General features: G+C 40.7%; 5 protein-coding genes and 1 non-coding gene across 8 annotated transcripts in view; 2 read left to right on the top strand and 4 right to left on the bottom strand.

The window, feature by feature from the left end:
- Nucleotides 1-36,966: 36,966 nt before the first annotated feature.
- Nucleotides 36,967-39,083, bottom strand: pomp (proteasome maturation protein). The gene is given in 7 exon segments (XM_026361348.1): nt 36,967-37,264; nt 37,355-37,448; nt 37,530-37,631; nt 37,770-37,830; nt 38,624-38,721; nt 39,007-39,041; nt 39,044-39,083. Coding segments are annotated over 7 exon segments (498 nt in total). The 3' UTR covers nt 36,967-37,196.
- A 206-nt stretch (nt 39,084-39,289) lies between these two features.
- Nucleotides 39,290-39,361, top strand: trnac-gca. Its single transcript has one exon. It is a non-coding gene; the product is annotated as a tRNA-Cys (tRNA).
- A 1,410-nt stretch (nt 39,362-40,771) lies between these two features.
- pck2 (phosphoenolpyruvate carboxykinase 2 (mitochondrial)) lies at nt 40,772-50,987 on the bottom strand. 2 transcript variants are annotated; one of them, XM_026364304.1, is made up of 12 exons: nt 50,523-50,987; nt 45,793-46,005; nt 45,480-45,664; nt 45,210-45,280; nt 44,921-45,056; nt 44,652-44,839; nt 44,397-44,559; nt 44,093-44,308; nt 43,690-43,827; nt 43,090-43,185; nt 42,432-42,938; nt 40,772-41,425 (listed from the first exon to the last, which is right to left on the bottom strand). In XM_026364304.1, the coding sequence occupies exons 1-11, from the start codon at nt 50,552-50,554 to the stop codon at nt 42,469-42,471; spliced, it is 1,908 nt and encodes a 635-aa protein (XP_026220089.1). In that variant the 5' UTR covers nt 50,555-50,987; the 3' UTR covers nt 40,772-41,425; nt 42,432-42,468. The 2 variants fall into 2 exon arrangements, with proteins under 2 accessions (XP_026220089.1, XP_026220088.1); XM_026364303.1 differs by lacking the exon at nt 40,772-41,425 and having other exon boundaries at nt 41,514-42,938.
- A 3,856-nt stretch (nt 50,988-54,843) lies between these two features.
- psme1 (proteasome activator subunit 1) lies at nt 54,844-59,339 on the top strand. Of its 2 annotated transcripts, XM_026364308.1 has the most exons (12): nt 54,844-54,936; nt 55,062-55,107; nt 55,973-56,005; nt 56,102-56,164; nt 56,280-56,381; nt 57,116-57,173; nt 57,822-57,919; nt 58,024-58,092; nt 58,175-58,242; nt 58,500-58,554; nt 58,688-58,774; nt 59,099-59,339. In XM_026364308.1, the coding sequence occupies exons 2-12, from the start codon at nt 55,069-55,071 to the stop codon at nt 59,177-59,179; spliced, it is 753 nt and encodes a 250-aa protein (XP_026220093.1). In that variant the 5' UTR covers nt 54,844-54,936; nt 55,062-55,068; the 3' UTR covers nt 59,180-59,339. The 2 variants fall into 2 exon arrangements, with proteins under 2 accessions (XP_026220093.1, XP_026220092.1); XM_026364307.1 differs by lacking the exon at nt 54,844-54,936 and having other exon boundaries at nt 54,943-55,107.
- A 109-nt stretch (nt 59,340-59,448) lies between these two features.
- Nucleotides 59,449-61,972, bottom strand: LOC113164810 (fat storage-inducing transmembrane protein 1). Its single transcript, XM_026364306.1, has 2 exons — nt 61,568-61,972; nt 59,449-60,193 (listed from the first exon to the last, which is right to left on the bottom strand). Exons 1-2 carry the CDS (start codon nt 61,852-61,854, stop codon nt 59,524-59,526), a joined length of 957 nt encoding a protein of 318 aa, XP_026220091.1. The 5' UTR covers nt 61,855-61,972; the 3' UTR covers nt 59,449-59,523.
- Nucleotides 61,973-62,933: 961 nt separating this feature from the next.
- dcaf11 (ddb1 and cul4 associated factor 11) overlaps nt 62,934-71,336 on the bottom strand; it is a 13,540-nt gene continuing 5,137 nt past the window's right edge. Inside the window, exons 7-15 of the mRNA XM_026363270.2 lie at nt 70,887-71,033; nt 68,380-68,434; nt 67,954-68,022; nt 67,644-67,701; nt 66,034-66,219; nt 65,748-65,901; nt 65,493-65,645; nt 65,259-65,365; nt 62,934-64,127 (exon numbers count right to left, since the gene is read on the bottom strand). Coding sequence (XP_026219055.1) covers nt 64,050-64,127; nt 65,259-65,365; nt 65,493-65,645; nt 65,748-65,901; nt 66,034-66,219; nt 67,644-67,701; nt 67,954-68,022; nt 68,380-68,434; nt 70,887-71,033 — 1,007 coding nt within the window. The 3' untranslated portion in view covers nt 62,934-64,049. The remainder of the gene's footprint in view (nt 64,128-65,258; nt 65,366-65,492; nt 65,646-65,747; nt 65,902-66,033; nt 66,220-67,643; nt 67,702-67,953; nt 68,023-68,379; nt 68,435-70,886; nt 71,034-71,336) is intronic.

Raw genomic sequence — 71,336 nt, 5'->3', positions numbered from 1 at the left:
ATGTCTGTTGGTAACACTTGAGATGTCACTTTATTGGCTTCCCTTTGCATCTAGTGATTTAATTATCACTGTTTTAATATATGAACTAAATAGTCTATTAGCCAACCTCATATCCAGAAGAGGACAGTAGCAGCACAGTGTGCTAGTGTGCATGACACATGACAGCTAGACTGTCTGTATCAGGCCTGGGGCTGCAGCGAACTGGAGCAGGAAGAGACTGAACCTGAATATTTTATAACTACATTTTCATTGATTTCTAATGAAATACTGTCAGCCCAGTTACAGCGGGAGCTCAGGTGCAGGAACATGTGTCCCTTATGTTCATGTCTACTATAATAGTTTGACTCTTTGGGAAATGCTTCTTTCTTTTAAATATGCGTGACCACTGACACACACAGGCCGCACACACAAGGACACACATGCATACTGACACATTTTCACATACACATACGCTGATGTAAAGTAAATATGTACACCCACAGATGCCTGCAGTTGCAAAAGCATGCCTCCACGTTCATCAGTTTGAGAGAAGCCATGTAACAGACTGTCCTCAAAAACCTTCACAGTGCAGTTTGGGGGTTACAGGAGACACAGGAGGGGCCACGAGGATCTCCATATTTATTTAAGGTGAAACCGTCACCCAGTCCACATTCCTGCCTACACTGGAACTGAATGAACAAGTAGGACTGATTTATTTTCACAACCAGAGCTGAGTTGGGCTGTAAAAGCTTTACGGGGGTAGAGAGTAGATCATCATATAGTATGTTCTATTTGGTCTCGGTTTGAAAAAATAACTCACAGTAGGACAGTTCTTAGCGGGGGTGGTTGTGTGGTAGTTACTGACAAGCGTTATTTACGCCCTAGGGTAGCTGCAACCTAGAAAGATCAACAATGGCTGGATTTAGATCTGGTCGATGAATAATTTTGAGCCAGTTGCAAGGACAGGGAAAACGTACATTTCTTGAAGAAGTTTGTGTTTAAAAGATTAAAATCGGTGTAGAGCTAAGCTGTATCTAGTGTTTTCCACAGAGCACACACACTGTGCTGCTGGTTCAATGGTTGCATTTATAAAGAACTGAGACTGTGTGTCTATCACACTGGTCTGTGGGAATGTGAGCAGAAAATGGATTGTATTAAAAGCTAGAAATGGGAGTTGGGACCCTCTAAGACCCCCTTTCTGGCCATGCTCTCTGTCCACAATAGGACTTTTGATATTTCTAACCACATTTTCACTCTGTGTTGAGAGAGAAGGTGTGGGTGATACAGACTTTGGTCCAACACTTACCACTGTCATGGTCAGATCACTAATGTAGGTGAGTTACACCAGCAGTTTTCTTACTCATGACATATACTTTGTTTGCTCATGTAAATACACAGATGTATATAAAACTGTATAGCTAATTAGTTTTATATGGTATTAGTATTATAATGGCTGTCTTGTTGTTGCTTAGTTAGCCTGTGTTTTGGCACAAGGGGAATTTCCTTTTACTATTTTTTTATCCAGTGTTCCATAGATGGAAAACCAAAAACAAAACTAAATTACATACTCCATGATCTGTAATGTGGCAAGTGAAAAATACAGATTTAGAAAAATTTAATTGAATTTTCCAATGTTCTATTGTTAAAAATAGAACAGAATAAGAATAAGTCTTACACATGGCGTCCTTGCCCTGGGTTCAGTGGCATGCTATGAGACAGAACTGGACTGCTTGCCATGCTTCGCTTTGTATCAAGACCCTGAAGCGTCTGCCATCTGCAGCCTGGCATCGAGAGGCCTCTATTTGACATTATATCATGGTATGAGGGACACGGTTGCTGTTCCACTGAAGACATTTCCTTCTCTCACATGTAAAGTCTTAAAGTCCTTTTTACTTCTCTTCACTACAGCTCTAAATACTGCAAGAGTCACTTCAAATACACCAGCAGCAAAGTGAACTGTCTGTCTGGGATGAATAGGGAAACTAGAAAGCAGCTCAACTGATCAGAAAAAAAATATTTGAAATTATGATTTGTTTAAAATAAAAACAAAATTCAGAGTCTGTTGTAACACCTGAGCACAACATGTTGCAACTGAGAGCCGATGAAAAGTAATAATCATGCAAACAGAGAAGTCTGAAGAACAGTTTTCTCCAGGAAACAGTGACAGATGAAAAACAGCTAAAAGGAATGTCTACTTGTAAAATCAATACCTTTAAATAACAGTTCAGTTTAAAATCAATTCAACGTCAGGCTGTGTTGAAGCTGTACTGGGGCTGTGAAGGAACAGCAGAACCACTGCTCTGCAGGATGCTGTGCATCTTCATCTGACCTCCTGCTCTTCTGCATACAGTAGACTCCACTGGGATTTTAAACACATTTGCTTGTTTTCCATAATTCAATTCTAAGTGTTTCTGGGCAGTTGATTTCCTTAACCACTTCCTTGTCTAATTTTGAGTTTCTCTTTTAAGTTCAGCTCTTGTGTATTGGCAGGAGATTTCCCTTGCTCAGGATGTTGATCACTGGTGTATAATGTGCATTATCCTCTGTAAGATGTATTAAGGGCTTATTTCAGTAAGACACTTCAGCTCTCTAAATCAGAAGCCAGCATACTTGCAAGCTTTCTCCACCATCTTTATTCCATAAAGTGCACACCAAAGCCAAGAATGTTTTTGGCAGAGCATGCAGGGTTTTTGCTGCATTATTCTAATTGACTTTAACCTGTAATCAATATTTACAGCCCAGGGAAACCAAAGGGATGAAGGACTAAGCATTTCTCTCTTTTCTCTTGCCTGTGATTTGATTAAGGAGGATTGCAGCCAGTCAAAGAGTGCTTCCAGGATCTAACTTCGGTCCTGTATTTATCAAACTATCTTATGTTAATTAATCAAACTATTTTTTAAATGTCAGACAGTGCCAGAGGTCTGTGAAGTTAATTCAGAGTAGACAATTCACACTGTTGCTATGCAACACACTGATTAAATCCTCAACTGATACAGTGTGTCAGAAGTAAAGCTCTGCCTGTTTACACTGCAGTCATCTCTAATATGGCTTCACCTTAAACTGCACTGGCCCAAAGACCACAGGACAATCGAGAAGCAGAGGCGTATCAAGCCAACCAGCCGGCCATTGCATTGCCTCGTATTTCCTTCACCTGTGTGAAATAGTGGCTCTAGAACACACCATTAAGACTACAACCATGGCTAATTCAGCCCATTCTCATTTCCAATAATGCTGCGTCAAGTCCTTTGGCAGGTCACACTGATGCTACTCTTGTATTGATATGAAATACAGGTGTCAATAAACATGATACTAACCAAGGCACACCAATACACATACAGAAATGACATAGTTGGAAGCAAGACAGGGTAGCTGGATGGGTCAACAACATGCATGACCCTCACAAGACAGAAATTCATGTCCAGTGTACCTGAGTGCGCCATGTTGCATAAATAACTGCACATTTAATAGCAAGTATATCCCCAACCGTACAAAGACTGTTCCACCTTAATGTTTTTTGTGCATAAAACAGTTGTGTTTGTGCACGAGTTTAACTAAAGCGTGATGTTTCCACAACTGTAACCAAACATTTAAATTATATTTTAAGAGATGTCTGCCATTCTCATCACTATAAAACCAAATGGAATATAGCAGATAAAGGGCAGCCAAAGGACTTACATGCACTTAGGCGTCCAGGTTACTGTCAACTTTCTTGGTTTCTGTAATGAGAAACCAAAGCCTGATTAAAGAAAACTGATTTCCCCAGGTGTTGCTGACTCATATGTTAATTCAAGTCATTCCATAGCATCTGTAGTGGGTTGAGGTCTTTGGCCACTCCAAAAGGTGGATTTAGTTTTTATGAATCCATTCTTTTGTGCACTTGCTTTGATGTTTTGGGTCATTGTTTGGGACATTCTCACATTATCCTGAAGAACTTTTTGATACACCTGGTTCTGAAACCAACAACACAAAGTGTTCCATAGAGTCCTAAAATAGCCCCTTTTCACTGTGTATTTCTTTCATTTGGACAGTTTGTCCTGTGCAAAAAAGAAGGTTTATAATGTGTGAACTATGCTTCCAAAATCAGCCCAAGGTAGAAGTGAAATCAGATTACTCATCTGCCCCATGTATACATGTATTCCCATGATCAGGTTTCTATAAATGCTTGAGAACCCTGGTTTTTCTCAGTAGCCTACTTACTTGAGTGCATGTGCATCTTTCCTTTATTCAATTGTATCAGTGCAGACAGGAAACATGGGAGATGAGGAGCGGGTATGACATCCAGCGAAAGTCTTCAGCCAAACTCAAACCTGGGATCCTGCACTTACATGCCATGTTTTGTAAAAATTTGGCTACAAATTTGTGCAAAGTCGTGCAAAGTCAGCATCTGACCCTGTGGGTTTAGAACGTGTCGGCCAACTAGCAGATCTGTGCCTGTGTGAGATGAAATAACTCTATACCAGCAAGTGACAGTCTGTATTCATCATCCAAAAACAGGTTAGCAACACACAAACCACATTCAAAGCACTGTCAGCTACTTCTAATGTTGTCAGTCCTTTGTATTTGGTTGTGTTCAACTTGAGTCAACAATACCACACTTTACAAACTAGGGCAACAGATGCTCACTGATGACCTGATATTGTCTGAAGGCGGATCATTGGCTTGGTGTGTCCCAGACTGGAAGGAGGTGCAGTTGAGAAAACTGGCGAGTGGTACTGTACCAAAATTAGCTGAATTGTTGTCACCCACAACCACTTTGAATAATCTCGAATCTAATATTTTAAGCTTCTTTAGCTTCTCTTCAATCAGCCTACATAAAAGACACATTCATTTCTACCTTAATGGCTTGTTTAATTCGTCTTAAGACCGTATTAGAGGCCACAGATTCTCATGTTCCTCAGTGAAAAGGCACTTCATAATGTTTTTGCTCCGGTACAGTGCACCCTATGGGACACTTCACCACTTGAAAGGCCACTCAGCACTGCATTATGTGTTCTCGTATGTGGGAGCACCATAGAAGGGCTCTATGAGTTTCTGTGTGTGTGTGTGTGTTTATTGAAAGGGCACCCAATTTTGCACTCCAGTAAGTTAGGCTTAGAGACACCCTAAATGGCACTTTTCCCACTTTTCGCCCAAAATGGCACCCATACACAACCTCCATCGCAGCCCAGTGCAACTCACAGGGCACAGCATTCCAGCTTTTTTGCTTAAAGAACACAGTGTCATGTTTTCTCACTTGTGGCATTTGACACATTTTTTTTTACAGAAAGGGCATCCATGAGGACCCTTTATTCCAGATCAGTGCATATAGAGGCATTCTATAGGGCACCTCATCCTGATTTACCTTTTTTATCCACCAATTTATTATTCCTGGAGATTTAAATATTTAATTTAAAAACCAAAGTCCATATGTTTCATTGACCATTGCATGTTGTTCTGTGTCTTCTCTCCCATAGTTATGCTTCCTACTCTCTGTTACTTTCCCTAGGTACCCTTGCCCTTGGAGCTGTATAATAGTAATTGATCATTTATTAATCCCACTGGGGAAATTCTTTCGGCGCCCAGGCGCCAAGGGCTCAGGGTTCAGTGTCTTGTCCAGGGACACTTTAACTTGTGGCTAGGAATTCCTTTTTGTTTGACTGCTGTTCTTTCATTTCTTTCGATTAAGGGAGTTTCTCTTCTCCACGGTCGCCTCAAGTGGGATTGTTGGGTTTTCTATATAATTCTATGTGCAGTTATATTTTGACCTCACATTGTAAAGTGTCTTGATTTGAAATTGGTTGTGATTTGGGCCTATGCAAATTAAATTAATTGAAAATTAAATTGAATAGATGTTTTTTTACTAATATTTGTAGTCTTGTTACTACAAGGTTGATCAATATAGGCCAAGGAAAGATTTGTTCCTTTTTTTATAGCATTACTATGTGATGTCCTGACCTGACCTTCCACAATACCTCTGGAGTCAAAGAGAGCCTTCAGAAGAAGCTTGGCTCGTTGTGAATTGCACAGTCTCCTCAATACAATTGACCGTTGTAATGAATTATCTGCAAAAACAAAGAGCCTGCAATCAGAGAGCAAATAAAAAGGTCACAGAGGAAGAAGAAGAAAAAAGTGAAACTGAAGATTGTTAAAGATGAGAGAGGAAAAAGGGTGGGTGAAGGAGAAGAAACAGTGAGAAATCAAGTCTCCAGAGTGTGAAAGGCCAACAGCCCACGCTGTGATTCCATCTGGCCTCCTCGCTCAGCATGTGTGTGTGTGTCTCAACGAGTGGAAGAGCGCCAGAGCGACAAATGACCCTGTATATGTGTTTGTGTATGTAAGTATGAGGCTGCATATGTGTGCGTTTGAGTACACGCCTGCTCATCTGTGGTTGCTTGCGTCTGTGTATGTGTGTGAATTTATTCTGTGGCAGAGCAGTTTACATGGACTGAAATAAATCACATAATATTTAAGTTTGCTTCTTCGCAACTTTCACTGTAGAAGCTAGAAGGAGAAACAAAATAAACCTCTTTCTCCTAAAGAATTGCTGGAAATCAATTAAAGTTTAAGGCTGTTTCCATGTTCTTTAACTAAAAGAATCAATGTTGGGATCTGTTTGAGCATTGCAATAGTAATGTTCATCTGCAGATATGTCTACCAAAGGTAGTGTTTGATTAAAAATGCAAATTCACAACTGAACAATGATGTGAGGGGTTTCCAGCCGCTACTTCTAGTTGTACATACAGAATTTAGATGTGTTTTATATAAAAAGTGAAGGTCGAGTTATGCTTCTTGCATATGTGCCAGGAGACCCAGCAGACACAATAATTCTTCAGTCATTGTAGCCAGAGTTGATGTTGATGGGGCCCTTGATAGTTGATCACTGGTCAGAGGTAACGCCTACCCAACTAGTTCTCTCTCCACCTACTTCCAACACAGATCAATAATTATAAAAAGTATTAATGAAAAGAAAAAGTAAAATAAAATGTAGTAGAACTCAGCACACATGCCCAGTTACAAACCAAAACCACAATGTTTTGACAGAGAACCATAAAGTTTGGCTTCATCCGCTTCCTTCTTCTATAGTATCCTCCTATGTGCTGCTATAAAGTGTAACAATGCAAAAAAGAACAAGGCTCATGTACTGATTATTAAATTGAACATTTACCAAGATATTCGAGTATGATCTTTTTCCCCTAGACAGGACAGATGGTCAGTGGAGAAATCAAAAAAACATAATCTTTACTGTGACCCCAGGCTTGTCCAGTTGGGTGTAGGTACAGTGACACAGGTGGATTATGGTGCCCTTTGCTCCATGTTGAGGTTGATAGTGGAACTGGAAGAAGTCCAAAATTGACTTGACTGTTGTTTACATGGACTCCGAGATCAGTCTCTTGAAAGCCTTCAGTAAACAGTGTCAAGAAAAAGTATATAAACCTTTTGGAATTTCATAGTTTTCTGCATTAATTACAAATACGATGTGCCTAAAATAATAACACAAAAAGAAATTCAGATATTTCATATCTTTATTGAGAACAACCATAAAAACCTCATAGTGCTTGTGGAAAAAGTATGTGGACCCTTAAAATTAATTATGATTGACCCCCCCTTGGCAGCAATAACCTCAACCAGATGTCACCAGGCGCATCCTGTAGCTGAGAATCAGATCTGCACGTTGTTCAGGAGGAATGTTAACACATTCTTCTAACTGCTTTAGCTCTGTCATATTCTTTGGACGTCTCGTGTGTGGCTCTCTTCAAGTCATTCCATAGCATCTCTACTGGTTTCTCTCAGTAATCTGGTTACTTCAGTGCATGTAAAGTGGGTGGCAGTCAAATGTTTCTACAATCGGGTAATTTGCAAGTTTTTAAACTCGAACACTTTGTTGTCTTGTAGGACAAAGCTTGACTTCCTCGTGGATGTGGATTTATAGATTTGTGAGAATTTAGAAGGTTTAATGGTGAACATTGAAGATGTGAACCTTTGAAGGTTAAGTAGGCTTTTGAGCAGCATTATGCTCTTGTGACCACTTTGTCACAGTTCAGGAGTTCTATAGTGGAGAACTGTCTTTCTACCAGGGGTTTGGGTTGGGGAGAAGGTGTATGTCACTGTGGTCTGACCTGCTAAGCTGATGGAGGGGGGTTGAGCTGCAGGTCTCTTACATTAGCATACAACAATTTGATATAAGGTGGATTAAAGCAGTTGGATATAGTCACAAAAATTAACATTTTTAATTATGCTTAAAAGTTTCCAGAAGTGTTTGTTCATAACCAAAAGCCTTGCAGCTTTATAAAGGTGTGTTAATCAGATCAGCCTGACTTAGATTCCACCTTATGTTTTACAACTGAATTTGATACTATGAAAACACATTTGTACCGTATATTTATGCTGTCACATCACATTTTCAGTCTTGGGCACAGCCTATACAGTGCAATCCCACATACCAGAAAAAAGCCTGGGAACACTAACTACCAGGGAGCTCATTATGCAAATAGCCTACTCTAAGTTGACAACCTTAAAACAATCTTGTGCATTTTATAGTGCTTTGCCCTTTTGGCTTAATTCAGCTTAATGCTGGAAATGGTGATAAAAAAATGCAAGCCTTGTACCATAATCCCTCTGCTTCAATAACAAATAGTTATGAAACTACAAGCTTTTCAAATCCATCCCAATACTCCCATCTTCACTCCCCAAACTTTGTCTTGTCCCCAAATGTCCCCTGACCCACTTCAGGCTCTCCCTGGAGACAGTTTACACTGTTACATAAAATACAGTGTGGGGTAGTCACTGTAACACTGTCAGCAGTGTGAGAGGCCGATCTACTAGAACTGTATTTATAAGCAGGTAAAAAGAACAGTTTAAAATTTAGATAAAGTAGAGAGTGTGCAGGTAATCTATCACCATTTAGCACCAGTGGAAACCTTTGCTAAAGTTGTCTAGATACAGTTTGTGATGTTAAGAAGTTAAACTTGCCTTGACAAAATACTGTGTAGGGTTTATCTTTTAGAATATGAGCCACACGTCAACACCAAACTAACCTGTCTTTGTCATCATGGTATTAGCTTTTCTGGGGTCTAGTCGCAGGAATGCCCTAGACACCTCCTTTCAGCTCTTCCGGGGGAACACAGAGGCATTTTCAGGCCAGCCCATAGCCCCTCCAACGTGTATTGGGTGGGACATGTCCAGAACACCTGGTGCGAAACAGATGCCCAAGCCACTTCAGCTGGGTCCTGTTGATGTGACAGTCATGACCCAAACCTTATTACTATAGGTGAGGGTAGAAATGTAGATTGACTGTTCACCACGTCATCAACTGCATTACTGCTGCTGATACACCATCTCTCAATCTCACTCTCCCACCTTCCCTCACTTGTGAACAAGACCCCAACATACTTAAACTCCTCCACTTGAGTCATGCTCTCTGGCTGGAGAGGGCAAACCACCTTTTTCCAATTGAGAACCATGTCCTCAGACTTGGAGGTACTGATTCTCATCCCAACCGCTTACACTCGGCTGCAAACCCAGTGCAAGCTGGGTCCTGGTCCTGGTTTGGTGAAGCCAACAGAACAACATATTCCGCAAAAAGAAGTGATGAAATCCTGTGGTCCCCAAACCAGACTCCCTCTGGCCAGCACTGGCAACAGGTCTGACTTATTGCCCGCCCCAAAACCTATACTCCCAAACACCCCTCACAGAACACTGCCAAACTTCTTCATCAAGTCCACAAGGCACGTAGGACTGGTTAGGCGAACTGCCACAAACCCTCGAGCATTCCTAGTGAGGGTATGGAGCTGGTCCAGTCTTCCACGACCAGGAGGAAGGCCACATTGTTCCTCCTGAATCCGGTGCCTTGCCACCAAAGGGCTTACCAACTACCTCAGTGACTTCAGTCTGAGTGACGGACCAACCAACTTCCAAGTCCTGCGGCTCTGCTTCCTTTACAGAATACGTGTCAGCAGGGTTAAGGAGCTCTTCGAAATATTTCTTCCACCGTCCGACTATGGCCTCAGTTGAGGTCGGCAACTTTCTCCACTGCTCCGCTCCATTACCATGTCTTCTTGAGGTCACCTAACTATAAATGTTGCAGTTGATTGTAATAACATGCTGGCACAGATATGGCCTTTTAATGCACGTCAGTCTTGTGCATTTTGATTATGTTAATCATGAAAGACTGTGAATAAAGAAAGTTAGTCTGCTTTCAAGTGGCCTTTCTAAGTTCTGGTTTAAAATTATGACATGAGTACATCTTTAAAACCATCTGAATTCATTGAAACCCAAAGTGATTCAGACCTATATGCACAGTCTAGCCTGATGCTGACGGGAACGATTTCTCTTTTTGTTGCCTGGTGGATCCAGACAGGGTGGCCTTTTAGTGGGCTGCAGTAAAGAATGCCAGCCTCCTCCAGCTATTCATTATCTTAAGTGTGTCTGCAGCAGACTGTGAGCAGGCACGGTTCAGATGCATGATGGGAAGGACTGCTGAAACAAGATGAAGAAAATCTCACAGGACAGTGGTAATTAAAGAGAGGATGTGATGTGACTGATTAAGATGGCTGACATGCACATACTGTAACAATGTTAGGTTAGTCTTTAAAAAAAGAACTTACTTCAGAGTTCCCTTTTCTTTATGTTCATAAGATTCTTAAAACTAAGGATAATTCAGGAATTATTAGAAATCCCGTTGTACAAAGGGGTTGTTTTGTTTAAATTTCCCATGAACTTCAGGATGGAGCAGCGATCAATGGATAGATCAAGCTTTTGATAATATCAGTGGGCTAATTTGCTTAATTTTTCCCTGGGGCCCGGATGTGAAAATGCACTTTGCTAATCCATTGAGGACCTATAACCGAGTGAACATTTCTGAAGTTCCTGGGAAAGAAAAGTGTCAGATGATCAAAGATAGTTTTGTTTTCAGTGCTGAACTGATGAATTGAAATTCACAATAGAAAATAAATATAAAACATAAATAAAAGCATAAATAATGTGTAATTTTCACATGCTGCATTTAGTTCATCTTTACCTATTCATTATTATAAATATATTTTTTACCCTCTTGCTTTTTCTAGACTACTTGAGGCTACTTAAGTCCAGTGCTGGGCTGTACAGACAAAAAAGCAGTAAGGAACTGAGCCACTGCACCTGTGAGTTTCAGAAATGTTAGGACTTTTTTTTTTTTTACTAAAAAACCTTATGTCTGTTTGTTGCAACCGCATGTTATATTTTAAATGCTACCTGAAAACAGATACGAAGGTAGGAAAATGTAAAGTGGAGCCAGTTCTAACTACTGTAATAACTGCAAAACAATAAAACTAGACGAGTGGAGAGAGAACCTTGTGAGGGGGATCAGACTTACCTGTTAATGTGCACACTGACACTTATAAAAGCATCAGTGTCATAGCTGTAATGAGCCAGAAAGAGGAGCAGGATGAGGCTGATTAAACTAATCTCGTATATTACTGACTTCCTTCATCTTCTGCTTATTAAACACTGTAAATGCTAAATGGTTGCTACTGCGTAACTGAGACAGGAAGAAAGAACGCTGCTATTTATGTAACCAGTAAACATTATGATCCCATTGGAGTCATGTTTTTGGTTACTTGATAAGTTTAAGTTCATTATCACCACCTTTACGATTCCAGAATTGGGGGGGTTGCAGTAACTTTTTTTAAAAATTAAAAAATAAGAAAACTGCTTCCCAGTGTTGGCCAGTCTGGCAGATTATTAAAGTCTCACAGGACTGGTTGTATAGCTGTAGCTGTTTTGTAATGTGGCCTGTGCAACATTCTGTAACTGTAGTAAAGGCCATACTACAGTATATTGCCTTAGAGTTGCTCAAATACTGCATGTTAATTAGCTTCAACTTTTATTTATCTGACAAAATAATAAGGCAATAAAATATACTATAATAAATACACCCCTTCTTATTATGCGCAATATATTTTCAATGATAGACAAATATGGACTGCAGGCAGGACAGTCAAGCACACGCTCTCTTTAGTTTACAAAGCCAAAGGCCTTCAATAGTGGTTTCTGCCTTTGGACAGTGAGATGTCTACTGTAAATGGTAAATTTCTATTTTCTTGCAGTCATGTGTGAAGAAAAATTCTTTTTGTGGTGAGCCATGTCCTGTCTTTGCATGCAAAGACCGAGCCTTTGGTGGCTCCTATTTTCATACCCAATTACAATACCATCACCTGTTGGCATTTGACCTCCAAATTTTGGAAATGTGCATAAACACACACTGCTGCCTACACTCTTTCTTTTTTATTTGGAGCCTTTTGGTAAATAAATAATGAGACCAACTATTTAAACTGGTTATTAAATTCATTATTACAGGAAATTGGCCGATGTTGAATTAATTTAGTTTCCTGTTAATTATCATAGTGACAACAAATGACTTGAACAGACATTGCTTTGCAATAAAAGAAACCATTGTTGAGTTCATATCAATCAGTACACAATTACCTTCCAATCAAACCAAACAAAGAGCCTATTTGGAAACATAATAGAAAAGCATAGATAAACGGTTGCTTTTTGGGTTGAAATGAAATTAGTATTTTCTGTGGAATGCCTGATTTTCAATTTCCATAGTGGTTCAAAAGGTTAGAGAAATGAAATTCCAATCAAAAATGAGAAAAAGCTATGTCTGCTTCATGTTTCCATTCTCCACTTTTAAGAGTCACTCACGCTTTAAGCAGCATAAAGCCAAGAAAATCCTCGCAGACAAAAAGAGCTCCTTATCTTTCTCTCTCAGTAATAAAAGAAATTCAATACATTTTATGTCTCATACAAGTTCTAATTAATGTCGTCTTTATTAAATGAGGCCAATCAGTCAGTATTATGTCTGTACAGTAGGAGAAGGACACAGTCTTATTTGTGGAGCAAAGTGAGGACTCTGAGATGACAGAACGTAAAATCTAATTTCTGAGTCAGGAAAGTCTGGCCGGAGCTACAGACATACCCGACTTTTGTTCAGAGAACAGCCTGACTCTGCCTCTTTCTGCTTCACTTCACTCACTTTGCAGATGAGGCTGGCAGCGGCGGACTGCTCTGTATTTCAGACTAATTTATGATCTCTGCAGAGGAGGGTGCATTAGGAGATCAGCCACGTCAACCTCTGCCACGCTGCAACAACTGGCCATGAGAAAGCAGGAGGACACACCACCGTGCACGTGCGTGTGTATGCATGTGTTCGTGTGTGAAGTGCATTCAATTAAAGCTGGACTTGATTAAATGTGCACAGTTTTAGCAGCACTCCGATGTGAGCAGTGACTCTCCACGTCTCATAACAATCGGAACCGTTCATTACTTCTTTTATTCACCAGACTTTCCATGCTTTTCCTCAATAAACAATATACGATGCTGACCTCATGCTTGAATAAGAAAGAACTTTTGAGACCATTAGAGCGGTTTCGTGAATCGTCTCCGTTAGGTTCAGCCTGTGGCTTAAAGTAGGCGGTTGACTTAATATTCAGCTGATATAATTAATAGCTACAGTGTATTTTAGTCATTTCTGTTGACTTGAGTTGACCATTCATCCAGACCTCATCTGCTACAGTAGATATTACTGTGGCTGTCTGACAGTGTTATGGCACGTCAACTTTTGCAGCTAAATATAGAACGGGAACCAATGCTGCCAATTTTCTAAAGGACATAGTTGTTATTGGCGAGACTGCAGGAGGATGCTGTCAGGAAAACAAAAACACAGGTTTCAAGCCTTTGAACAGACGAACTGTTATTTCTTTTTCTTTTTGGTTTTGGAGTTTCCCATAATTTAACCACCATAGTCTCATAGTCCCAGTTTCCACTTGATAAATCTAACTTTACAACTCTTTCAGTTCTGCGTGTCAGCTGGTCCGAACAGAAGTGTGAAGACAGTAAGTCCTAGTTTTCTAGATCAGAAACCTCAAGCTCTTAGCTAACATAACAACATCAATAAATCTTATTCTGATGAGGATTGGAGCCCTGATCTCACAGTTTAGCCACTAGCAGCAAATGGAAGCTAAAGATGCTAAAGGCTTTTATCACTTAGCTTTGGAGGAACATTTTGGTTACAGCTGCGATGACAAATTATTTTTAATTCGCTACTCTCTGACTGGCTCCCTCTCCATGGCAACAGCAGTTCATGGATACTGTGTCCTTTAGACACATCCGCCAAATAACAGACTAAACTAAAATAGTGGCCATGACATAAAGATATTCCAATACAATACTTTTTTGATTCTAGGTAGTAATTAAACTTAAACCTACATAGTTTTTTAAGGTAATAATAAACCAAAATCATCTGAATGTTACTGAGTTTCCTCTTTTGACTCCTCTTTTGACTCCTCTTTGCTCCCGTCCTTCAAGGAGGGGCAGCTGTATGGTGAACAGGACATAGCTTTGCCTCTGGCTCTGACCTCCTCCGATGACAACCATATGCTGCTATATTAAATATGTATGGCTGTAGAAATAAGGCAACATGTGCGATTCAGTATAATCCAGCATCCTAAAGAAGTCAGATGGTGAACCCTCGCGCTCCCATATGGTTTAATGTGAAGCTGATGTCGGCATCATCACGTTTAGACAGGCTGAGTCAAAATAGACTCAGCCTGCCACTTACCTCATACCCAGATTTTCTTTTTTAAGTTAATTCTTCTTCTTCTGCAATACTTCTCCACTATGTCTTTGAGTTGAATTTCTTCTCATTCTTCTTCTTTGTTTTAAATTGTATTTATTTATTTATTTAATCAATTTTTGAGAGTAGGGAACACATGGGGGAGGGAAGGACAAAGACATGGTCGAGATATTTAAATGCAGGGGTAAACATCTGTCATCTGCAAAGCAACAAATGATTTCCTCATGTTTAAACTATGACTGTTTATGTTGCAGATGTGGAGAGGCTGAACCCTCCCAACATACATACACACACACACACACACAGAATGAGAGAGAGAGACACTTCCCCCACATAACAAAACCAAGATGCAGTGCTACAAAATTACTCTGCAGTTTACATCATCCACACATGACTGCAAGGACACACTACAATCAAAACAGCACAGCACATAAGGGCAAAGGCAATAATCTGTTGGTGTCTACTCTGACTGAGGTCAACTGCAGGGTTTTAGCCTTTGTGTCAGTTTTGACTGAATGCACTGGAGGGAGCAGCTTAAATACACCAACCAAAAACATGCACAGAAGGGTTAATTATGTCTGTCAAGACAGAAACAAATGATTTGATATGTACCATTCACCACACAGCTCCCAAAGACTGGAACCATTTACTAACCTGCATTACATAGTCTGCACTTATATAGCACACACACACACACACACACACACACTAGTGACAGCAGAGATGCTATGCAAAGCTACTTGGGGTTCACTTTCTTGCCCAAGGACATGTGAACATATGGGCCGCTGATTATACACCATTTGCATTGATCCCTGCAATTGGTGGTGAACCTCTACCAACATGTCTAATCCAAACGTTTTGCATATACAGTGGCAAGAAAAGTATGTGAACCTTTTGCAATTTCGAGGTTTTCTGCATTAATGTGTAATAAAATGTGATCTGATCTTCATCTAAGTCAAGAGTATTAATAAATACAATGTGCCTAAACACAAAAAATTCAGATCTTTTATGTCTTTATTGAGAACGAAAACCTCATAGTTATAGTGAAAAAATTATATGAACACTTAGAATTAATAACTGGTTGACCAGTGGTTTATTTCATATTCCATATTGGCAAGACAGGATATAATGGATCCTCTTCACAATCAACTTTTCTTTGAATGTTTTTTTGTTCTTTGTTTGGGTAATAAAGATGTGAAATGCTTGGAACATTCTGACAGTGAGTACATGGTCTTCATGGCACCTTTAATGCTCATTTTCAGGTCCAGTGTCAGGTTATTTGTTCCAGAGCCAAAAGGGCTCATCAGCGGGGTAATCATCCAACAGACACTCACTCCCTGATAGCAGGATAGCATGAATCTATACAGGGGGTACTCATAGTAACATGAGATCACAGCTAGAAGAGCACTTACAGTCAGTGCTGCTGCGAGTGATGAGAAACTTTAAACGTCGGGTGAATCACGCCTTCTATAAGCACTTTTATCTGCCTTGATGCTACAGTGCAGCACAGCGGGTGCTGGCTGAAAATATTATTTACTTAATTATGTACTTACACTTGTTGTTACGAAATCATTGGACCAGATAATGGGTCAACGTATCAGACCTGATTTACTGGTAAAACCGATAAAGTCCTGTCTCACAAACTAAATAAATGAATAGAATACAGCACACACCTCTCCAGTCATGCTTTAACCCTTGGGTATTTACATTTACCCCCTAGTTATTTAGATTTACATAAAGCTTCACGTAACACGTAATGAATAACTGAATGCTATTCAATTAAACACTGAGGAGATTTCTTTTTCAATTCACAAAGTGGAAACTGGGGCAGAGACACAAACTAAACAAAGCAGTACCTGATGCGCTTGCTTACTATTTTCCCTTCAGTCTCACTCAGCAAAACTACAGTACCTCTAATCAAGAAGAGGTTTGATAAGTTGTAAATGTCACTGGGGTCCATGTCTCTTTTCGGGCAGGGATTCACTGAACTAAACCAATCAGATTGGTCTCTATCACCGTCAGGGTCTGGCACAGATTCAACATGCTGAATTAGCTCAAAAAGGTCTGAGTGGTGCCAACAGTGCAGACACACAGCAGACACCAGTCTAACAGATGTTCACCAACGTCCCGACACTAGTCAACAGCCGACTGTTGCCTTGGTGTGTCATAGCCCTTAAACAAGTCTCTTTGTACAGACACCTGAATGTGAGGATAGATGCCACCCTGTCATGAAGCCCTCGTGTAGAATACATTTATAAAAAGATGCAATGGTGGGAGCCAGTTTCCAAATAGTTCACCTCTAAACAATCCGTTATTTAGGGTTTTTCAGGGGCAGCAGCCTGTCTGTGAAACATCAAACTAAACTATATAAATAAGTCCATATTCGTTCAAAGATTAAAGAACCTTCGCTCGTATCTCTACTCATGCATCTTCCACCCTCCAACAGACAAACTCTTGTCTACTTTACTGTTGTTTAACTGAGATCAGGGGATGATAAATGAGGTCTGGATCTAGATAGCCGTGTCTTTGTATGATTGTGATGATCTGTTATATATGACTGTGGAAAATGTCTTGTGTAACTGTACATTTAGTCTGTTAATGGCTGAATGAATGTCAGTGATCAGCATTGAATCAGATGAACAATGTAGTCAATTTGAATTATCAGCAGATGTCCTGAAAGCTTCAGTGATTCAGCTTCAGTGTTTTTACTTTATGTTTGATTTGTAAAACATTTCAGTTGCTGTCTTTTAACAAAAAGCCAATGGGATTTTTCAATTTCAAATCCACTGACTTCAGGATGAGGGAAGCAGATGCACATATTTGTGCATAGATTTATTTAGAGCTACTGTTCAATAAAGTCTTGGCTCCAGGTGAATTCTTTAAAGATATTTCAGACTTGACACAAATTTCAAACATAGGTTTAGGCCAGAGTTCATGTTTAGCTTGATTCAGATATTAGCAAGTAGAAAATACTGAGCAAGAGTAGTGACAATGTCAAAAAACTAACAGCGGTATCGCCAGGTGAAACGGCACCAAAGCAGAGAGCCAGGGGCACGCAGTGGGGGACATGCAGGGCCTTATTCGAACAGAGCTAAGAAAGTACACGAAATACAAATAAAAGACATAAAACAACAAGATTCATGAAAGAAAATATCTAATAGTTATTGTCTCGTGTTTTCCATTTCATGTCCCTGAAGGACTTAAACTAAATTTATTTGCAGAAAAAAAAACTGTGAAGTAAGTAAAAATCTTCATGGAGACCAGTGTGAAGTCATTCAGGTACAGTATCAGTAACAAGTAAAGAATAGCAGCACACCTGAAAACAGAAACTGTGGGAGGAGAACGTCTGTGTTCCAGGAAGTCTGTGCCAAACACCGGCTGAGAAGTGTAAGGACCCACAAAAGTGTGCTAAGACACAGAGAAACACACTTTAGAGAATCTGGCAGATATACTGAGGTGTGCAAGTGTGTATCTCCCCGGATTCTGTAGTTCTTGTCTATTAGAAAGAGACAGTCAGGCATTAGACAGTAATAGTCTCTTCTTTGAATCACAGGTGTGTATGTGAGTCAGTGAGAGGTGAAGGGTCGCCTCTCTCTCACATGTAAAAGCAGTACTACACTGACTTTGACCTTACTATACGTTAAGCATTCACTTACTTAATGAAATGCATGATTTACTGCAGGACAGTACTTTTGATATTATAAGGTAATTCTGTTGTTGTTGTTGTTGTTGTTGAAGGACAGATAGACATGTTCAACTCAACCTTCCCAAGACAGAAGTTCCTCTTTCCAGTCAGACCTTCAATACAACACAACATCAGGTCTTCAGTGATTGTCCCCACTGATTCTGCTAGAAACCTGGGGGTCAACATTGATGTTCAACTGATCACATCTCCACTAATGTGTCATGTGCATGCAGATTTGTGTTACAGTTCCACCCTGAGACTGCCTTCTTTCAACTCTTTCTCCTGGTCTCCTACTCCCCAACCACCAACCTGCCTCACGGTTTGTCGTCTTAGAGTTCTTGTTAGTTTCATAGTCTTGTAGTATTAGCAATGCTTGTTGTTTGCTTTTCGTTCTTATGTAATTAGGGTTATTTCCCTGGACTGCAGTGGTTACCAGCATGCACTATCAAACCTCTACAGATGGTCCAAAATACAGCAGCAATTCTCATTTTTGATGAGCGAACACACATCATGCAAATCCCTGCACTGGTTTCCTGTAGTGGCCTGCATCAGGTCCCAACAAACTGGTAAACTCAACAGCACCTGCCTACCTGAACTCCCTCATCCAGGTCTACAATCCCTCCTGTCCACTGTGCCGTGCCAACAAACAGCATCTTGTGGTCCTCTCACCTCGCGTCAAAAGATTCAGTTCTTCAGCTCAGTGGTTCCAGTGGTTTCCAAAAATCAGCTGAAAACAGAAAAACTGTTATGCAACTGTCCCTTAAATCTTAAAAGAAATTCTCTGTCCCACCTTGCACTGGCATCTCTCTATATCACTTCATTTTCATGTTTTTTCCTTGACATAGACGTGTTGCTTGCCTTGTATCTCACTTGTAAGTCACTTTGGATGAAAGTGTCTGCCAATTGACTTGACGTAAATGTAAGTGTTGCCCTTAATGAGAAGTGCATTTCATTTCATTTCTCACTTTAAGTGCTATAACCCCTAGTGTCTCTAATCTCTCACTCAGATTTTTTCCAGGTTTACATGAAAATCTGTCTGTGTATGTATTACTGCAGTTATGAATGAGCAACGTTAACATCAATAGCTGCTCACAAGGGAATATGTGCAGTATGACAATATAAAGATTATCACACCACGCCACAATCTGCAGTATGTGTGCTCACAGCTGAGAAAAGCAACCTGCCTCTCTTGATAAAAGCTGATTTTGATGTCTTCCACCCCCTGATTCCCAAGTGAGGCTTCTGTTGTCTCAGGTGACAGGATGTGATATTTGGAGCAATCAGTAGTGATTGTCTGCTGACTCACCACAGCAGGAGCTCACAAAGTGGAGCATGAGTCATCGGCAGAGAAAGGTCATCTCAACTGGACATTTACTGTAGCTGTAACATGGTGTTCGACAGAGGAGAGGAGAGGAGATTTTGCACCGCAGGAAGTTCAATTTTAAAACTCATCTGTCCTACAAAAACGTCTCACAGCTCCATCGTGATGATTCACTTCTACAATGAAATGGACGTACGGCTTGAAGAGACAGAAAGCCACATGCTGGGAATGATAGATGATAAGCATTACTGATGAATCCTTAATTCATCAGTAATTAATATTGATTAGATTAACTGGCAATAATCCATGCTAATCTGCGGAGGATAACGTGGGTTGGTGTGTGCATAAACAACTCCGGGGCCAAATTAAAATAACAATTTTTTTAAGGATGACTTAGAGGAGACTAAGAGACAGAGTCAGTCCGCTTCTCTATGGAGCAGAATTGAAACTTGCACACAAAAAACAGTTGCTTGCTTTTATGATTTGCCCCGCAGCAACTAGGTTACTTATCTGCATTGCTCATTTGTTTTATGGTGTTGTTTGTGTATATGTTGATTTTATGATGCTGTTTACTTCAGTTAAGTGGATGTCCAACAGCTCACAGCAAACATCACTTCATTCCATATGGGGAAATCCTTTTCTTCCTTTAAAAAAAACCCCTCCAGGGCTCTCAAAGCTGCTTTGCTTCCCTATGGCCTGTCTGTATGTTTATCTGCAGCAGCACATCTCTTTGGTTTTTATAGTCTTTGTTTCTCCTCAGGATCTGTTTATGCCCGACTGGGCCCAGCACTTCTAAAATGAAAGGGAGCGCAAAGTGCTTGGAAAGGCGATCTTTTATTTGTATGATGTTGTGTTTATGGTTATTGTTTCCATTTGTTATCGGCTCTCAGCAGCTGGACAGAGATATGAGAGGAAAATTAGAAGAAGAGTGACAAATTAACACTCATTTACTTGCTCCGTGCAGCAGCACGCTTAAGTCACTGACATCAGTTATCTGAGTGTCAGTGTGTTCATAATCAGAGACGATGAGGTGAAGCTGGATCCCCTGTTACAGGAGGAACATATCCCTGGACATGTGTAAAATGTAAATAAAATACAAACAGAATACAATTTCAAAACCATCAAGAATTTCTATCGTGACAGAACATTTCACAATATTGTTTCTGATAATTCATGCGCAACACCTGCATGTTTTCCCTCATCTCATAAAACCTTTTGAAAATGGCTCTGTCTACAGTATTCAAGCTTTCAGGTTCACCTCAGTATGCTCCCACAGTAACAACCTGCAAGGCAGCGCTTTAGCAGATGGCTCAGACCAGAAATAAACTTTCCAAACAAGAGAAATGAAGAATGCGACAATTCTGCCGCCAGTAGATTATGGTCTAATGTCCAAAGTCAGACGTAAGTTTCCATGGACTTTAATCCCTGGCTGATTTGAAATCTATTCATGTGGACTCTTTCGTTTTTTTCCATCTTCTCCCAATTCCCCCAGAGCTGCTGTTGATGGTAATTTGAAGAGTGAGGACTTAAATCTCATCAAGCCTTCTGGGGGAGATTAAGAGTAACACTCTGGGGGTTAACAGCTGATCCCTGAACAGCCTGCAGTGTGGATGCCTGCAGTGTGGATGCCGGCGTGTCTGCAATCTGTGTCATTAGGACAAACACAATCAGGAGCCTGGCCTGATTTCACCCTGGCATCTGATCCGAAAAACAGAAACTTTATACATTTACCCACCTAACAGCCTTATTTAATAGAAAAGGACAAACTACACATACTAAGATCTTTTGAATAAATTGAGCTTGATTTCTCGTGTTCTAGTCAACATAATAATGTTTTTAGCTGTTTTATTTTTTTTGACATATGGTAAACCAGCTCTCTATGACCGAACATCCAGGATGAACAAGCCACAACATGAGCAAATTTTGCTGTTCTTTTCTGATTAGTTGGCTGTCTCTGGGATCTTGGACTTACCCTTCAATCATCTGATATGGTTATAAATAAGGCCACACAGAGATTTGAGCTGATTTGGTGGGGGTGTTTTGAGGGATTATTATAGATACATTTTTTTATTCAAGATGTTACTGGTCTGCTAACCTCTGCGGACGTTCTGTTTCCTGACAGCTGTCACAGATGTCTAGTTGACAAAATTATTTAATCTTAAAAGTAGTGACATGACATATGATAAAGAGGATCTTTGTGTTGAGTATTTAGGGCAGTTTCTACTGAAGCTTTGTATCAATTCTTGTATAGTTTTTAGAGAATCACATGGTTGAATAAGTAAGGTCTCGGTTTCTACAAAATCACATGATAGCTTCAGGGTAAGGTTCGAGTTGTTATACAGAATTGCTGGTCCTGAACTATTTAAGTGTGTCATTGGTTGGTTTGCAGAAAGCGCTGATAGTTTGACAGTTAGTAAGCATTGAGGAGTGGTGTTGTGGAGGTTGTGGTGTTCTTGAATCATGTCTAATTGAACTCTTGAGTGTAGAAATGAAGTCTGCAAGATAAAAATCTTCTCCTAATGAAAGTTTTTGAAATGATGTCTCCCATTATGAGTATTAAGAATATTTATGGCTTTCAACAGTATGACAGAGCTGTAACACTCAGTGATGCATCATTTACAGCTCTGGAAATAAAAAGGACCCAAAGATATTACTGTATCCTTTATAGGTGCCTGTACTGGTGAAATGAACATTTCTCCTAAATTCTGAATAAAAATTTAATTTAGAACAAAGGAAATGACAACACATCAAAATAACGACAATGACACATCGTTTGCAGATTCTGATAATTCAACAAAAACTCTATACTAAGAAATAAAAAAAATCTATTCACTTGTAAACAAAGTGGTAATAATGTTCAATAAAGAATAATCAGAATTAAGAACATTCAGAAATCTGTATTTGATTACTGCTTTCATGTGTGCTGGCACACTCTTCACCAGTTTTTTTTTTTACTTTATACCACTCCCTCTGCAAAAAAAATCAAACAGGATTCAGGTGATCATATAATCACTACCCTATGGACAAGAATTCATTGGTATGGAATAAATGCCATTCTCAAATAGATGCTATTTTATGAACAAAATGCAGTGGTCTCTTCTCTTCAGAGCTGCATGTCTTGGCTGCCCTAAATTCTTTTTACCTGAAGGTGTCACTAATAAACATTGGATATCGCATCGTATGAGGCTTTGAATAATTAAACTGGTAAAGCATTTGAGTCTAAATCCTGATGAGATTGTGATAGGCAGGTTTGGTCTCCAGGACAGAAACGCAGATGAACAGATGGTGGTAGACTTGCAAAAAGAATGGAAATGGCTGTAGTGAATACTTTCTTCCAGAAGAGGCAGGAACATAGAGTGACCTTTAAGAGAGGAGGTAGGAGCACTTAGGTGGACGAGATCTTGTGTCGACATTGTAATCTGAAAGAGATCAGTGACTGCAAAGAATTGGTAGCAGAGAGTGTAGCCAGACAACACAGGGTGGTGGTGTGTAAAATGACTATGGTGGTGAGGAGGATGAAGAGGACGAAGTAGTGGAAGATAAAAAAAAAAGAAAGAATGGTGTGAAGTTATAAGGGAAGAGGTGAGACAGGTTCTGTGTAGTCAGGAGGTGTTTTCAGATGAATGGACAACTACAGCTAATGTGATCAAGGAGCGGGGGGCTATTCTAGGATTTCAGCTTATCCCTCATCACTGCATAACACCACTACTCATGTTAATCTCTGTTAGCATGTTAATGGGGAATTTCATTGTGTATAGGCATTGAGTTTATAATTGAGATGTGAAGGATGTGCAGCAGTTTAGGGTGATTAAAGATAGGAATGAAAATGTATTGACAGGTGCCAGGAGTGTGATGGGAAGATGGAAGGAGTACTTTGAAGCGTTGATGAAAGAGGAAAATGAAAGTGAATGAAGAGTAGAAGAGGTGACTGTTGTGGAACAGGAAGTAGAGGATGAAGAGTGGGAAGGCAGTAGGTCCTGATGACATACCTGTGGAAGTGTCTAGAAGACATGGCAGTAAGGTTTCTGACTTATTTGTTTAGCAAGTTCTTGAAGAGTGGAGAAATAGTCTTGTGCCATTTTTTAAGAAGGGACATGTGCAGAAGATGTAGGAAAGGGAATAAAGCTGATGAGCCATTCATTTAAGTTGTGGGAAAGAGTAGTGGAAGCTAGGCTAAGGGCAGAAGTGAGCATATGTTAGCAGCAATATGGTTTCGTGCCTAAAAAGAGTACAGAGGATGCTGTTGGAGAAGTGCAGAGCTGGGCAAAGGGAGTTGCACTGTATCTTCATAGATCTTGAGGATGGCAGGGTGACAAGAGAGGAACTGTGGTAGAGTATGAGATTTCTGGAGTGGCAGTGAAGATTGTTAGAGTAGTAGAGCTGTAGTTCAAGGTAGACCTCCACCAGAGGGGGAGGTGTGCTTTGCAGAGGAAGCAGAGGAATGAGGTTAGTGGCAGCAAGACAGAATACATGTGTGTGAATGAGAGGGAAACAAGGGGTTACAGGGAGCAGAGGTAGAGAGGGTGCAGGGCTTTGAGTACTTAGGGTCAACGGGTCAGAGCAACAGAGAGTGTAACAAAGAGGTGAAGACGCATGTGCAAGTAGGATGGAACGGGTGAAGAAAAGACAGGAGGCAGAGCTGGAGATAGCAGAGCTACATGGCTAAAGATGTTGACCTCTTTTGGGAGTGACAAGGATGGCTAGAATCAGGAGCGAGTCCATCAGAGAGACAGCACATGTCAGATGTTTTGGAGATAAAGTCAGAGAGGACAGATTGAGGTGGTTTGGACATGTTCAGAGGAGAGATTGAGAACATATCGGTGAACAGATGCTGAGGTTGGAGCTGCAAGGTAGGAGGTCTAGAGAAGGAGATTTAGTGAGAGGACATGGAGTTAGTTGGTGTGAGAGAAGAGGATACATCTCTTTCTCAAAAGTGTCCATTAGAGGAAGCACACATTGTACATGGAGTCCGACAGAGCTGTACTTGCACGCACATTCCTAACACGAAGATGTTCTACACATCAGCAGAACAAAACATGATGGTAAAAACTAAACGTTTGAGTGTTGTATGTGACTGAACAACATAAAAAAGTGACATAAAACACGTGAAGCATGTGCTACTTGCTAACAGTGTATTGAGGATACACCTTTTCACCGACCTATAGAGCCCCCCGTAACACCAGGTCTTCCACACACACATCTCCATTCAATGGGATCTACGCATATAGAGTGAAATTCTCATTCATTTAGCAGATGGAAACAAACAACTTTAAGCCCACACACAGTGCGAGGGGTCTTATTTCTCTCTTGCCCTTTCTTCCACTCAGTATAGACACGCAACCACTCACGTGTTTCTACAGCCTAGGGTGGTGTAAATCAAAGCAGGACTCTAAATGCTAAGTGAGGAGGAGAATCATTTTAATCTTCTCAAATAGACTAACCTCCAGCTTTTTCCTCAGACGCCCTCCGATAAAAAAAAAAAAAACTTTAGCAGACGGAAGACACAAAAATGGTAAAAGGAAAGCTAAGAGGCTGAAATAAGGTTTTCGCAGCTGCCGCTCGAAAGAACGACTGACAAGTGATGTGTCTTGTAATTGAATTCCTGTCAGATTTGCTTAATGTGCTGGCTGTCAGCTTGTCAAGACGTTGTCATCCGCACATCTTCCAAAACTTTCATTATGCCTGTTAGCGTGCCCACACAATTGTGCCCACATGCGGAAAGGCACAGTTGCGCGCACATTCATACGCACACCCACAAACCATTTCAAATCCTGCCTTTTTGTCTCAGCTGCAGTTTCGGCCGTAACCATCCATCTTCTGCTGCGGCGGTCTATATTCGAAGCAGTGTTTGATGTTTGCTAGTTATAGTGTCAGCCAACATCCCAGTGATTCACTCAAGGACCACAGATGGAAGCAGGCCTGGCTGGCTTTGCCTTTCTTGATGCTTTTACAATTTGCTAACTCCATACCATTAAGACATTTAAATAAGCTCTCGCCTTATGAGGCAGAAGAAAGGCTCTTCAGAGACAGTGGGGGGGGGGGGCGAGTAACAGGTTTTGTTGTGTTTGCTGCCGCTTCGTTAGTAGCACTGCCAAGGATGCAGTTTGCATCTGCAGTGAGATGTGTGTCAAGCAGAAAACACAAGTAGATTATAGGGTGGAGAGAGGGCATTTTATCACCTCTGTCTTTGATATGAGCGGTGTTTTTTTTTTTTTTTATCATAGCTTATTGTGGTGTTTTGATCCCTTTCAGTCCTTCCGGCACATGAATTAATAGAATGTAAAACACCCCAATGCTATATAACACTGAATGTTATGAGAGCTGCTTTGTCGCACACTTACGCTGTTGGCAGGCATGCAGGATTCTCTGGCCACAGAAAGATGGTGCAAAGATTGCATTAAGGAGAGAGGAATGGAAGAGTGAAGCACTACACAGTGAACCCACACACAGCAGCAGAAATGCATCCCGCAATCACAAAGCATTACCTGCCAGCATCTTTTCCAGCTCCTCTATGTCACAGTTATGTCAAAGGTTAAACGGAAACAAATGGGGCTGAAGTTCGGCAGAGGATTTCAGCAGGGGGGGATCCCAGGACGGAGGCGAGCACGGTCGAAAGGGCACAACTCTGTGTGTGCATGAATGCTCCATCATGTTACAAGACAAGGTGTAGTTAAGCTTTGGTTTGGGTGTTCTCTAGATCCCACCCTCTCCACTCTCCTTCAAACAACTGCACACTGGCCATTACACAAATCGTTAATACATCTCTCACAACAGACACCTGTCCCACCTCGTTTAAACAGGGACCCAGATCATCCGCTCCTTAAGAAACCTACTCTTGACCTCTCCTTTAAGGAGAATTACAGACCTGTCTCTTGTCTTCTAGTCCTTGAGCAACCTCCTTGATGTCAACCAGTCTGGCTTCAGTGGTGACAGAAACTGTACTCCTGAAGGTCGAGGAATCCCTGCAGGCTGCAAACGCTGCAGCTCAGTCTTCTGTCTAAATCTTACACTGTTCTGCAGCCTTTGACTAAGTCTGCTCTCTCTGATGTGGGCACCACTGGTACAGCTCTGGCCCTGCTTAAGACTCTCTTGTCTGGACAAACCTTCAAGGTTTTTTTGACAGGGGCAACTTTCTAATTGTCACTTCCTCTCCACAGGTGTGTTGCAGGGCTGTGATTTGCTAGTTTGTCTTTTTTCGACCCTTCTTCTGTTCATCCACTCTTCAATCACCAACCTTGTTTCTCACGGTTTGTCTTGTTAGAGTTCTTGTTTCTTGTTTCATAGTCTTGTAGTAAAAGCAATGCTTCTTGTTTGCTTTTTGTTCTTAGGTCATTAGGTAATTCCCTGCTCTGCAGTGGTTTTTGTTTATAGCTTTTCCAAATTTATAGCTTCCTGCATTTGCAGCAATTTAGTTTTTTCTCTCCTGTTTCTAGTTAGATTCCTCATTATTAATTTTCTCCTGCCCGTGCAGTGATTTTTGTTCTGTTTCTTTTTCTTCACTCTTTTGTTTGTTAGTTATTCATCGTCCTAGTGAGCGTCAGTAGTTTTCCTATTTAGATTTATTTAGATTTTTTGCTGTTTTGTTTTCACCAGCTTATGCTATGATTTTGTGTTTAATGTTCATTGTTAATTAACCTACTTTGCTTTTGACTTTACATTTGTTTCCTCATGTTTTCACAGTTGGGTTCCCCTGTTTGATGGTTTGTCACAATTTGCCCTTTTTAAGATCAGAAAGGCTGGACCCTGCCTTTCGGACTACGGAACCCAACTCATTGTGCAGGCACCGCTCACTTCTTTTATTAACCACTGGAAAAGCATGCTGATGGGGCTACCAGCATGCACTATCAAACACCTCCAGGTTATCCAAAATGCAGCAGTACGTCTCATTTAGTATCAGCTGAAAAAGGCACATGTTCCACCACTTTTCTGATCTCTGCACTGACTTTCTGTAGCTTCCCACATCAGGTGCAAAGCCCTGACCCTTGCCTACAGAGAGGTCAACTCAACAGCACCTGCCTACTTGAACTCCCTCCGATCCACTGCGCTCTGCCAGTGAACGACGTCTTGCACGCCTCCGCACACTTAGAATCCTTTTAATTTTCAAACACCTGCTGAAAACAGAACTTTTCTGCACTTAAATCTTTTTTAAAAATCTTGCAGAAAGTCTTTTTTTTCTTTGGCTTAGATATTTTGTTTGTCTTTTAGGTTACTTGTAAGTCGCTTCGGATATAAAGCGTCTGTCAAAAGACTATATGTAAATGTGTAAATGTGGTATAGTGGTGTGTTGGTAGGTGGTTTTAGTGTGACCTCAACCTAATAAATGGCTCCAGACTTGCCATGCCTGACTCAACTATATGACTATTGTGTTTTTCAGGATGTCCCATTCACATCTGATCCAATGCTTAACACATATTTATTTAAATTAAATATTAAACATTATTTTTCAGGAACAACTAAATGCTAATAGCCCAAAGATGTTCCTGGCTGAACGAGATGAAGTGCTCTGACTATTGTAATTTGACTTGTATAATCTTGAGCAGGGATCACCAACTGAACTATTCTTTATGCAATGAATCATGCAACTCCCTTTCCAGTCACATGTTGGGATGAGCAGGTGGTGCTAAGACATGTGACAAAACAGAATATGACTGTTCATTTCAAGAACAGTGTTAATGCACAAAGCAGGAAATTACACAGCAGTCAGTACTGGTTAATCAAAAATAGTGTCAGAGTGACATTTTCTCAACCTCAGTCTCAGAGTCATTCATAGGTGTGTCCAAACTAACCCTCACCCTCTTCTACAGCTGAATCTTGTTCTGCAGACTCCAACTTTAAAGGACAGCTGTACTTCAACAATAGCAGGTTGAGGTGTGCAAAACCTGTTGATGTTTAATAAAGAAAGGATCAAATTTTGATTGGCAACCATCAGGCTTTTGAGTTACAATCTAATCTAAGTGTTTTTATCAAGTTTGTAGTTCTTGTAGTTCAGCAGTGAGTCACTACCTACGAGCTAAGGGTTCAGGACTCCCTGCTGGGGGAGGCTTACATGCCCTCCTGCAGAGCTCTCTTACCAGGACCTGCTCCAGCTGCTTGAAATGTTATTGATGAATCCTGTTGATGTCATATTGCTGTCTTTCCTTGTTGTACTACTGTTACTACTGGTAAGAATGATCAGTATTGTGACATCACTGCAGCTCTTTCTGTCATTGTGCCATCTCTGTCATCGATGGATCTGTAAATGATGTCATCAATTATTAAAGCAGGATTATCAGCTACAGTTGTAACCACAGCTTTAAATCTATTATAACAGTATCCTGTCGTCTTAAGGCCGGACTGGGCTGAAGAAAATTGATTTCTGACTAAGACTTCATATAATCAAATCAAGCCTGTGGTTAAGATAGAGGATCAAGAAGGCATTTCCACCACGCTGGCTCATCCCGGGCCCTTTTCTGTTTAGACACTTTATTTCCAGCTCAGCCAGATTACACGTTCTGATACACCGACTCAAAATGTTGTCATTGACGTTTTTGATGAGTTAATTACACATTTTCATGAAGGTCAGGGCAACAGCGGACGTGAATCACACGCTTACAGTAGGGGGTCTGTGTCCCCTCCCTTTCCACACACACACACACACACACACACACACACACACACACACACACACACACACCTCCCCCTCAGCCTGCAAGCAAAAGCTTATTCTCACAGGTCACGTCATCAGTAACTGCAGATTGTTTCCTCAATGGATGTTGAAAGGTTGTTAGAGCATGAGTGACGTTAGCAGCAGCTACAGCTTATATATAGTTAGCCTAATCACAGTTAGGGACAGTTAGTGAAGTCTTAATATGAAATAATAATATTAATGGCAACTCTTACTCTTACTGAGTTTGTGACATATTTGCACATATAAACGAACCTTTCGGTTACGAGCTTTGTTTCTCCAGTAGCACAACGCTGAGCTGAGCCATAACATGAGTCGATGAGTGTGTATGATTTGGATCAGATCCTCTCTTCCTTTCCATCACATTGGTAGATATTCATTTTGGTGTTGACAGCCCATAAAACTTTGTTCCAGAACTTTTGTCTCTGTACTTTTCCACAAATTCCAACCTCCTTAAAGATTCTTCCTGCTGATGAAGTTTCCTTCTGGTCTTATATGTATGAGTTTTACCTCATGACATCAGCTAATTGTGGACTGTGACATAACCATCTGTGGAGCTTATTAGTGATCACTGACTGTTTGTTTTTACTTTTTTCTTTGCAGCTCTTATGAATATGCTACACCAGTGATTTCTTTCTCTTTTCACACTGTGAGTGTGCAGTGTGTGCACTGCTCGTTTGTTAAGACAAACGAAGGCTTATCTTTGTTCTCTGGATATCTATCTGATCTTTATGTTGATTAAAACCATGACTTAAACCAAGAGTAATTATTTAGAGTTACTTATTGTTTGATTAATCAATCTCACAGGACAAACCTGGGTAACAAGAGACAATCATACATTACACTACATTTGCTAACTTTAAATTTTGTCATCTGCTACGAAACTTGTATGTTGTTTAAAATATGTAGAGCTTTTTCAGTGATATGTAGCATTGAATACATCTGTCAGGGCTGATAATGGCAGTTTGGCTGTGCTCAGGTTACGGAGTATTCTGCTAAATCACACTAGCATCTTCTCTTTTGGTGTGCACTGAAATTTGGATAACCAATGTGAAAATGGTGTTAAAAGAAATATTGTACCACGTGTGTTGTATTATGGTCAGAAGAAGCAGGTGAAAGGCTGAGAATGTCTGAGCAGAAACTATGAGGCTGATGTAGGATAACGGACACAGATGAACAGTATGCTTTATGAGGTTATGTTCATATAAATAAATACAGGATCATGTATAATACAGACTAGTGTGTGTGTGTGTGTGTGTGTGTGTGTGTGTGTGTGTGTGTGTGTGTGTGTGTGTGGACATAAAACATGACACAGAAGTTGTATTAAGTACGATTTTAAATAACAAAACAGTCAATGTAAAACATAGACACTGACTGTTCTTCTCTCAGCACTCAGCTGAGATTAAAGCAGTGGAGCTTCAGCGCTCTCCAGTGGACAAACTACAGATTAACAACGTGAGTAATAAAACAGCTCAGTCACCTTCACTCGGTGTTCCATTACTTTCATTTCTCATCAGGCTGCAATTAGTTTAAACCTGTCAATAAAAAAGGCTCTAGTGCAAAGTGCAGGATGGATTAAGCATTGGCTCATTAGATTTATGACAACAGTTCTGTTCTGCTTATTATTTGATTTGGAAAAGTTCCCTCTGTATCCAATAAATCAGTGATTCCTGTTTGAAAGCGTGAACAGTAACACTAAACTGTAACTACTGTTCAGGACCATTCAAGAGTTACTCTGTATTAAAACTGTTTCAGATTAATGCAATAGGATGTGGTGAGTTTTTATCTCAGTCAAGGCCTCTGAGTAAGTAAGAGAAGTAAGACGTAAGAGTAACTCTGCTGAGCCTTTGGCTGATGGTGTAGGGAGGTGTAAAATTGGGTTAGCACAGCCTGCGAGGCCTGGGAAGTTCTGGGGGGATATTAGATCATATGATAAGCATAACCGCTCACCACCCACAGCTATCCAAAGAGGCACATACACACAGAACCCATACCTCTGTGGAGGAAAGGGGGGGGGGGGGGGACAAGGACAAGTAATCACTACATGCTGGAAACACACAAATCTAAAGTATGAAGCAGTTGATTTTATCAAAAATGACAGATCATTACACCCCAGCTGTGTGTTTGCAGTGTGAGAGAGGCCGTCCACAACCCGACGAAATTCATTCACTTCCTATGGAGCAGAGGGACTCGGGAGATCTAAACAGAACTTTTCACACTGACTGTCTGTCCACAGGCAACCGGAGTTTGAGCTTTTTGTTGACAAGATGGAACCATTAAAGACTGTATTATTGTTTATTTTATTGATCTAATTCATGAGCTAGAAAGGTGTGTCAACACCAGAGTGAACGCACAAACCACAGTGCAGTGTGTGAGTCTATTACAGTTTGTGTTAAAGATGCCCTGTAGAGCTTTTCACCACCAGCCGCACTACAGAGTGATGCTTTAATAGTTTGGTTTGTGTTGGGCAACCCTATGAGTCCTCAAAAAACTAAACATGTCTTTGCTTTGCCTCAGTCTACCTCAGTAATTAAATCCATCTGACTGTTAATTCCACTAATCAGCCACAACAGTCAATCCACCTGATGCTAAAGGTAAAAACTAAAAATAAAAAAGTGAGAAGGAGCCACAGGCAGCAAGGTTCTGAAGTGCTTCATTATTATTATTATTATTATTATTATTGTTGTTATTGTTATTTTAGCTCTGTCTATTGACGATCATGGTAGGCTGAGTTTGAAGTTTGATCAAACTATGTAAATAATATGAGAATATTAAATTATATGACATTAAACACAACATCTAAATCACAGACTGGATTGTTGTAAGCTACATTTAAGTCAGGTGGACAGTGAAGAGATTAATGTTCAAGGAAGACTTTCTTCCCACTAGTCTCACTAAAGTGTGACTGGAAGACGTCTTCTTCTTCCTCCTTCTCCACTCCCTCATTACACCCCTATCTATTCTGCTCTCTCTCTCTCTCTCTCTCTCCTTGTCGTCTTGTTGCTTCGGTGCTCAGACGCAGGAGGTGGTCTCTCCTCATGATGCTGGTGTGACTTCTCACGTCGTGCTTGATAAAGACGTTTCAGCACAGCACATTAGGCAAAGAGCGTTCTCTTTCTCTTTTCCATCTCATTTAAAAGGCAGCATTGGATGATAATAGCAACTTCCCCCAGTGTCACACAGTTTAACAGCTCAATTTATGAAATTACCCTTGAAAGATATTTAACTAAATATAGAAGAAAATGCCTAAAGGGTGTTAATGTATTTATACTACAAATGGATTCAACTGGTTAATTGTTAATTGTTCTATTTATTTCTAAACAGTTTTTCATTTAATTCATCATTTTTGGAGGCTGGTTAGAGCCTGGTACTAATAACTGAATGCTCTATATAGGTCATCAGTACGACTACATTTTCACAAGTCACGATTCTCATTTTGAGATACTCACTCACTACCACTACATATTACTAAAGTTAAATGCTATTCTGCTGGACACAGGTTTTGCAGTGGAGCAAAGCGTCAACACGGTTAATAACTGTCTGTCTAATCATGCAGATTAATAAGGAACATGTATTGTCTCATGAGAAATGAAGCGTCCACTCTAGTTGTTACTGTAGAGGACTTTAGAGGGTGATAGGTGACTGGCACCATATCTTCCATGTGATTTATTGACCAGATCATTTACTGCTACGTTATGAAAAATACAGAACTGTAAGTTTCACAATAAATTTCCTTAATCCCTTTATTCTAAATTTAGGCAGAATCAGGAGCGACAACCCTGCTGCTTGATCACCTGCTGCTTGATCACCTGCTGCTTGATCACCTGCTGCTTGATCACCTGTCAGGTGTGTTCAGTAAGTTAGAAGCTGGAAGATACCATCTCAGATGAGGGTGGAGTCAGAGATCACACAGTGAATTGGTATGTTCCAGCTCCAGAGAGTGACGGAACACCAGGTTCCGTGTTGCCTTCGTCTTTCTGCTGCATAAACATGTCAATAAAAGAGTAAAAACAGAGTACGGTGATAACTTTAGGTTAATCTGAATGTTGATCTAAGAAGTTGTTAATTTACGTAGCGGTGTGGCCTATCTAATTGTAGTTTACGAAACAAGTTCTATGACTGTAAGGAGCGATTCCTATGAGCATGCTGCTGCATGTAGATGTAGATTTCTCTCTCGACACACACAACATCTTTGATGCTCTCCATTTGCCACACTGACGTCTGAAAACCTCTTAGTTATATACTAACTAGTTGTGAAGTCGAGCTGTGTTTAAACTACAGTTTTTGCCAGAATTTCTTCGCTTAAAGTCGCTCTAAAAAACTAAATCTGTCGACCGTGAGTGGATCCATGGAGGGAGAAAGGATTTAAGAGGACTGCTTTCCCAGCATGCCCCGCGGCACAGATCGTGCTCTTGATTTTTATAGTATTTAGCTTTTAAATACATAATAATGACGTTTTTTGTAGCTTAGATTGTTCAGTGATGTATCAACAATTCATCGGCTCTTGTATGGAATCGTCGTGTACGAGTCACCACCATATGAGAAACACCGACACACAGGCAGCTGTATAAATAGCCAGAGCACTGAGTTGCACTATTGGTTGGTCCGAAGGTGGTGAGATTTCAATTGATTGCTACAGTGAGTTACAGAACCTCTACGTTTCTTCTCTCCCCTCCCTCACCACCGGCCTCGACTAGCCTTTTGTTTTAAAGACAGAAACCTTGTCATTTGATTTGAATTCAATTCATATCCGGACCGAAAACAGCTGCATGCTGTTATAGAGCTTTTGGTTTGGTTTTACTCAGTTTTACCTGTGTGACTTTTTAGAAACGATCAAACTGTTTCCTTGTTTGTAGCCTCAGAGTGATGAGAGTGATACGAATGATGAGAGTGATGTGAGTGATGAGAGTGATGTGAGTGATGTGAGTGATGAGAGTGATGAGAGTGATGAGAGTGATGGGAGTGATGTGAGTGATGAGAGTGATGAGAGTGATGAGAGTGATGTGAGTGATGAGAGTGATGAGAGTGATGGGAGTGATGAGAGTGATGGGAGTGATGTGAGTGATGAGAGTGATGAGAGTGATGAGAGTGATGTGAGTGATGAGAGTGATGAGAGTGATGTGAGTGATGAGAGTGATGTGAGTGATGTGAGTGATGAGAGTGATGTGAGTGATGAGAGTGATGTGAGTGATGAGAGTGATGAGAGTGATGAGAGTGATGTGAGTGATGGGAGTGATGAGTGATGAGAGTAATGTGAATGATGTGAGTGATGAGTGATGGGAGTGATGTGAGTGATGAGAGTGATGTGAATGATGAGAGTGATGAGAGTGATGTGAGTGATGAGAGTGATGAGAGTGATGAGAGTGATGTGAGTGATGAGAGTGATGTGAGTGATGAGAGTGATGTGAGTGATGAGAGTGATGTGAGTGATGAGAGTGATGTGAGTGATGAGAGTGATGTGAATGATGAGAGTGATGTGAATGATGTGAGTGATGAGAGTGATGTGAGTGATGTGAGTGATGAGAGTGATGTGAGTGATGAGAGTGATGAGAGTGATGTGAGTGATGAGAGTGATGTGAGTGATGAGAGTGATGAGAGTGATGTGAGTGATGTGAGTGATGAGAGTGATGTGAGTGATGGGAGTGATGAGTGATGAGAGTAATGTGAATGATGTGAGTGATGAGTGATGGGAGTGATGTGAGTGATGAGAGTGATGAGAGTGATGAGTGATGAGAGTGATGTGAATGATGTGAGTGATGAGAGTGATGTGAGTGATGGGAGTGATGAGAGTGATGTGAGTGATGAGTGATGAGAGTGATGTGAATGATGTGAGTGATGAGTGATGAGAGTGATGAGAGTGATGTGAGTGATGTGAGTGATGAGAGTGATGTGAATGATGAGAGTGATGAGTGATGTGAGTGATGAGAGTGATGAGAGTGATGTGAGTGATGTGAGTGATGAGAGTGATGTGAGTGATGAGAGTGATGAGAGTGATGAGAGTGATGTGAGTGATGAGAGTGATGAGAGTGATGGGAGTGATGTGAGTGATGAGAGTGATGTGAGTGATGAGAGTGATGAGAGTGATGAGAGTGATGAGAGTGATGTGAGTGATGAGAGTGATGAGTGATGTGAGTGATGTGAGTGATAAGAGTGATACGAATGATGAGAGTGATGAGAGTGATGTGAGTGATGAGAGTGATGTGAGTGATGAGAGTGATGAGAGTGATGTGAGTGATGAGAGTGATGAGAGTGATGTGAGTGATGAGAGTGATGAGAGTGATGGGAGTGATGTGAGTGATGGGAGTGATGTGAGTGATGAGAGTGATGAGAGTGATGAGAGTGATGGGAGTGATGGGAGTGATGAGAGTGATGAGAGTGATGGGAGTGATGTGAGTGATGAGAGTGATGAGAGTGATGAGAGTGATGTGAGTGATGAGAGTGATGGGAGTGATGAGAGTGATGGGAGTGATGAGAGTGATGAGAGTGATGTGAGTGATGAGAGTGATGAGAGTGATGTGAGTGATGAGAGTGATGTGAGGTGGATGTGCGTGATGCGAGTGATGTGAGTGATGTGAATGATGTGAGTGATGAGGTGATGTGAGTGATGTGAGTGATGAGAGTGATGTGAATTGATGTGCGTGCTGGGCGTTGATGTGAGTGATGAGAGTGCTGGAGTGATGAGAGTGCTGTGAGTGATGAGCGTGATGAGAGTGATGGGAGGTGATGTGAGTTATGCGAGTGATTTGAATGATGTTGAGTGATGAGCGTGATGCGAGTGAGGGGGGGGGTGGGAGTGATGAGAGTGATGGGAGTGATGAGAGTGATGTGAGTGATGTGAGTGATGAGAGTGATGAGAGTGATGAGAGTGATGAGAGTGATGAGAGTGATGTGAATGATGTGAGTGATGAGATCCTTTTGGTGACGGGATGAACGATTCTTCCGACACTTCCAGTCCAGTGGTATTCACTCAGCAATAAAGCTGCTCTGATGGCGTGTAGCCACTAGATGTCGCTCTTCATCATTCATTAAGCAGAAACCCACTTCTATATCTATGTTCATGCTTAAAACGCATCTATAATAAAAGATATATTGATACTTCACAACAAATTGATACATAGAGAAAGTAATAGAGGCATAAATAAATGTGACTTAATATTTTAGGTTGTCTACGTTTGTTTCAACATTTCCTCTTTACACATTATTTATATATTTAACATGTATTTATTCTCTTTTGGTGTCTGTATGCTCAATAACCACCACCCAATTACTATACATACACAGAAAAGCTAAAACAAATGAAATGTATAAAGAGGAATAGTAGGAACAAGTGTACAGGTACTGCAATTTACAAATACATAATTAGTTTAATTTATTCTTGTATTTTATTATGTATTATCTTAGATGTATTTATTTATTTAGATATTTATTTCTGTATAAACTCTTTTATTTAAGTTTATCTTTATTTGTTGTTTATGTATCTATTTCTACATTTATTTATTTACACTTTAGTCTTTTCATCCCCCATAATAATAATGCGTAAAACCCTTGAGCACCATAGCTCCCAACATTTGTTTCATTTGCCACAGCTACTGTTTTAACCATGATCTCACAGTCAGATAATTATTTGTACTAAAAACTGTATTTAAAACCATTTAAACATATTTCCAGAGAACTTTAGATTACCATTGTTGGTGAAGGAGCTCCAGAATGACAACATGAATACAGCCGAGAAAGGTGATGAAGTTTATTAGAATTGCCAACCAGACTGGAATTATACAGGAGCAGCACCACGTCATTTACTGGATCACTCCCAAACTCTCACACCAAGCCCTGGTCTTTACCACAACACAGCTGGCTTCAATGTTCTCCACAACCTAATTTTTGAGCCAATAAACAAATGTATGCTGACAAATAATAAAACTAAATCTATGTGTGCATCTGTTTCCGTCTTCTTTCACAACAGTCCAAGTTTGTATTCCACCATCATGTGAGGCTCACCCATCACTTCACTCTGGGCGGGATCTGAAAGGTAGACACAAACACAGCACAGCGGTCAGATTTCATGTTCAGACTGTTGAGGCTTGTATAAAGGAGGAGGGTAGAGTTCCTCACCGCTGAGGATGTCCTCAAAGCCAATGGAGTCGTCGCTGCCTCGCAGCGTGTCAAGAGCTAGGTTTGAGCTCTGTAAGAAAGGCAGGCGCTGGATCTAAAAGGACAAACGACAGATGTCAGTGAAAAAGACGAGGGACATCAGGACTGTGGACGTGAATTTGGGACATGCAGTTACCTGTCTGGCTGCCCTGTACTCCATCTGTAGTTTGAGTGGTGCATGAAGGCCCTGGATGTTTCGGAGTGTCGAGAAATTCATCTTGTCCTGGTTCAGCTGGAACTGGAACAATGATTATAATTACAATAATTAGTATAAATGGCTTTTAGTTACATTTCAAACAAACTTTACATAATTAGGAAGATCTACTGGTCAGACATGTAACGTCACACCAGGAAAATTCAATTCAAAGCTACTCACGTTCTTTTCTGACAGCTCCAGTGGGTGGCTGGGAAGGAGCTCATTCTTGACACTGGTAAAGCTGTGGCAAAATGAGAAAACAGGCAGGTGGAGATCAGAACCACGTACATTTGATTTGGTACAAAGACAGTCAACTATCAAGGACTAAACTGTAAAACTGTTGTATAACACACTAATCAAAGCATACAACAGTGTATAAAAGCTTAATTACACCAAAGGAGAGGAGAAGCTATAAGTCAATATTAAGTAGGCTAAAATATGCTGTGAACAGAGACTAGTAGGTAAAGAATCATTAGCTCCAGGGTATACAGCAGCCTTGAAGCCTTCAAGCTGTGACACCAGACTGTTCCACTAAATTTTCCTCTGCTGGAGCAGAAAACGTGAAATCTTACTGTATGTTTCTGTACGCTAGGAACAGACAGCAGACATGTGTCCTGTGGTTTAAGATTGGATCATATAGACAACCTTAGAGGAATAAGTTTGCAAATACGTGACAGATGCTGAAAGTAATATAAAAGTGACACAAGAGCTGTCAGACTCCAGGTTATTTAGGCAGATGCTGATATTTCAGAGGTTAAAAACTCAGCCAATAGTTACTTTCTACATTGTAACATTACCACATGTCATCAACTAACACTACTGACTAGAACCTCTTCAGTATGAACAGAGATCTGTGACCACTGAGTGAGACACTTATTGAACTGTGGTCACCGTTTCTAAATAAACTGAAACATGTGTTCGGGTTTTTGTCCCATATTTTCTGCTCACTTATAATCGGACACACATCCAGACCTGTGTCTGTGCAAACAGAACCTGTATTATAACAAGAGTCAGAGTGGTGTTCCGTGTCTCACCCGCTCCGCAGAGCGTCCTGGACTCCAAACGCTCCGTGTGGACACAAACCAGCCACAGGTACACTGTCTTTCAGCTGAGAGCGAAGTCCTCGGGTATTCTGTAAAAAAAACACACACAGCAGTCAATAACGTTTGTTAATATCAAGCTATTAACTACAAATGAGTTTAAAATACTATCAGCCGAATTTATGCTAGCGCTAGCTAGCATTAGCTCGAGTGACTAATCAGATTCACAACTATTGGTCTCTAAGGCTCATACAGACAAGACAAAGTTGCGAAGAGGTGAAATAAATGCGCGTAAAGATACTAAAAACAACAGCACGGTTTCGAATCGGGTTACGAAGGTAAAATGATAATTATAAGACATGTTATCAAAAGCATACCATTGTGATTCCGTTTCTTCCACTTTCCTTTCTCTCACTTCAATATCCGGTTGCGTCGCGCTCTCAATACGACACATCCGGTGTTAGCCGCTAGCTAGCTAACACATTAAATACAAAGTACCGTGACGCAAACTGACATGTAACACAGACATAAACTATATGTAGTTGGTTTGTCGTCAATTATGGCCAAATACATCTTATACTATCACAACAATCTAACATAGTAATGACCACGGGTGATAGATGGCTTTAAAGGTGGCCCACACGAGAAAGTTAAGTGTGAGGGGGTATAGCTCAGTGGTAGAGCATTTGACTGCAGATCAAGAGGTCCCCGGTTCAAATCCGGGTGCCCCCTCTTTTCTGTTCATAATTGTGATCGGACTTTTCCTGAACTTCAGTTCTTTAACCTTCATTATCATGTTTGTTTTACTGGTGCACATATATTATTGTCTGTTAAATCTCATTGCCCATTCTTTATTAGAATTACATTGTTTATGTGTCCAAATCCTACTCCACAACGAACTCCGGTGGGTAAATACAGTAGGAAAGTGTGTGGTTTGCATTAATAATAATCTGGGAATGTGTCTGTATAAACTCTAAGTACACATCTAAAATCAAGTAGTTATGTTATGGTTTTTACATTTCACATAAAATACCCAAATTGCAAATTAAAAGTAAAGTATAGTACTTTACTTTTAATTGTACGATCAACATTGTGCTGGAGCAATATTTAATGCTACTTTGAATTCATTAAACATTACAGGACAGTTTTAGTTACCAGTTACTTTTTGCACATGTAGATTTGTAATTGACTACAATCAACTAATGAATTATTGTGAATTAATGAGCTGTCACTACATAAATATATCACTTTTTTTAATACTTTGGAAGAAAGAGATGAGGCACAAATTTAATGTGTAATTCCCCTTTAAATATGAATTACTATAAATATTCTTTGCCATAATTTTTACCTTTGAAAGGTTGCTGCTGGACAGTGATGTAGTGGTTCGCACTGTTGCCTCAGAGCAAGAAGGACCTGGGGGTCAGGTGTCTTTCTGGAGTTTGCATGTTCTCTGTGGGTTCTGCAGCTTCCTCGAACACCAGTCCAAAGACATGCAGTTAGGCTAATTAGTGACTCTAAATTGCCCGTATGTGTGAGTGTTTGTCTCTGTTGTGAGCCCTTTGATAGACTAGTGACCTATACAGGGTGTACCCTGCACCTTGCACATTGACAGCTGGTATAACCTCCGGCAACCCTGCAACCCTTGAAGTCTGAACTAGGACTGTACATTTATTTTATCGACAGCATCAAATTTAATCTTGTTTGTAATACTTTTTTTTCTACTTTTGTAAGTAGTCTACATTTTAGAGCACATATTTAGTACCTCAACTTAAACAAAGAATTTTAAATTTTTTTTTTAGGTAATTACTTGCACTTTGTGAAAGCCAAACTGTAATTATAAGAGTTAATCACATTTAAGTAATACAGAAGTTTACTACTTCCTTACTAAAGTGCTTTGTGATAACATCACACTTGACAAAACTGCAAATCCTGCTGCAGAATCTATATATGATAGGTGCAAAACTCTAAATTCCTAGACTGGAAACACCTCTGCACATACCCAGAACCACAGTAGTACAAGAAAATGTTTTATTTTGAGAGTTTTAGTTGGGTTTTAATTGCCTTTTTAATTCTGTTTTCTTACATACTGTGTCACACAATTTATTTTCACTGAATGCAAAAATACACACCAGTCACCTTCTCTGCTTTTGAAGACATTTTATTCATTGAACTGTAACAAAAACCTTGCCATACACCTCGCAAAATGCTTCATGATCTCAGTCGCATTAATTGGTCCAACATTTCATCACCTGAAATCACCCAATTTAATCACAAACATGAAATGAATTATGTACATATCCTTTGCTCCACTGGAAACCTGTAACCTTGTTTACGGGGGTAGGGCACAGGAGACAGCCAATATTTTATCAAACCAGCTGGTGCTAAAATTCACCCTAAATCTTTTTTTGGGGGCAATATAGATGTCATTATTTTACCTAAAAAAAGATCTTTGGGATTCAGGCTGTAAACATTAGCATACTAGATTACTGTATTGTAGAAAATCTCAAAAGGCACTGCCAAGCTGTGTTAACTGTGCTCTAACCATCATATTGAGTCACACCTCCCTCCCTGCCACCACCAACCTAGCACCATTGAATTAGTGCTGCAGCATTAGTGTGAAGTAGTGTCCAAAAGGTATGTACTGCATTAGTTTCTCTTCCATTTCCACTCGAAATTCATTCTCAAGTGATTTCTCTTCATAAAAGTGAGTCAGCAATAAAGTTAGAAACTGGCTTAGTTGTTTTCTGGTGAAGCCTTAGCCTTCTAGCCAGTCCACACAGCCTGCCAGGTAAGGCACTGCTTAAAAAAAAAAAAACAAAAAAAACAAAAAAACTGTCATTAGATTGTACCTACATGTCATGTAATGAAAACCTGAGAAGAGGAATGAGATGTAAGCCGTTTAATGTATAGAGTTGTGTGTAACCCAGAATTAATGTTTAAATGTATAAAACACTTTTTTGCAGCTAACCAGGGGTCTGTACCATGATACCGATGCAGCTTAGTCCAGCTCTGCAGAACCCAACAGTGGTCTCCCTGACAACTGGTACCATGGAGCCTGTTCCCATCAAGTCTGGAGTTTTCCTCTGGCTACATATTAAAGAAGCAACATGATCTGAACCAAGCAATGAATACATACAGGTAACCATAAGCAAACTAATTTTCCACTGGGTGCACTGTAAACAATATGATCACAGAACTAAAACACATTAACAAGCTGTAAAGTACTGTGGAAAGTAGAAAAGTAGATTAGGATCTTATTTTTGCTCTTTATCCTGATGCTAAAAGTATTCTGAATATGTGATGCAGATAAAATGTGACAGTAATACTTGTTTGTTTGTTAATATACGTTTGATACATTTTACAATCCCCAGGGACGTTTCAGTGTGGATTGTCTAGAAATTCAAAAATAGGATTGTAAGAATCTTTGTGTCGTTAAAATGAAGGTTTAATCATCATTATGTTTTTTATTGTGTGCTTTAATTCTTATTAAATCTATCTATTGCTCTTTATTTGCCCAGAACTTTACTGTAAAATCACGACCCTGTCAGGATCCTGTATGAATGATTTTTGTGTTTTGCCAGTGATCTGATTGGCTGGCTAGGTGAGCTGTTTGAGGTTTTGATTTGATCATTTGAGGCTAGCCTGGTTAGAAGTGCAACAGAGGTTACCATGGAGATCCAAGAGAGCCAGAGTTGGGCTCAAAGAGAGCTGATAAACTGCCAATCCGGCTTCATGGTACAGGTCCCTGATTCAGAACTTCATTCGGTATGTATGTAAACCCAGTCAGTGAATCCAATTGCACCTTAAGGATCTGATCCTGTTTCCGGGTCACTCAGGTTTTAATTGTGCACTCTGTCCTCCAGTGCCTTCAGCTCAGCCTCCACCTGAGCTGGCAGATCAGCTCCAACCTGCTGGGTAAAGTAGGCTCTCAGCTCTTTTGTCTCCTTCTGCCAGAAAGGCTTAGGCACATCGAACAGGGCACCCATATCCACGTTGCTGCTCAGACCTTTAGTGTCGATGGTGCCGTCTTCTGGCAGCCAGCCGATAATGCTCTTCTTGGCCGCCTCGTCTTCCCTTTCCCGGCCACAGCGCTTGAAGATCCACTCGAGCACACGGGCATTTTCGCCAAAGCCGGGCCAGAGAAAGGCGCCGGTGCTGGGATCCTTCCTGAACCAGTTGACGTGGAAGATCTTGGGCAGATGAGTGGGGGCTTTTCGTCTCTCCATGCTCAGCCAGTGAGCGAGGTAGTCGCCGAAGTTGTAGCCGAAGAACGGCCGCATGGCAAAGGGGTCGTGCATGACCACTTTGCCTGCAAGAACAAATTTAATTAATCTAATTTATGAAATCTAATACACAACTTTGCAATGTATATGATGGGTAAGACATTTATATAGAGATAATAGATATTTAACTTTACAAGATTTTGGAATGTATGAAAATCTAAGTGTGTAAGTCTGTACCTTTATGCTCAGCAGCTGCCGTTGCCTCAGACCTCATTGCAGCTCCAACAAAGACTCCGTGTTGCCAGCTGAAAGACTCGTAGACCAGAGGAACTCCTGACACCATCAACATTTGATCATATTTAGTGCACAGATACCCCCGTTTGATATGTTCCTTAACTTCTCATGTTTATACAGTATTTACGCAGATTAGACAAAACTAGCACTATGTTGTGTTAAGCAGACTGTGCTCACTATATTTACTGGGTTTTAAACACTGGTTCTGTCACACTCTGTAAAACACTGGAAAAAAACTGGAACATCATACATGAACACTGCATCTTCTTTGCATCCTTTTCAATTATTTACTTGAAGAAGTCAAAGTGAATTAATCCAGAAAATATACATTTCAGTTTTCATGCAGTTAACTAAACATGTGTTTTCTACAGTGTGACCTCAATCCTGCTTATTTTCATTTATGACTCAGACCCAGATCTAAACTGTGTAATTTGAACTACCAACTCCCCTCCCTCTTTCTGCATGTTTCCTGTCACTAACATAAAAGGCAAAATGCCAAGTTACATCATATAAAAAAAAAAAACAAATACTATCAGCACCAACCTTCAGGCCTTCTGCCACCAAAAATGATGGCGTCTATAGGAACACCCTGCTCACTCTCCCACTGGGGGTCAATGATTGGACACTGGCCTGCTGGGGCACAGAAGCGGGAGTTGGGGTGCGCGCAGGGAGTCGAGCTTCCTGTTTACAGAGAGAAAACGGGAGTTTGCTTAGTGCAACTTAGTGCAAGAACTATGAATATCATGTTTCATAATGATCTTCAGGACACCAACACTGAGGTATCACAGCACTAGATGGCACTGTACACTCTTCAGATGCCAGATATAGTCTGTTAATAATGAACCAGTGTAGAGAAGAACCACACACACAATTCAAGAATTGAACTAAAAGCAGCACACCTAAGCTTGAGGTCCTTATAAAAACAACCACTGTGTGGGTTTGTTACCATGCTTCCAGGTTTTGCCATGCCAGTCTGTGAGTGCAATGCCTGCTGAAGGGGGGCTGAGTCCTTCCCACCACACCCCACCATCGCTGGTCTCACCAACGTTGGTGAACACTGTGTTCTTGGCAATGGTGGCCATGGCGTAGGGGTTGGTCTTGTCTGAGGTGCCTGGAGCCACGCCGAAGAAACCGTTCTCTGGGTTGATAGCTCTCAGTTTACCTACAGAGATGTGTGACATAAACATTTACTATGACACAAAGGCCAATAGAGCAAGCCTGTGTGTGCGAGCTCTGCTCCTCACTGTCACCTTGGCTGTCAAACTTCATCCATGCAATGTCGTCTCCCACACACTCGACTTTCCAGCCTGGCAGAGTTGGTTTCATCATGGCCAAGTTGGTTTTACCACAGGCACTAGGGAAGGCCGCCGCTACATAACGCTTTACTCCCTGAGGATTAGTGATACCCAGGATCTGAAGAGAGAGTGAATATTTGTCATTCATTTGTCACACTTACTTATCAAATCACTGAAAAATCTAAGTCAATCATAATGTGCCATTCTCACCAGCATGTGCTCTGCCAGCCAGCCCTCATCCTTGGCGATGCGGGAGGCGATGCGGAGGGCAAAGCACTTCTTTCCCAGGAGAGAGTTTCCTCCATAGCCGCTGCCGAAGGACAAGATCTGCCTGCTGTCCGGCAGGTGAGATATCAGCACTTTATCTGGATTACAGGGCCACGAGTTGACCAGGGGGGCTGGAGAGGAACAGTTTGTCTTTTATACAAATTTCAAGCAATCCAGTAATATAACTTGTTTAAGGCTCTTGGTATGTGCACCTTTGAGAGGGAAAGGTCGCCCCACAGAGTGCTGACAGCGGACAAACTCCACTCCTTCAGCCAGTTTCTTCAGAACAGGTGTCCCCATACGTGTCATTATACCCATGCTGGCCACAACGTATGGTGAGTCCGTCACCTTCAAGGAGAACGAACATTTTCAAGGACATTCTAAAGTGACTGATCAGCATTAAATACTCTAATATACTCTTTAGTAATAAATCATTAAAGAGATGAATTACAGTCATGAAGCAAAGCAGGAGTACTGCAGTTAGAAGAGCATAGTCAGTACCTGGACACCGTATTTACTCAGAGTGGAGCCGACAGGACCCATGCTAAAGGGAATCACATACATGGTCCGACCTACAGATAGGAGCGAGAAGCAGAGGATCCTAACACAGATCAGGACACAAGTGACACAGACACTCCCTGTAAATCTTGTCCTTTCTGAGCCAGAGTGGTTTAACTTGTCACCTAGCTGCTTAAGTGAAATCTGCAAAAGCACTGTTGACAGAGATTTCCTGGCAACAAGAGATAAAATTAATTCCAATCACCAACGTACCTGCCATGCAGCCGGGGAACCGCTCCTCTCTGGCTTTCTGCCAGTCCGACTCACTCATCCAGTTACCAAGCTGGCTCTTCACTCCTGAAGCTGGGATGGGAATGGTGTCTCTCTGGCTCTTGGTCACAATTACAGTCTTGCTCTCCACTCGAGCCACATCCTTTGGGTCTGTACGAGCCAGCCAACTGCATAACAGAGAAAAAAAAAAACACAGTATGATGCAGAGAAGCTAAGGAGTTTCAGAAGACAATACATGTGGCGTTAGAGCAACACACCACTGAAAGCATCCATGTGCTGTATGTAAAGCCCTTACCAGTTCTCATATTTGGTAAGCTTCTTGACCATTCCGTCCCTCTCCAGACCTGCTAAGATGTTGGCTGTTTCCTCTGGTGTTCCTGTCACCACGTGTACACCGGCGGGCTTACACTCCTCCACCGCTCCCTTAACAAAGTCTGCCACAGGAGAGGGCAGCGAGGGGATGGAGGCCAAGGACCGGACCCCGATACCTGCCCCAACACCCCCATGCCTGCATTTAAGCATTTAAAGAGAGTGTTAGTATTTTGTATCTTAGTGGTAACCAAAGCAAAGTAACAGTGGACTCCTGTATATAATCTAAACCATGACAGACACTCAAACAAGAATTCTCACTGTTATTGTCAAGTCTACAATATTCACGCTGACAGGTTTTTAGCAAACACAGAAGAGTCAGTGAGCTGAAGTCAGTGAAATGATACTAAAGCAGTCGTCTCTGCAAGAAAACCAGATTTCATTTTGTGTATAAGAATTTACATTTACAATATCCTGTGGCTGAGTTGGCAGCAACTCCGTACACAACCAGAAACGGAAATGGCAGACACATTTTTAAAGCAGAGATCTCTACTTAATCTTTTCAGCCCTAAAAAGTACTAATTCCATCATGTGGAAAAGGATAAATACAAACTTTAAGTCATATTAAATAGATGAATTAGCTTGTGTGTGATCTGAGAGCCATTTCTGAGATGTTGGCATTGCCATAACCAGGAGACACATGACTTCAGATCATCTGGATGACCTGGTTCTAACCACAGTGTAGTGCAGAGAGATGGTCCTCACTGGATCAGCTGGAGATACTTTATTTAGTGATTCAAAGAAAGTCTTTCCAGTTATTACAATTTTATTAATCATTAGAATAAAAAAGATCAGCATGCTCTTTGAGTCTTGTTAAAGGTATTTCTTGTTCTGTAACTGATTGTAACTACTGCTTCTTTTGCTCTTTTTGCTGTTATTTTTTGTTGTTGTACATTTTCCATGTCACAGCAGTGATGAGGATCATCTCATAGTTATGAGAGGACTTTGGTGCCTTGTGACAACTTAGGACCCTCTGTCCCCACATAAAGAGGCACACAGGGGGAGCCTATTGTCTGTTAGCAGCATGATATTCACAAACACAAGCCACTGAGAGGACAGCTGCTATGCAAGCTTGTGTGCACTAACTATGGAAGTAATATTCGGACTAGATTGACGGACTATCAATAATATCTTCAGAAAAATATAAAATGTGTATTCTGTATGCTAAGTGAGGAATCCAGATGAACTGTAATTAAAGAGCCAAGTTCCAATTATAGCTAGTTAATTAAAACAATGGCTAAGTCTAGAAGTAGAAACCTCTCCTGCACTATCTGTTGTTTGAAAGACAGAAACAGAGTTGTCCTGTCAGCATGCCATTAAGGATTCATGCATCTAATCTTTCATGCAGGTAAGCACGTAAATCTGGTCGGCTCGTACAAAGGGCACGGGCACCATGCACACTGAGAGAAAACAATGTGTCATTACTTAACAGGAAGAGGAAAAAAGAGCTGAGAACAGGTTAATGCCAGTCTCAGGGTTCAAACTACTGCACCAGAAAAATTAATCATGAACACACTCCAGTTGTGCTAAAAAAGCAGACTCAGCACACAGACAACTGAATTTCATGTCATCATCCTGAGCATGTTTGCATGCTAACATTAGCCACTTAGTCGTATACAGCACACAGCTGGAACACAAGATCATTAGCTGCATTAATAGTGAAAGTCAGAGGATCACCAACATGATGTCAATCCATCCAATAGCTCTAAAGAATTTTCATTATCAAAAACAAATGTCAATGTCACGATGGTGTAAAAGGAAACGTCTTTCAGGGGACTTTTTGAAACTAAATGAATACATGATTTAACCAAATTGGAACGAAAGAAGCAGTACTGCAGACTCAAGAACTCCAGAAGACGAAAAAATAAAATGGGCCTTGTTTTGTCTGTGATAATTGATGAACCATCATGTCTGTGATTACACTGAAGGTTCCTGGTAGTTTGTTTCCAAACTACCAAGAACCAAAGATCCCTTCCCAGGTGTAAAATTTCCTTCAAGGAAATTGTGATTTGCCATCTCCCCAGCACAGCCAAAGCCCTCAGAAGACAAAGCAAATAATCCTGCTAAGGCATTGCTCAAATAATTTAAGAGAGACTTTTTATTTAGAGTTTAGAGGGGGTTGTTCATCTGTTTCATGTTGATGTTAATGAAATTAACAACAGGTGAACTAGTGGGTCAACAATGAGACAATCCCCATAGTTTTAAAGGTGGAGGCCACATATTTCTATTACTGGTAGTATGGGGTGATGTCTGGACCCTACAGAGTTTGCACAGACAGTTCAACTTCTTCAGGATGACACACTAATATGTGCCATTGCCAGAAGGTTTGGTGGTGGGTTAGTGATGGTCTGGGGAGACATATCCATGCAGGGATGTACAGACTTCTACAGGGTAGACAATGACACAGGGTGCTGGGAGCTTGGTGATGCCCTGGTACAGATCTGGGAGGTGATACCCCAGGACACAATCAGTCGTCTCATTAGAAGCATGCCCTGAGGTCAGGAATGCACACAAGCATGTGTGAGCGATAAAACTACTGAGTAGCATTCTGAGTTGCTGCAATAAAATTTCAGCAAAATAGACTAACCTGCTGCATCATTTTTCCACTTTGAATACAGCTCTTTGTAGGTTGATGATTTTCATTTCCATCAAAAGATGTGGCATCCTGTCACAAGCTAACTGTTTGCTTACTGTTGATTTTCTGGCCTAATCTTGGCCACAGCCGACAGGACACAGAAGATGACAGCAAAAGCCCTAGAGTGGAATTATCACATATTTTCTTGTTGTCAGCATAAGCATTTGACACATTGAGCGTGCATTTGTTGAGACCTCAATAGACATTTGCAACAGTGAATCAGGGAACGTAATTCTCTGTTTTATAAGGTCAATTTTGGAGTTAAGGACCCAGAACAGAAGGCAAACAATATCAAGGAACAGATAGCATATCTTAGTTATCTATTCTCCTAACAGCTGAACATTTCCTCCAACCTCACATTCAACCAGCAGGCCAATCCTCACACACAACGTGCAGACACACCTACACTCCCCCTTGCCCGCCCTGACAGATCCTGGTCAATAGTCTCTTTAGGGCAGAGTCTACAAACACGTAGCAAAGACACGCCAGAATATCACGTAGAATATATAGGTATACACGTACTGCATGCATTAGCCTCACACAAGGTATGATGAGTAAATGGGAAACAAGGAACATGCTCCAGGACATTCAGGCAAATAGAACAGCGATGACTCCAGCCAATAACAAGCTCTCAAGCAGAAATACAAACAAAACACACACGGCCTTCTGTCACCAACTCACATGCCCTACTATGGTGGCAGTCAGAGACTTTAATGCCATTATAAAAGCACACACACACAAACACAAACACCATGGAGCGCTCACTGTAAGCCCCCGATTTCCTGTGTGATGTGGCATGATGAACATGATGAACACCTGAAGGAAGATGTTCTCACAAATCACAAACTACTCTGGCCTGTTGTTTGATCTGTAAAGACAACTACAGGCCTTCGTTCTGTGTCATCTGATCTTCAGTCTGTCACTGAGATCAAGTCTGACAAGTTTGTGGCTGCAGTCGGCACAGCAGCTGAAAACAATCAAGATTTCACAATAAAGGTTAGACTTATTATAGTAACAAAAGAGCTTAAAATATCCGTCTTTCATAAAAGAAATACTGTCAAAGGGTTTGTTTTATTGGAAAGGTGTCTGTATATTATGTACATTTATTCAGCTACAACTTGAAGAATCAAAATGGATGTTATGTTGCAAGGTCACACATGGAAAAATGCTTCCTCTTTCATCCTCAGAAAAAGTAGTAATACCAGTAGTGGAACATGATCATTTACTTAAATAAAACTAGTACAGTGTAGAAATACTCAATCCAATGTCTTGCATTCGTAATGGTACGTTAGTAAAAGTACACTGGTTTACTTGCAGCACCAAAAGTACAGTTTTGTTTGTGCAATAGTGGATCATTTCACATCAATGAATAGATTATTGTCTAATAATATTTACTGATGCATTATTCTGTTCATCACTTTAATGTTGCAGCTGATCAAGACGGAGCTAATTCCAACCATTAATCTAGTCTAATAACGACTTTACATAGCAGTGGATGGTTGGATTGCATTTTGTAACGCTAATCTGAACGTAAAAAGTAACTAAAGTTAGCAAATAAATATAGTGGGCTGAAAGTACAACATTTACCTCTGAATTGTTGTTAAGATCAAATATGAAGCAGCAGAAAATTGAAATGCTTAAGTAGAAATCACTCAGATTTGTACTTAAGCACAGTATTTAAGTAACGTACTTAGTTACTGTCCACTACTGGGTAGGATTATGACAAAATGGTTCAAATTAAGGTTAAATTGACACTACACGCGTTTACCAGGATACATTTTAAAACCCTGCATGTATTTATGTAACATTCATCGTTCAAACTGATTTAATTAACTGGCATTTTGTATGTTAACATATGTGAACTCGTGTTAAAAACCTTTCAGCCTCGCTGTAACTCTCCTGTTAGAAGTTGCTTTATTTAAGCGACGTAACGTCACATTAATGACGTAAAGTGTAACGTTCAGAGCCGAAAACACGATTTAAAAATCACTAAACAAAATCCAAAAGTTTCACTGACTTACCTGCGGAGAACTCCCAGTAACAGGCTCGACATCTCCGGAGCAAACCAACCTTAGAAAACGTGTAAGGAGGCACACAGAAGTGGTGTGGAGAGGTAACGAGAGGACAAGTGAGGAGAAGAGAGGAGAAGTGAGGAGAAGTGAGGACAAGAAGTGAGGACCACTAGAGCTGCTCACAGCTCATATCTGCTCACACACGGGACCTTGCACTTTGTTCGCACTCCTACACTTGGATGTGACCGATGAAGCGGACGCTGTCCTGGCCGACTGCGTCCCCCAGAGTCCGGCAGCTGCTTTATAGAGTCGGCCTCAGGAGAAGGAGGAGGAGGAGGTCTACTTGTTGTCCCCTGGCTCTGTCCACATCGCTGCGTTGTCTCTCCTCCACAGCACGGAGCGTCCGGATGATGCAAGTTTCCACAGGTCCTGCACAACCCAGCGACAACACACACACACACACACACACACACACACACACACACACACACAACACACACACACACACACACACACACCGAAAAGCAGCGCGGAGAAACAACCCGGAAACAGATCCTGACTGCCGGTGCCGCGTGAACCCACCCGCCCCTTATACCAGCTGCAAGAGGGGGGGGAAAAGGTTTCAGGTCCCAAAGGAAGCAAAGATGTTGACAACTGTCTCTTTATTAGTTATCATCAGCCACACTGTGCAGCGTCCCACTGGTTTACAGTTTTATGGTGGAGGAACTCTCACAAACATGTTTCCTCTGAAGTTACAAGTATAGCTGTGTGCAAACCATAAGATCTATGAAAGCCTGTCCTTTAGAAGTGCTGTGATGCCATGGAAATACTTTCATACCACGTCCACTATTGGGAATACTATCAATTCCATGCATTACTGTAAAATATTGCAGTGATTCAGCAGTATGTCTCTAAAACAAGTCAAGTTATTATTACTATTACTGTTTGCTACTATTTTATGGTAACAAACAAAATGCCTTCTGTTATACAAGTGTAGCTTTAGGGCTGGAGTGACAATTATTTCCACTGTGTAATGTTCTAATTATTTTCCTGATTAATGATTAATTGATTAATGGGAAAAGTTCAAGTTGAAATTTAGCCTGTTCCAGCGAAGAACCAGTGACTTTCTTTAAGACCTGAGCCAGCGGGAGGTTCTACCTTCTTCTAACTGTGCAACACACACATACACACACTGAGCTGTGACAGACAGTGATAGTAAAGAGGTGTGTGTTGGACAGAAGAATATACAGCAGACGGGAGATAGATAGAGATTCAACAGTCCAACATGTCTGGTCAAACTTCAGTTCTCCTGCCTCATGGTTTTTGGTAGGCCCTGCAGAGTCAGCAGACTCTCAGTGCGCACACACACACACATTTCCTATGAATGACTGCATACATACATCGTAAACGCCCATGGCTGCAGTGCTGGCTCTGAAAGGTGACATTCAGAAATGAAGCCATTGAAAACTGCGGTATCTTTAATCATTTGGCTGTTGAGCCCTTTTAGCTGTAGTGTTGTTCACTGATTTTTAAGTGTACACAGCTGTGACTTGTGCCTTTTAGTAATCTTATTTATCTGCTAGAGATCACAGTGGCTGTCTGGTCACCCATCTGTAGCTGATAGAAGTTAGTTTCACAAGGGGAAGTCTGGTGTTTGGACACATCTTCCTTAAGGACAACAGAAAGCACCTTCTTTAAATATGTTCACATCACCAATATCCAAGAAGCAGCAACAGAGACATCATGTTGCAGTTCTAATCCTCTGTAAACCAGTCCAGTTATAGTCTGTCCACATTCATATTCTAATCAATTATTAAGTGGACATATGTGCCATGTGCAATGAAATTAATTCCCTGGTGGTTCTGAGATATTCTATGTTCACAAGATTGTGACCAGCAGAACTTAATCAGTTCATCCTCAAGTCCAAGTGGACATTTTTGCCACAATTGAAAAAAAAGCCTCCCTCAAAGCATTCCTTCATGTTCACAAGACATTCACAACAGCTGCCCTTTGACCTTTGATCAGCTAAATCTGATGAGCTTGTGCAAAATTAAAAAAAAAAATCCCTCAAGGTGTTTTTGTGATATTGTGTTTGTGAAAATGGGATGAATGGACAACATGAAGATATAATGCCCCCAGCCATGGCTGTCACTGAGGCATAATAACAATAGGATAGGGCCTGTCTTTGTTTCCACTGAAACAACAGTTGAGCTGACTTCTTCTCACCACTGTTACTCAGTAAATTTCACAAAGCATCATCTACACAAATGGTGTGGAAGAAGATGAAATATGAGAATATGTTGTGAAAATGTAGCCTCCTTTACTTCATTGCAGAGCCTTTAATCTTTAATAATGCATCATATTTTATGAGATGATCATATGTTATGTTTGTAAAGTCAAAGAAATCTCAGAACTACATACAGTATAGTAGAGTACTTAAGTAAATGTTCTTTTGAATTACATTGGTACTGTGTATTTGTGATTTCAGTCAGGTGGGTGGGAGTGGGAAGGTGGGCGTGTTGTTATCCTGTCACACATAAACACTACCCAATCAGATCATTCCCTGACAGGTTTTTCCTCTCTTCCTTATCGCTCCTCCCCCCACATCTTCACATATGTGACCTTTGTCCCTATTATTTCTCAACTCCATAAAACGAATAACACACACACACGCAGTTTTAATCACTCACTCAATCAAATCACATAATCAATAACTAATGGTGCTTGCAGTGTAAACAAGTGCTGCTTATGCCCTTTGGATCCAACGTTGCATAATGCCTCCTGCTTGACTGGTGATTTATGATTGCGTGTTCCTGTGTGATACTAAATTCTGCAGTCATTCAGACAGATGTGAAAAACATTTATGCAGCAGCCTTTGTAAACAAAACGGAGTAATATAATACCAGATACATATCACACATTCATCAGCCAAGTGATTAGATCTATGTGGGGTCTGTTCATCTCCTGATGTGATCACACCAGACCGTCTGCTATAACACAGACCATGCAACAGGATTGTGTTTACAGTGGGGAGGGGTGGGGGGGCTCTGACGTCTTTTCTGTCCACTCAGGATCCTTTATTTGTTTAAGGCTGTACACTGACTGGGTCAGAAGTGGCAGTGTCCTCACATCTCCTGATCAAAGAGCCCCATCTTCTTCCTGTATTTTTGCTACACAGTGATTTGATTCACTCTACAGGGAACAACAGCAGCATCTAGTGGAAGCAGCCAGACTTCTATATGAAGTTGGACTATAGTGAGAACAATGGGATAAGATTAGTGGACATATACATTTCAGTATACGTGATGTGATTTTATTTGATTGATGATCATTTTTCTATGTATTGTTATTAAAGGAGACTGAGAGATCGGGTGGGTGAACTTGTTTACTCTGTGGCCAGACATTAGCTCACAGCCAAACGTGGTAGGGACTCTTGCTTGAGAGTTGTAGGCACAAAGGCCACAAATTTGCACATCAGAGTTGAGGACAGAGACAGAGTCGCTTAAGCTGGGTAAGGCACACTGAATCTACAGTCTCAAAGCGACCAGTTACCCAGAACCTGACCTTTGGGTGCCCCTTTCAATAGCAGAGTAGGAGAGGAGGGTACTGTTTATTAATTATTGTAGTATTGTGAACGGCAGTATTTTTTATGCTGTTACATCATATTTTGGACAAAATATGTACTGTTTGGTATTCTGTTCCTTGCGGGCAAAGAACAACTCCTTCTCCTACTGTCTTGATTGCTCATTAAGTCTGTTTTGGACTCACTACTTACATGTTAATGCCTCTTTATGCAACAGCCTTTCTGGCCTTGAGACTAAAAAGGCTCACCTGAGCTCTTCCCCCAGTCCAACCCTGTTCTGATTGGCTAGTTTGTGGAAGACGTCTGTTGGGCCATACTACTGTATATAGCTTTAGACCACGAAAGGCATAATATAACCCCTTTAATCAGTTTATGTACTGACAAATGGTGAATCCATACTAATGCATTAGCATTTAGTAGTTTTATTACATTTTAAGAATCTACATAATTAAAGGTAACTAGTAACTAAAGCTGTTAAACAAATGCAGTGGAGTAAATAATAATAACACCAAATAATAGATTTAATTTATTATGAATACTAATGTGAAAACCTTTTTCTGTTTCTTTCATTAAAAACAGATTTATTTTGTCAATATGTCAGCAATATATGTTTATATATTCAATAATGATGATTATTATTTTTAATCTTTTTATCGTAGCCCTCCCTTCGTTACAGACACCAGGACATGCAGCCCAACACACAGTGCGCACAATACGGCTCCAGATGGTGTCAAAACTACAGGTCCCAGAATGCAACAGCGTCGTTAGACTTGAGAATAGGAAAGTACGGAACTCTGAAATGCGCTTTACTTTCATTTTCGCTTTTTATGCTGAGTAACTGTGAGTACTTTTCCGTTTCGCGCACAGCTTTCAGTTACACATTTGAAGAGTTTACTGATTTTAGCTCGGCTCTGTCGACGTGGAAACGCCTTTACAAACTTTCTCAAACTACTTCTCGCCTGCAGGGACGACATGGCCTCTGTGGAGATTCACCTCGACTCGAAGAAACAGGTGAGTCCTCCGGCGCCTGCTAGTATAGAGGTTAGCAACACAGCAGAGCCGCGGCCCCTTCACACACACCTGCACGGTGTGTTGTGACGTGAACAGGTGAGCTAGTGTCCAGTGTGCGGTTTGACGAGCAGGAGCTGGGTAATGAGCTGCTCCACGGCCTGTTGGCTGCTGGACAGAACTGCCTTTGTTAACTAGCACTAGCACCTCTACTACCACCACCACCTCTACTACCACCACCTCTACTACCACCACCTCTACTACCACCACCTCTACTACTACCACCACCTCTACTACCACCACCTCTACTACCACCACCTCTACTACTACCACCACCTCAACTACCACCACCTCTACTACTACCACCACCTCTACTACCACCACCTCTACTACCACCACCTCTACTACTACCACCACCTCTACTACCACCACCTCTACTACTACCACCACCTCTACTACCACCACCTCTACTACCACCACCTCTACTACCACCACCTCTACTACCACCACCTCTACTACCACTAACTCTACTACCACTAACTCTACTACCACCACCTCTACTACCACCACCTCTACTACCACTAACTCTACTACCACTAACTCTACTACCACCACCTCTACTACCACTAACTCTACTACCACCACCTATACTACCACTAATACTACCACTACCTCTACTACTACCACCACCTATACTACCACTAATACTACCACCACCTCTACTACTACCACCACCTCTACTACCACTACCACCACCTCTATTACTACTACTACTACTTATACCACCACCTAGTATTACTGCTGTACTTAATGTACATTTCAAAATAAAAGCACATTGCCCACCACTCTTATCATCCTTTGAATGCAGGTTGACGACTTCTGTCAGAAGCTCACAAAGGAGGTAACGTATCCAATAGTAATATTTACACAAATATCCAAATATTTCCCAGTGATTGTTCCACATTCATGTAATCTTTATTTCTGGTTTTAACCACAGGCTGAAGGGCTGGTTTCCACATTTTTCCCTCAGAAGATTGAAGAGCTTCACATGCTGCTGAAGGTATCAGTCTGTGTCTTTATAGGGTTAGATTAAGTGTGACCATATGATCAAAATGAATGCCAGTGCATCTGTCAGAAGTCACGGGACGTTTCTCCGCCTTGTGTTTGCTTGTCAGACATTCTTCAGCTGTGATGACCTGGCATCTCTGAAGGCTCCTCTGGACATCCCCATCCCCGACCCCGCTAAGGAGGAGGCCAAACGCAAGAAGAAGGAGGAGGTAGCTCCCACACTTACTAGGATATAACTCTGTTGTCTGGAAAGCTGACAGAAGTCCAATAAAGCGAGATGTGCTGATCGGCTTAAATAAAGCATCTGGAGGCTGTACCATGTAGAGTTCATTTATTCAGCCGAGCTAATTGTGCCACTGGTTTGTAATTAAGAAACACAAGAAGACAAGAAGTTGAATGAAAATCAAAAACTCCAGTGCTATGTTAAATAATATGTTTCATAACACAAGTATTTTGTTTTACTGATCTTTTCCTTAAATCCTACGGGGGTGCTGCGTACTGTAAAGCCTCTCAACTGGGATTCACAGCCAAGGCTCTATATTAAGTGTTTCATTATTTGAATATCTAGACTAACTAGTCACTATGTGCAATTGTAGCTGATCTGTGTGCTGTTTGCCAAAGTGGCAGCATGGGCTTTTTTATTAGGAGGATCTTTAAAGGAAATCTGAATTCACACCTCAGTGTGCCATCAATTATGTGTTTATTCAGAATTAAATCACATTAAAATATCACCGACTTCACGGTGTAGGAATGAAAGTAACTCATTGCTTGGTTTTCTTCTGTTGTATTCCTCATGTACACAAAAGTCTGCTTTACTTTGGCAGTTAGGTTCACAATTCGTACCAGTGGGGTTTATTGATTATTGAGTTGAAAGAATGTTGGAGAAGAATGAATCATGCCGTCTTGCTAATCTAAGCTAATGTATGTTGTTTTTGTTTTGCAGAAGGAGGCGAAGGAAGGGAAGAAAGACAAGGACAGCGACAAAGAGGACGAAGAGTCAGGTAAATGTGAAGACGGAGATGCGACTAAAGAAACATGTTTTAATATGTGGTGGTTGGGAAACGCTGTGCGACGCAGACACCTGTCACTTCTCACAAGGTCACCCCTGTCTGAGTTGTGTGAGAAGGCAGTTTTCTGGACACAGTGATGCTTATTGTGAAGAGAACATAGAATTTATGGTGTTGAAAGATGGGATTCTAGTTATTGTAGCTATTCTGCATGAATTAAATGTTTCTGTTAGTTATTCTACAAACATGCATATGTTTCAAGGATTGTAGTACAAATCCACCTGCATCTATAAGGTCCAGCTACAGGTGGATCTGAACCGAACACTCCAACCAACTCTGCAAAAAATGTTTTAGAAAATCACAAGTCGGGATGGATACAAAAACATTTCCCAGTCACTGGATATCTCTTATATGTCACATGCATAAATCTGCCTATTAGCATCTATATATATTAGATATATATTAGCAATGAGCTGTTAAGAATGTTTTTATGTGGCTTTAAACAGGACCAGGTTTACTAACTGGAAGTATAGCTTTGAGAATAGCTATAGAAAGTAGCCCAGCTGAAACTAAACTGAACTTTCTGCTTCTTCTTGTGTGTGTAGGAAATGATGTTTGGGTGTATTGTGTTTCATTTTCAAGGGCCTCCTTGTGGTCCCATCTGCAGCAATGAGCGAGTGGAGAGTCTCCTGCAGCAGGTCAAGCCTCAGATCCAGACACTGAAGGAGAAGTTGAACACGGTCAGTCTGTCGGACTTAATTTTAGACAAAGGAAATTGATTCACCTTCACTAATGAAAAACCAGAGGTCACACCTGTTTGAACTGTTTTTTTTTAATCTCACAGGTATCAATGTGGGTGCAGCTCCAAATTCCCAGAATTGAAGATGGTAACAACTTTGGAGTGGCTGTGCAGGTTCGTAACAGCTCATATTGTCATAATGCAATACAGCACACCTGCAATAGAGTTCTCCTGATGTAATGTGCTTGTCCAACAGGAGAAAGTGTTTGAGCTGCTGACTAACACACGCACCAAGATTGAGGCATTCCAGACTCAGATTGCAAAGTAAGAGCCCTGCAGCTACTTAGTACCTTATACAGTATTAGTATCATTTTATTTGAACAGTAAAGGAAAGATCTGTAACAAAAAGCCTTAATCACTGTGATACACACATGCACAATTCTGAAGTCATGATCTTAATTTTAAAAAGGAACTGTAACGTTTGAGACTAGAAATATTCCTTCAACATTAAATTACAGTAGCTCCCAGTGAGAACTGTGCAAATGAATGATGACTTTCCTCTTCTCTTTTTGCTCTGTCAGATATTACAGTGAGAGAGGTGACGCTGTGGCCAAAGCCTCCAAACAACCCCACGTGGTCAGTATTTCGTGTCTGTTTCTGTGTTTCAACTCTTACACACTCACTCGTAGAATACTGGAGACAGACTGGATGTATTGTGTGTTCTGTTGCTCACTCCTCGCTGTGCATGTGTGTCTGCTTTGTGGTGCAGGGAGACTTCAGACAGCTGGTTCATGAGCTGGACCAGTATCAGTACTGTGAGCTCCGCCTTGTGGTCCTGGACATCCGCAACACATATGTAAGATACACCCACTGAGTTTACTGTTACTAAAATGGATCTTGACAAGCATTTACACAGACAAATGTGAAAGTTAATGAATGTAATTGTATAGAATCCAATTGCATTGAGGTTTGTTTTTATGTCCAGACTATATCTATCAAACTCTATCAACAGTAGTAATCATACACTGCATTTTGAATAAAACTGCCCACACAGCCAAATAGGATGAGGCTAATTGCTGTGATTGTGTTAAACTGATTGGTCCATTAATCACTGTCTCCTTTATGCTTCTGTATGTGTGTGTGCACGTGCTAAACTCACTGCCTTTATTTCTCCCTGCAGGCCGTGCTGTTTGACATCATTAACAAGAACTTTGACAAGATTAAGAGGCCCAGAGGAGATGGGAAAGCTCTCATCTACTGAGACTGACACAGCGCACTTGCAAGCTTTCTGAGATACAACACGTGTAGTATGACACTCTCTTAAAGTAACTAAACACCCACTGTGGCAGACATAGCTTCTTTTTCCTACTGTGCATGCATTTTGGTTTCAGATCCCAAAATAAAGCAACATGATTCTGAAACCTGTGGCTGCAGTTTTTTTTTTTTATCCATGTGGGAATTTAAAATCTGCTTGTAAAATAAAATTGACTTCCACTGATTCCATGCAGAGTATGTAGCTTCACCTGGGTGTTTACAGGCAATACCCAGACTTTCTTTACAGCACTAATAAGAAGTCCTTCAAGGTACTCTACTCAGATTTGAATCCTACTCTGGCTCTTTGTTAGTGTCTGTGGAGGCATAAAGTCCATCACCAGGTGAACCTGGACAGGCCCAACTCACTCTTTGTCTGTACCATCCCTGATAGAGTCCTCTCCACCCCAGATATCCCAGAGCTCCCCCTAGCTGCTGAGCAGGGAACTTGGGAAAGTGTGCCAGCAAACACAGCAACAAAAACATCCATAAAGCAAGTAGAGCTACACACAGAAGGAAGATGAATCTTAGTGGGGCTCCTTGGGATCTATGTGGCAGCTTCACTTGAGCTAGGTGAGGGCGAAACACAGATAGTTCCTCGACAAGCAGCAGACAACACAGGCAGAGGATGAGGACATCCTGGGACACTTCATAGCCCCTCCACACCATGTTCGCTTTGAGGCATGAGGCCTTGGTCCAGTCCTCATGCAGGAGCAGTGGCAGTCCTGCAGAGGCAGAGCTCTGGGCGTCCTGTGGGGGGCTCACAGGTTCATAACAGGACCCTGCTGCGTCCTCCAGCATGGTCAGGAGGCGCTGACACCCCTGCCAGAGCAACCCCACAACCCCAATCCGAGAGAGGTGACGGAGGGAAAGACATAGGGAGTGATGGGCAGAAAAGGAGAGAAGGAGGATGAAGGAACCCAAGAATATACACGTCCAACCCCAAGTGGATTTTAGAAACTTCCTGTGAGAGAGTTGAATCAGGCAGTTATTGATTAGTCACAACACATCATAATAATCACAAAATCACTGACTGATCACATTTACTGGGTGTTTCTATGCAATTGCATAAGAAGTTACAGTTAACAGAATAGTAGGTCATCCCACGTTGACTCTATAACGTGACAGAACAGTTTATGTGTAAACTTGTATTAACTACAGCATTAATTACAGTTGTCCAAACACTACTACATACATTTAAACTTTGGTCACAAAATCATGTAGCTGCAGGATTTAGTAATGATTTACTGACACTAATTACAAACTTTATGGCTTGGTTAAGGGAGACTGAGTTAGTTTACTAAACATTTATCTACAGAGTGGTGATAACAGTACTTTTACTTAAGTAAAAGTAGCAGTAGCACTCTGTATTAATAATCTGTTAGAAAAGGTCCAGAAATAATAGCAGCAAAATACATTTAAAGAACCAAAAGTACTCTTCATGCAGAACTATGTTTATAATCTGTTATTGGATTATCAATTATCAATAAATTAAATGTTCAACACCTAAAACTGCAACTCATTTCAGTTACTTTGAAAACCGATTAGTTTGTGATCACAAGTTTGACATTAATCTACACTATAAACATCATTTATTATATAATGTATTATTAATGTGAATCTTTACTTAAGCATGGTACTTCAGTGAATGTAGTTAGTTTTGCACGACTGCATGTTGGAGCTAACATAAGCTAGCATTAGCATTTAGCAGCACAAGCTTCTGATTACAGTTTTACTGCAAATGTAATATGTTTTTCCAAAACTGAATTTTATTTTACAGCATCTGGTTTTAATTAAAAGCATTTGGTAGAGGATGCAACAAATTACAGTCTGTAGGACACTGATGAATTAGTTGTTTATCATAGAAAGTCAAAGTAAAGAGTTGTTTAACCTTGTGGTGAATAAGAGACTGAAAATCCTGCTTCACTAAATTTAGTATCAAGTGAACTTTTGAATGTGACTGCTTGTTAATGTGGCCGGTCAGTTCCATGATGTAAGAAGTACTCAAATCATTTCTAAGAATAGCAATACCACAGTGTTACAGACTACAAGAAATATTACAGATCCTTCATCTAAAAAGTACAAGTACAAAACTATTAGCTCAAAAATACTTGGAAAAAAATAAAAATACTCTGCATAAAATAGTCTTTATGCAGAATGGTTTTATATTGTTGATTACTAGATGTTGTTAACTTATAACAAGTGGAAATCATAGAAATGGTAATACATTATACATACAAAGTAATACATTCATCTCTAAGACAAAAAAAAAGTGAGGTTTTCATAAATAAACACAAAACAAAAACAACCCTAATTATTCATTTTCCAGAGCGCTCACCTGTACAGGTAGTGGTTGCTGTTTGCAAAGATGTTGAACTTTGACACCCAGAAACTGAGAAGAGGTCCAAACAGAACCAAACCAGACAGCATCAGGTGGAAATGTCGCCTGATCAGGCTGCTTCCCAACAGTCCGGCCAGTAGGTTTGTTACAAACTCCAACGCAGCGTCCAGGAGCCAGAGGATGAACTTTCCTGGCTGTATCAGCTCCGCAGCCACCTTGTGCAACTTCTCCATGTTGATGTCTGGTGTGAAGCCATTTGAGGAGTTTTCAGTCTTCAGATTCATGTTTTCCTTCTTGATGAATGCTTTAGTTTGAGCTTGAACCGTTAAAGTCTCACTTTCTTTTGACTTTGTGCCCAGTTAAAGCTCAATGCCTCACTTTCTTTTGTCTGTGAAAAGACCAGCACTCCCTGTGTGGGACTGTGCTACTTTATCACTGTCAGACATGCAGGAGAGCACATGGTTTATAAAAATACAATCCCTCTGTCCCCTTACTCCCCACAGCCCTCCCCCTCCACAAAAACACACACTGAAAGTGGAGACACAGCAATGGCTGCTGCTGGAACTGACCCCGTTCTTCCCAACAATGGTCCAACACTAGTCTGACAACACTGACAGAAAACTGAACGTGAGGCTCAGAGTAAACAACTAATTCAGCATGACTTAAATAAATACTTTAATCATGTGCACTGGCGTGATGCAGCATTAGCATTTAGCATAAAAAAGTCTGATGTGCAAGAAAAATGGTTCCGATATAAAAATGGATCACTGACTCCCTCCTTGGTTCTCCATTACTCCTCCATTCTTAGAATCAGCTGCTGGAGCCAAAACTAATTGAAGTTAGAAACTGTTGCCAGTCTACATTTGGCACAGTGAACAGCTGCGTTCCTCACAGTGTTTTTTTTTTCCCCAGGCCCAGTCCTCAGACCAGAGCCAAACAGAGTAAATTTCTTCTTTCTATGCTCAATAAAACACTCTGCTGCTTTTTTTTTTTTTAATCCATGCTTCATGATGCTAGTGAGACAACTAGCATTAATATTTTCCTATCTCATATTGGCTCCTATGTCCTTTAAATGCACAATTCCCAAGTGACTTTATCAGTACAAGTTTAAAATGACGTTTCATTGCCGTACTCTGTGGATCCAGCCACATTGTAAGAGCAAACATACCAAAGGTTCTCAATCTAATTTTAGAGCTTTTACTGCACTGCTGTCATTGTACTGACCTTCAGGCAACTTTGGTTGGTTCCTGTATCAGCTAATTTGCCAGTTGTTATGTGCAGTTGCTAAATGCAGATCTGGCAAATGTAGTGGGAAAATGGGGGAACTCTAAGAAAAAGCTACTAAAAAAATATAGCTACAAAGTTTCATGTGATTGTTTTTTTTTTATTTTTGAGAGTTGCAAATGTACTACAAAGCAGTGTCTTTGTGATACATTTAAACAAAGGATTTATTGTTACTGTAAAATGCTGTAAGGTGGGTTTTGATATAAACACCTGAAAATTGCATATACAGATCAGTGTGTAAGTTTATCCACACACACACAGACACACAGACACACAGACACACACTCTCTCTCACGCTACCACATCCCGACTTCTTTAACAGTTTCACACACAATCCAATCTTCGGAGCAGATCACAGGTTTACATTACCCAACAAATTGACTTGTTTTAAATTGACTCAGGGCTTGTGTTTAGGGTTGAGTGCTGACCCAGGATCAGGCTACATACAGGGTTTCCTTTAGACTGTTTAGAGGCGGTCTAAAAGGGATTCACAATGACATCATTAGGAGTTTGACAGTAAAGCTAACAGTGTGTTTAGAAGAGAGCTGACCCCCCCAGGAAAATTTACAGTTACATGATGGCAAATTTGGCAAATCAAGTACTGGATTACTCCCATGTATTGTGCACTCCTCTGAAATAGGTCACAGCTCATGTTATTCATACCAGCCAAATCAGCAAGCTGACAACTATCTAAATACACTCCCTGAACACAAATACCATTAAAATACTTTACATTTATACACTATTTATCATTGTTAGTTTCTCCCTGCAATGCCCAGAATTGATTTTTCTTATTTAACTAACTTACCATTACATTTCAACAGCTCTTTAAGTAAGTGCGGTGACTTAGCGATTTGAAGTTTGCACATTTTGAGTGAAGTGTTTCAGGCCAAATTCAAAAGCCTTGGCCTGCATATTTTGTGCATGAAAGTGAGGCAAAAAACAAAACCAAAAACTAACGAAGAAGAAGCCCGTCCCAGTGTCAATCTGACTTTGATAATATCAGGCTTCAATGCCTTTCAAATCAACACTTCACAAACACACAAGATTTGTCATCATTTATATCCAGCATTGAATTTAAAAGATATTTAAGTCTATATAAGTCCCCCACAGCTTATCTGTAAAGGGCCTGTCACAACCCATCTCTGGCGATGTCGCTTCCTCTGAAATCTTCTCCTTTTTGTTTCTGTCGTTGTCAATCTCTGTCCCGCTCTCTCTCCTCCTCCAGAGGGTGGGTTTGTCTGTGCTCCCACATGCGCACTGCTCCGTCCCACTGTGAACAGACACAGAGATCACAGGTGATGTTTCACATCCCCTAGTGCTTCTGTGGCTTCAACTAAAATTAACTGTCAGGTTTAGTTCTAATTCTTCTGCATTTGTTAAAGTTGAAAATTGTCCTATTTCCTTATCTATCACCATAAAAACAACCACTTTCACTTCGCATAGCTCAGTAAAGTCCGGCCAGACCCTGTGACAATTATTATTCATGGACCGTGTTCTAATGTCTCTGGCTACTTCTCTGCTTACACTACATCAGAGCTCACACTGAATGTCTGCATGTTGATTCAAACAACATAGCTGCATCCTAAATGATGACGAAAACAGAAATATTCAATATTCAAGCTTAATTTTTTGTGATTTTACAGTGAAAAGGGGAGAAAATAATAGAACTGTAGATGATGCTCAGGCACAGACATAACTGTTTCAGTTTTCCAGCGAAGTTCTGTTTTCCAGTAGTTTGAGAACTATTTAGAATTCTCTCTATTTCTGAATAAATGTGAATTAAGACATGATCAGATCTATAAATTGGTCTAATAAATGCATCCATTTACAGGGAAATTGGAATCTGTGGAATGGAAATCAGGTGTGAGTCTAGGACGTCCTGCGTTATTTAAGAAATCACTCTAAAAGTGTGATTTTTGTCAACACAAGTTTGTCAACAAGGAGATTTCAGAAGACATTAGAAGAAGAGTTATTGATGCTCACCAGTCTTTTTAAATCAAAAACTAAATTTGGGCCAAATTCGTACTGGATCTGAACGGATTAATGTGACTTTACGTTGTAACTGTAGAAGACAGCAACATCAGGAAATAGACAGTTTCAGCTTTAATGCTTTTCAAGCTACAAGTAAAGTTTTTTTCAACAGTTACTAAAAAAATGCAACTTATATTCCATACAAGATACAGAGGGTGCTCATATTTCTGCTAATGGACTAGTTGATTCTGTTATTACCAGAAAAGTACTTTAATCCATGGTATTCCATTACTACAGGAAACACTATGTTTGATGCTGTTTAAATTAAAACATTCAACAGTGTCAGTGTAGTGATTTCTTTAGATTCAGCATATCATTAATGATCGCATGCTACTACACTCTGACCGTAGTTTGCATTAACACAACTCACAGAGCTGCTGATGATGTTGTCCTCATATGGGTGCCAACTGACGTCCCTCACACAGGCGTCATGACCAGACAGTCTGGAGACCACGCTGCCCGTCAGTACATCATAAACTGCACATACACAAACAATTGAAGGAATGCAGCTGGTTGTAGATGTGTGTTGTCGATCAGTTATGCAGAGTTAACTGGTGCTGAAACATCACAAAGCACACAGACATATTCACATGGTCACACTCACTGATGATTTTTCCAGTGGAGCAGCCAGAGTAGATGAACCTCTGCCCAGTGCTGAACTCTGGGGAGAAACGGCAGCGGATGAGTGTGTGCAGAACGCCGTGACCACGGTACGTCATCACTGAGGTGTCGCCTGTTAGCTTATGTTTCTTTAGAGCTGAAAGGCAGAAAAGAGTTTCGAGGAAAGTAAACACAACACTGTCAAATAAAAAACAAAAATATGTGCAATTATATGGATGCCTTTATTCCTCTTCCTCACCTCTCTGGGGAACTTGCTGCCAGCGGTAATCCCAGTTTTGTTGGGTGACAGCCAGACGGGAAGCTGCCAGCCCCTCTTTGGGTGAGAACTTCCTGACATCCCAGAGTTTGATGGACTGGTCCTTTGAGTTGCTAATCAGATAGCGAGCATCACCCTTAAAGAGCCATGGCATGGGTGGAGAGGAGCAGATTTAAAGATGAAAAATCTTCAAATCTGCCAATCATTTGTCAAATGTAACTACTTGTGAGCATTTTGGGAGCTTTTAACAGATGGATCCTTCCCCCACCTTGCTGTGGATGAAGGTGATGCCGTCTCTGTGGCCGGCCAGCTGTCCGACAGGCTGCGGTCTGTCCTCCCGCAGCGTCCGTCTGTCCCACACCTTGCACAGTGCATCGTCACTGCCAGAGAAAAGCAGCTGGGACGAGCTGTCGGCGAATGCCACCGTGTTCACATCGTCCTCATGGGCGTCAATCTGGCGAGGAGGGATGCGAAAGAAAACAAATTTAGGGTGGGTGGTGGTGTTCTAATCGTGGAATACACAGTTTTCTGCTGGGTGAGGTTGTACACAATAATATATTAAGTTCAGTGTAGTATGTTTGCACTGTGTGGTGTTAGCACCTCACTTAAAACACTGCAGCCCAGAGCTGCTACCGTACCTGTTATTATCCGCTGATTATATGAAACACACCAATGCACCTCCTGATTGTTTTGGTTCCTATTGAAGATCACAAATATGTGCTGCTAAACCAGCTGCTAGTTTTGGTGCTCATGCACTCATGTTGTCATTATGGATGTATTAAGAACTAAATATAGTAGATTAGAAAATGCTGCTAGCTTCATCCCTATTAAAATTGCTCAGTGGTGCACACTCTGTATAAAACCTTCATTCAAGTAATGCATATAAAATTACCTGACGGTTCCAGGTACAATTGTGCATTTTTGGAACCACAGAGCCTGCACATTTCTTGGCTTGACAAGAACAGAAAAAAAACCTATTGCTCTTCAAGAATTTCCCAACAATATGATACAAAAGGACTTTTCCCAAACAAGACCAATGGATTAAATTCAGTTAACAGAAAAAGTACATCTGTAGAGTGGCACTGAGAAAAGTGTATACACTGTTTTATGTTCCCTCAATTCCTAATGACATGTCTATGACAGAAAGGCTTTCTGGGTCAGTATGTGTCATGATGACACAGGGTTAATGCTCAAGCTGTAGTAATGCAGTTTGGCCACTAGGCCACTGTGAACAGTACCTTCCAGTGCTACAAACTACACTTGCACTACAACAGGCTCTATGGCACAGGGGAAGAAGATATATCCATTTGCGCACACGCGCACACACACGCGCGCACACACACACACACACACACACACACACACACACACACACACACACACACACACACACACACACACACACACACACACACACACACACACACACACACACACACACACACACACACACTACATAATACATCATTATGTGTTAATAGGAGAAGTTCTCTCATGGTTTCTTGTAAGAGAAGAAAATACAAATATGGACTAAAAGAACTATTTCAGAGCCAAAACACAGACAGTAATGTGGAGGTATAGAAATGCTGTCAAAGCAAATGGTAGAGGTCAGTTATTATTGACTTCTACACAGAGGGTGGCTGTGGGAGGAGGAGGAAGGTGGGTTTAAACCCTCCATCTCCCTGCAGGGTAGAGCTGCTTCATTACAGACAGCAGGGAGGTGTAAAACTTTGTGAGCTGGCACACTTTCAGGTCTGCTAATGTTCGGCTCACCTTGACCACAGGATGAGGCACAAATAGACAAGAGGTGGACAGGACACAGAAACAGGTATGTTTAGACAAAAGCATAGCAAAGAGCAAAGGTGTGCAGACACTAACCTTTAATATGCGCTTATTCTGCTCAAGGTCAAAAACATAAAGGCAGCCATCATTTGCTCTGGAAAGAATAGAAGAGGGAAAGTAAATGGAATTGGAGTATTCTGAAGTGAGTGATAATGCTTCATATTAAATAATGGTATTCTCTATTAATGGAAGCATTCACAGCACGCACTGGCTACAACAGTAGGTGTTGTTTATACTCGGTTTTGCTTCCACCTCAAACAGACAAGGTAGGATGAGCTCCTTAAAGGTGAATGAGATGCCAGTCGCCAAAGTCACCGCCTTAACACGTGGAAATAAGTATACTCACCCTCCCAGGATCTCTTTGCCATCTGAGGACGCAGCCAATGAGAACACACAGAACCTCCTCTCATCTGGACTACAAACAGCACATACACACAAGTAGGTTGGAATGCAGCAATAAACATCATCACTAAATCACAGCTACAGTGTCTACTGTAGGTCACAGCCCACACCGAAACCTAGATTTGGTGTGTACATAGATGAGGGCTGTCAAACAATGCTACTCTTAGGAGTATTATGAATTTCAATGAAAGTGCTTTGTTGAAATAATGAAGGAGCACACACACACACACACACACAGTGAGATGGATGCTGAAGTGATGAGATCTGACAGCATCATTCATCCAGGTGTTAATTAAAGGAGGGAATGAAAGATTACCTGCTCCATAATGTATAATAATATAATATAGGTTACTATGAAGGAAAAACTAACTTGAGGTCCAAGGCGGTGTGGTTTTCACTGTCTCCCTCTATACTGCACAAATGAACTGCGGGGAAGACACAGAGAAAACATATTAATATGGTAATGGTAAAAGTTTCCTGGTTCTATCTTCTCTAATGTGAAGATTTACTACTTTGTCTGGAATAAAGTAAATATCTCTAGGTCTAGGACTGTTGGTGGCACCAAACCAGAAAACCAGACATCAGACTTTGTAGTGGGCTTTTTTGTATATTTCAGAGACCACTCAATTAAAACAATCACAAAATTAACAAACCAAAATTAGTTAACAATAACTATTTTACAAATTCCCCATCTTCCCATGAAAACATGAACAGTAACCTTTGGAACTAGTAGTTACTGATAATATTTTGCTAGATTATTGTTGGTCTATGTTAGATTAATTTAAATGTTGACCAGACCAGGTTTACAGTCAAACTAAAGTAACATTTTATTCAAACTTCTACTTTTTTAATCAGCTGTAACAATCTGAGAAGAGCTCAAAATTACCAAATATACATTTACAGTGGCAAGAAATTAATCTTTTAGAATTTTTTGTGGTTTACTGCAATAATTTTTCATAAGATGTGATCTGATCTTCATCATCTAAGTCAGGAGTACTAACAAATATGATGTGCCTAAAATAAAACCACAAGCAATTCTGATCTTTCATGTCTTTGAGATAACCTTGTAGTCATAGTGGAAAACGTGTGTGAACATTTGGAATTAATTACTGGCTGCAGGCAGGCAGAACTGCTTTAGCTCTGTCATATTCTTTGGACATTTCCTGTATGTGGCTCTTTTCAAGTTGTTCCATAGCATCTCTATTGGGTTGAGGTCTGGGCTCTGACTTGGCCACTGCAAAAGGCAGATTTTGTTTTTCTAAAGCCAATCTGTTGAATGTTTTGGGGTTATTGTCTTGTTGCATCACCCAACTTCTACAGAGTTTCAGCTGATGTACAGACATTCACACATTATCCTGAAGAATTTTTGATACACTTAGGAATTAATCTTCCCCCCAATCACTGCAATCTGGCCAGGCCCTGATGCAGCAAAGCAGGCCCAAATCAAGATGTTTCCTCCACCATACTTTACGATGGGATGATGTTTTCATGATGATATGCAGTGACCTTTTAACGCCAAATGTAGTGCTGTGTGTTTTTTTCCAAATAATTAAATCTTAGTTTCATCAGTCCACAAAACATTTTGCCAATACTGCTGTGGAGTGTCAGCGTGCTCTTTGGCAAACTTCAGTTGTGCAGCAATGTTCTTCTTAGTAAGCAGCAGCTTCCTTCGTGGTGTCCTGCCATAGACACCCTGCTTGTTCAATGTTTTACCTACTGTGGATTCACAAACACATATGTTAGCTAGTGATGCCTTCAAATATTTGGCTGTCATTCAGTGTTGCTTCTTTACCTAATTAAAGTTCAGAGCTGGTTCAACTTGGAACCTTCTGAAAACTGGCTCTCTCTTTCATGAGCTAGAGAGGCACCACACAGCCACTTTATTACATCACTGCAAGTTTGTGTCCTTCTCTCAGAATGCACAATAATGTTACAGCGTCTTTTTATAAAAGGTCGAGTCTCTTTACAAAAGTAATTAGCTAGAGTTTTGATTCTTACCAACACTAAATGTAAGATGGTATTGTTCGTTTTTAGTAGCCTCAGTCTTTAGCTGGCAACCAAGCATCAACGATGCTGGTATTTATTACACAAGGGTGCAAAAGGAATCATGTATTCTTGTATGCCAATAGAGAAGTTGCACCCCAGTCACAGTTTCTTTAGGCTTTTGGATTATTACAGAAATTAAACTCAATGACACACAAAAGATTATGATTCATGTTTTGTTCATGAAATTCTTCAAATCTGAACAGCACACACTATAAATGTCTAAAGCCTAAACACAATCATCAGAAGTAAAAGAAAGCTATTGTTACCTTAAAAAACAAACTACACCTACAACCTATAATAGTTTGATAGTAAACATGAAAAAACAAAAAAAAAAACATGAAAGTATCTTAAACCTTGTGTTCACCACAGACTTTTCTATGATCCAGTAAAAAAACTTCTTAACTTGCACTTCTTAAAGTGAAAATATGTGTTTTAGTACTCACTAATACTGCACTCTACTGTCGTTAATTCTAGAAAATAATACACTAATATTAATTATATATTCACAACACAATTTTTGTTGATCTTGTTAATCACAAGGATCACGCTGTCACCTCCTAACATAAGCAGGACTTGGTTCTAAACCAGCAAAAAGTTCTGCTCTGGGGTTCCTGCAGAAGACCCAGTTGAATGACTGTAAAAATGCATAAAACTGTTTCCAAATTGTCCCTAAAATTGGCTTAGTAGCGATGATACAAACAAAGGCAGCTTCCAAGAATAACAAATTAGTAGCTATTATGGGATGTTAAGTTTGAAGCCATAATTCTTTTTCAGCACCGTAATAATCGTCTCACAGCATCATACAGTATTGGATAAGTCTCCTAGCCTTACTATAGTCAGACCAGCTGGAGTAGAGCACATGGTGAGCATCAGGGGTGAAGCACACGTCCAGCACACTCCAGCCTACGTCTCGAGCCTTCACTGTTCGTCGTAGATTAAAGCGTCCTCTGGTGGTGTCATACAAGCGGATGTTCTGGTCTACAGTGAGCAACGGTGAAAATAAATGTTTTAAACAAGTCATGGCTACGGAACTTAAGTGGATAACATGCAAGTTTAAGAACTTTCAATATAATTTTAAGACACATTTAGGTGACCAGAATTTGACTCCTGGTCCAGTGGTAGCAGCAGGAAAACAAAAATGCACTATTTCCCACTATTGTAATGTCAGATAGTTGGACCTGAAACAATAGATGTCAAGAAAATGAACAGAAAAGTCAAGCAATAGTTCTGTGAGTGACCACATTGATTTCTAAGCAGTTTTTAACAATCAGGACCAGCACT

Source organism: Anabas testudineus, chromosome 2 (genome assembly GCF_900324465.2).
Source record: "Anabas testudineus chromosome 2, fAnaTes1.2, whole genome shotgun sequence".
Classification (NCBI taxonomy): Eukaryota; Metazoa; Chordata; class Actinopteri; order Anabantiformes; family Anabantidae; genus Anabas; species Anabas testudineus.
This window is presented reverse-complemented; position numbering and strand designations above follow the sequence as displayed.

Excerpts from the sequence above, each read along its gene's own strand:
- psme1 (XM_026364308.1), top strand. The coding sequence starts at position 55,069 with ATGGCCTCTGTGGAGATTCACCTCGACTCGAAGAAACAG. Across the intron at positions 56,382-57,115 it reads AACGCAAGAAGAAGGAGGAG|AAGGAGGCGAAGGAAGGGAA; the intron begins GTAGCTCCCACA and ends TTTGTTTTGCAG. Across the intron at positions 57,920-58,023 it reads TGAAGGAGAAGTTGAACACG|GTATCAATGTGGGTGCAGCT; the intron begins GTCAGTCTGTCG and ends TTAATCTCACAG.
- pck2 (XM_026364304.1), bottom strand. The coding sequence starts at position 50,554 with ATGTCGAGCCTGTTACTGGGAGTTCTCCGCAG. Across the intron at positions 46,006-50,522 it reads TTACTGGGAGTTCTCCGCAG|GCATGGGGGTGTTGGGGCAG; the intron begins GTAAGTCAGTGA and ends GCTTAAATGCAG. Across the intron at positions 45,665-45,792 it reads CTTACCAAATATGAGAACTG|TTGGCTGGCTCGTACAGACC; the intron begins GTAAGGGCTTTA and ends TCTGTTATGCAG.
- LOC113164810 (XM_026364306.1), bottom strand. The coding sequence starts at position 61,854 with ATGAATCTGAAGACTGAAAACTCCTCAAATGGCTTCACACCAGACATC. Across the intron at positions 60,194-61,567 it reads AGCAACCACTACCTGTACAG|GAAGTTTCTAAAATCCACTT; the intron begins GTGAGCGCTCTG and ends ACTCTCTCACAG.